The sequence below is a fragment of the Aquila chrysaetos genome, chromosome 16, assembly GCF_900496995.4.
Source record: "Aquila chrysaetos chrysaetos chromosome 16, bAquChr1.4, whole genome shotgun sequence".
Lineage (NCBI taxonomy): Eukaryota > Metazoa > Chordata > Aves > Accipitriformes > Accipitridae > Aquila > Aquila chrysaetos.
In genome coordinates this window covers 29,631,320-29,702,456 of record NC_044019.1, presented here as the reverse complement: position 1 = coordinate 29,702,456, position 71,137 = coordinate 29,631,320, and the positions used below count along the sequence as shown (strand labels likewise).

General features: G+C 48.2%; 2 protein-coding genes and 1 long non-coding RNA gene across 4 annotated transcripts in view; all 3 read right to left on the bottom strand.

The window, feature by feature from the left end:
• LOC115352000 overlaps positions 1-6,902 on the bottom strand; it is a 7,971-nt gene extending 1,069 nt beyond the window's left edge. The window contains exons 1-4 of the long non-coding RNA XR_003926971.2: positions 6,133-6,902; positions 5,497-6,031; positions 2,707-5,019; positions 1-2,069 (exon numbers count right to left, since the gene is read on the bottom strand). The exon at positions 1-2,069 is cut by the window's left edge and continues 1,069 nt beyond it. This is a non-coding gene — a long non-coding RNA (uncharacterized LOC115352000). The remainder of the gene's footprint in view (positions 2,070-2,706; positions 5,020-5,496; positions 6,032-6,132) is intronic.
• Positions 6,903-8,808: 1,906 nt separating this feature from the next.
• Positions 8,809-11,941, bottom strand: CHST14 (carbohydrate sulfotransferase 14). The gene is given in 3 exon segments (XM_041129045.1): positions 8,809-11,213; positions 11,215-11,568; positions 11,711-11,941. Coding segments are annotated over 3 exon segments (1,866 nt in total). The 3' UTR covers positions 8,809-9,932.
• A 14,338-nt stretch (positions 11,942-26,279) lies between these two features.
• BAHD1 (bromo adjacent homology domain containing 1) lies at positions 26,280-68,531 on the bottom strand. Of its 2 annotated transcripts, none has more exons than XM_030039541.2 (7): positions 68,293-68,531; positions 40,635-42,287; positions 36,912-37,273; positions 34,741-34,900; positions 33,648-33,724; positions 31,141-31,232; positions 26,280-29,684 (listed from the first exon to the last, which is right to left on the bottom strand). In XM_030039541.2, exons 2-7 carry the CDS (start codon positions 42,268-42,270, stop codon positions 29,495-29,497), a joined length of 2,517 nt encoding a protein of 838 aa, XP_029895401.1. In that variant the 5' UTR covers positions 42,271-42,287; positions 68,293-68,531; the 3' UTR covers positions 26,280-29,494. The 2 variants fall into 2 exon arrangements, with proteins under 2 accessions (XP_029895401.1, XP_029895400.1); XM_030039540.2 differs by lacking the exon at positions 68,293-68,531 and adding an exon at positions 67,951-68,021.
• Between the last annotated feature and the right edge of the window lie 2,606 nt (positions 68,532-71,137).

Sequence of the window (71,137 nt, the reverse complement as noted above, 5' to 3'; positions counted from 1 at the left end):
CCTAGCATTTATACTGATTTTAGCAAGTGTGATTTTCTTGGATAGTCACTCCCAGAGACAAGCTATATATTCTTCTTTTGAGCTCATTGCCTATTTTTAAGCATTGCACTGATGCAAAGAGAAAGCAAGGTCAACACCTTGTGGCTTGGTCTACTGCCAAGCTCAATGGGTAGACACCATACAACAGCAGGCAAGAGTTCTAGCCATGAATTTGTCCTCATTTTCCAATTTCTTCATATAATTTCTCAAAGAATGGGAGTATAGCTGGACAGATTTTTCATTAACCTGAAGAAGGCTGCTTTTGAGTAACTCAACTGATTCAAACCCTGTGCAGAGGAATAAATTTGCATGTAGGGCAACTCTGCTTAATTTGGTGGTGCTAGCACTGGAGAAAGAGCAGATGAGGTTTGTACAAGCCCTTTCCATGCAGTTATGACGTTTCCGATTTCTCCATTTGTGGCTTCTTTAAGCCAAAGAACAAACTGCCAAGAATAAGGGTATCTGAGGAAAACCGCATGGAGGCACGTGGGCTCCCGCAGAAGTTGCGTGACCGACAAGGTGTCCCCTCCTCCCTCCCGCTGGCTCTGGGCCTGAAGATATTTTGTTCATGATGCAACTTCCATTATTTCCATAGCAACCATCTTTTGTCAGGTCTCAAGACTGGAGATTTTTAACAACTCCATTTGCCAATTCAAGCCCCAGAAGGAAGTGGGCTGCAAAAGGAGAAAGTTCTCATTCAAATGCAAAATAGCTGCAATAATAGCTGAGGGGTGCGGGGGGGGCCCATCGCTTGGGCACGTTGCTTTTCATCCAACTGTTCCTTCTTTGCTTGGTTTACGCAGTGTGAAAGAGCCTCATCCAGCGACACTTCTGACACTGGAAGCCACGACGTGCGTTGGGGCACTCAGACAATGCCAAGCCCAGCTGGCATGGGCCTGAATGAGATTTCCCTCTCCTCAATGAAAAGATATTTCTTTTCTTCAATGGGAGCTTTGATCTGGTTCTGTCAAAACCACCCTGGGGTCTCTTGGGAATGTGCTTGAGGCCTCCTAGCCCCCAGCCCCTTCCTAGGCCAAAGAGGTCCTCTGCCCTCTGTCCACTTCTTGCAAGAAGCATCAGCTTCCATCACATTGTATCTCAGCTCTCAACAAGCCTAAAATTAATGTCTGAAACGTGCTGCGAATGGGCTTGTGTGTCACCACACCAGGAGAAGACGCCTGAGACGCCAGTGCTGCTGCTGAGCAAAACCCCGGCCCGAGGGGACGGGGCTCATCGCTTCTTCCCACCTACCAGCACACGGGGCTGTCACTGCTGCGAAACGATAAATGTTTTGTGCAAGTTTGCCATCCTGCCTTCCCTAGCTCCTTGCTGGGATATAGGGACACCAGTTCATACCCGGCTCATTTGCAAATCGGGGTCATGGAAGTCTTATAAGCCCCTCCAAAATCTCAGCCTGGAGGATCCATTGGCCTCATCCCTAATTTTTGCCCCAGAGGTCTCACCCACAACAGCTTTGCCCTGCTTCCTAGGGTATTGCTTCTCCCAGAAGACAAGTAACTTCATCAAAGTCAACCTCCTGCCAAATAATTTGGCTGTTCATTAGAAAAAGTAGCAAACTAGTAAGAAGCATTTCATGCTTGTGCATTCACTTTTTTTGTTACCACTTACTTTTGCAGTGGCCTAGAGCCAGCAGCAGCCCTTTGAGCTGACCTCTTTTCATTGAAGCCCTTCTCCTGTCATCTCCCAACACAAACCAGTACAGAACTGGGACTGGAGACAACCTCGATGGCAATGAGGGGGCAAGGAAGCAGGGCTGGCAGCTGGAAATGCAACCTTTCCAGGGGCTCCCCAAAAGGAAGCTGTCTCCTGGTGGCCAGAGAAACTTCAATCTCTTTCATAAAATCTCATTTAAAACCTGAGGGCGACCATGAAAACCAGTTCTGCTCTGAGCATCGCCTGGCTTCCCCAGCTCCAGCAGCAGCGGGCTCTGGTGCGGCGGGCTCGGGTCCGTGCTACCCGCCTCGCTGCCTGCCTGGGCAATTAGGTGAAGCATCTTTTAAATTGTAATCCTGCAAAGAAAATAAAAAGACCTGGGAAATGCAGACTTCCAAAAGGGGAGCTTTGAATAATCCCACCCTTCCCCACAACCTTTTATAATGCCTTCGACAATGGCTTCGCTGTGCTTTTCTGGGACCTTTGTGGGCCTGACGGTGATGTCGGAGCCCTGCCGCCTTGGCAAATCTTTGCTGATATCATTACCCACAAAAGGGCTCTAAAAGCTTCTGTGATGTTTTCACTCGATGAATGTATTTTTTTTTCCCTTCACTGAATAAACCCTTCCAGGACTCACGGGGTTGCCGGGGTGTGTGTGTGTACACTGAGCCGCGAGGAAACCCCAGCTCCAGCCCGCAGGCTTTCGCAGGCTGCCCCGCCGGGCACTTGGGTCAGCTCCAGCTGGTTTTTCAAATCCATCTCCAGCTTGCTTTCTTTTTCCCCTAAGCACCCCAATCTCAGCAAAAGCAAAAGAGGAAAGATGCCTGGTCTTTGAGACGACAGCAGTCTGATGTCGGAGTGCTATCCCAGCACCTTTTTAACTCAACATTTTTATCTTTACCTGCTTTGCTACCCTTTGGTCCTGCATTGCAAGAAGGCAAGGCAGGGCATGCTCTGCATGAGTTAACCAAAAAACTAGGCAGGGGTGTTTACCTCATTTCCAGGGCAGACATCTCCCGGACACAGGACCAGCCTTTTTGGGTGCATTTTCTCCAACAGAGAGCGCAGGAGGCAGCTCTGTTAAAAAGCAAAGTCATGCCTGAAGCACACAAATAAAAAAACCACTGTGGTTTTCTCCAGATTTTCATCTTGCTGTTGCATGCAGACACTATCTAAGCCTTGCACATAAAAGCTAAAAGTTTTACATCCACCTGCAGAAATAAAACAGTAGAAAGGGTAGACACGCTCCAGACAAACCAAATGCGCTGACAGGATTCACACCAAAATCGTGCCCCACCAGATTAATTGGGGAAAGCCTTGTTTGATGCCAGGGAGGTCACAGTCTTGGGTTGATCTGCAAAAGATGTTGAAGAACTGAGCCAGGCTGTGAGCAAGGAGAGGGAACGCAGACACTGCCCCATCCTACATCCTCGTCTGGTCTGATGGGGTACCCGCGGGTGCAATGCAGCCCTTGGAGACCCCTACTCCTGCACTAGGCAGAGGGATCCAGGACCACTCAGCCTCTACCTGGGAGCTACAGGAGGGGAGTCCAGACCTAAACGTGTCTGCAGCGGGATATGTCCTACCTTGAGGACATCTGGGACCTTCATCCCATCCATCCCAGGAGACTACTCCTTGCTGTACTGCTGAGCTCCATCACTGATTAACATTACATCTGAGAGCTTCATGCCCTTATTTCTTTTGGTCTTTTAATAAAAAGTTCTTAGGAAAGCAAGCTGGTATTGATTTGGCTTCATCCACAAATAAACTCTGCCCAAAAAACCCAAGATAAACTTTCTTGCCACTGCAGGATAAAAAAAAGCACACTGCTCATGCACACCCTGTTATGTAGAGGGCTGAGCATTTTAACTGTGTGAACCAGGTAAGGGGGAAGCTACGGTTTCATTTTAATAGCTCGTTGCATTTTTATAGTTCAAGGCTTTCAAAAGATTTTACAAACTCACTCTATTTACCTCTCAGTCCTTGGCCATGGGGTTTTGGCTAGGTTTTGATCCAAGAACAGTTTCTGTGGTCCACTCAGAAGCACCCCAAAGGCAAAAAATCCCACTGAAGGACCCACCTCATGAAGTTTCCTCCACCTGGCACCAAAATCTTGGGAAAACCACCCTGCTCAGTTTGACCTGGGCTCCAGTCCCTGCTCCCAAACAGTGTGTGCAACTGAGTAAGCACCTCTAAAACCACAAGCAGCCCCCACCAAGAGAGTATAGGTGTGAGTCCTCAAAAACAACGTGGGAGTCTCTGATTATAAGGTGATTTTTCAGTACAGCTCAGAGCCTCAATAAGATGACACTATTGATAAGTCCCGAGCAGGTACGTGTGGAATACTGACTCCACCAAAATATCTCAGCCTTGTTATACACAACAGATCCATTGGAGACATTTTCTTTTGGCTCTTTCAAAATCCTGCCTGTGATGAAAGAAACGTCCCAAGGACGCTCATGCTTCTGCATGAAAAAGAAATGCAGCTAAAAGCAAAAGAACGGTCTGCGGTGATTCTCCTCCATCATAGAGAAGGCTGAAAACAAAGAGGAGCAGAAGCAAAGCTGGTTTTATGCCTTGTGCTGACATTAAAGCAGCCGTCCATGGCACTGCTTACTCCTGCTGTGTTTCGGAAGGCTTTATTCCCGTTAGATACAGGGTCATGGCTACCAGCCAGCAAGGCGACTGGCAGCGTTAATGCATTTACTTCAGCACCAGTGCCTGGCAAGGATGTTAGTTATTTCTGCAAAAGCAACAGGAAAAGCCCCAGAGGAAAGAGGAAAAATCTGACATACACCCTGGAGCTCAGTGTGGAGACCAGAGGGAACATGTTTAAAACCATTTTCTTTCTGTGAGTGGCTGACTGCAATGACCCTGGTTTAGAAATTCAAAGACACCAGGTTGTGGAATCCAAATTTTAGCTCAGCAAGTGCTCCTCGTCACCAGAGCTGTCTCTGCTGCCGGTGGCTGACGCACCCTCCCGAATCATCCAGGTTAAAGTAATTTCTCCTGCGTGCTGTGAAACCACTGAGCTTCAATACCCATTCCTGGCATTGCACTGCAAACAGCCAACTGCCTGGGTTTTAGGTACACTGAAATGAGGCTTTGCAGGCATAACATGGGCATCGGTAAAAAAGATGACACATGAAACGAGATTTTTGGAACAGCAAAGGATCCTAACCTGTCCCGCTCCCTCGTTCAAAGGGGAATACCAAACCAGCAGCTCCGAATGCCAAAAATCAAATGGCTCTCTTCTTCTCCACTGTTGTAGTCCAAGCACAATGCTGAAGGTATTAAACATGTTCGCTGCAATTATTTAAACAACTTAAGGACAGAACAGGGATCAATTTTGCACGCCTCTCAGAAAACACCCTACACGCTGGTTAATCACCGGGAAACAGGGACCTTCCCTCCCGCATGCAGAGGTTTTCCCGCATGCCAGTGATCATTCCTGATGGAATTGCTCAGAGCTACAGTTCTCCCAGCACGGCAGAAATCGAGGTCATTAAGCAACTGAATCCACGGGTCTCATTTCACAGGAGGATCACCTTAGCCAGACTTTTCCATGAGCAAGTAAATCAATCTCAGGTATAACAGGTGAACTATGGGAAATAACACAGGAAATGAATTAATAATCATGACAGGTTGCAATTGCCTATTTTTAGTTCTTTGTGCGGGGCAAGAATATGCTGGTTTATGTTTGTATGTAGATAAACCACCTGAGTGTAATGAACTTCTAAAGCAAAGAGACATCACAGAAATTAGCACGGCGTAAATGCATACCTGTGTAAATGGGGAATTCTTTGCGAATGCATCCTGTAACAGTGAGTTACAACAATGTAGAAAGTTGGTAATTGGCTTTGGAAAATGTTGCTTGCTTGCTGTTGGATCTTTTTTCCTTTCAGCAAAAAGAAATGGCAATGAACTGGACAGACACGGATACACAAGACAGGGTGGAAGACAATACACCGAGCGGTGATGGACAGTTATCTTTAATCATTAAATCCCTGAGAAAAACAATTTTATGCCCCTGTCCTCTCTCTAGCACAAAACCTCACATTGTTAAATCTATGTATTCCTCATAATATATATAATAATATAATAAAATATAGAAACGTATTCCTGCCTGGAGTTAGGCACAACAGCTGCCAGCAAGCAGCCCAGGACTGAATGGGCACCAAGCGTGACTCTCCACCTGCAAAATAACCACGTCATGGGCCAGGTATTTGGCAATGTGAACTTGGGGAACTTGACCTTATGAGAGAGATTTTCCCCTGCCGGACTATTCATCCGTTGCCTTCTCCGATCATAGCATTTCCTAAACAAGGGATTAAAGCATCTGTAAAACACCTTGGAAGTTTCCCTGCAATTAGCAGCCAAGCGCTAGGACAAAATCAACCGTTAAAGTGCCTTAGTCACCTTAGGGTGATGCAAATGGCCATGAGGTGGAAAGGGCTGATTTCTTCTCTGGCAGAAAAGTATTAGCAGAAGACAGCTTCAGCATCTGTGGGACTAAAGGGACTTCTGTGCAAAAAGCATTGCTCCGTATCACAGCCGGCAAGGGCACGCGGCTCTGGACGTTGTGCAGGTGCTGATTCAAGGGAAAGAGAAATCATTAGGTCCCCATTCATCACCAGCACTCACGCAACGAGAGTAAAGCACTCGATTCCTTTCTGCAACATCGCATTAAAACCACAAGAGCTGCGAGCAATGAAAGGATGCAGTAAAATAAATTCTCCTCTCAACTTGGGTGGAAATGGGTTAGCAGGTCCAAAAGCTACCAGGGAAGGAGGAATAAACGCATGCACATAAATGGCAAAATTCATGGGCACGTAAACCGCTTCTTTTTTTGTTTGTTTCTTTTTAGGTAAGCAGGCTAAGGAGGGACTAATGACAAATTAAAATAAAATAACACCGTGGTAATTTAGAGGGAGTCAGAAGTTCTTCATATAATGAGGTGGAATTAAAGTGCTGGAGCGTCTCCACATATCTACGCGTGCTTCTAGGGAGAAAACATGAGAACGATAGGGTCAGGGCCAGGATTTACCAACACAAAATTAGAAAAAGCAAGTGAGGGAAATGCAGTGACAAAACCCCAATGCCCAAACCCTCAAGCTGTTCGCCTGGGGAAGTTTGGGGCATTCAGTACAGTGTTGAGGCTTAATAAAATATAGTAATTCAAAAGAGAAAAGATCACCTTTTTATTCTGCTGGGTGACAGCAAGCGTGGAGACGGAAAGGTGGAAAAAGGAGCTGCCAGACTGGAATAGATCAGAAAGCAGAAATGTTAAACAGTTTATAGCTTTAGGGTTTCCTCCTCATTTGTACTTGAGCTGCTGTGAAATCCCCTCCTCCCTCCTTTCGCAGACGTTACCCCTCTCCCTGCTCTCCAGGTCCCCGCAGAGGAGGGCTGGATCCTGCTCGGCGTCTCTCACCTCCAGCAGTTGCTGTCAGCTGGGGAATTTGCTCCTGATTTATTCCACACCGGAGAAGCACCTGACAAAAGAAAGAAATGATACAGCTGTTGAGGGAAAGTACTTTTTTTTCTTCCTACTTGGCCAAAAGCTTTCTCAGGAAATTGTATTATCAGCCATGGATAAAATGAAGTACCGCTAATGGAAACCTAATTGATTTTTCATATTTGCTGACTTGCAGCAAAGAGATTAGAAAGTCAAAGATAGTCCGTAACCTCGATCAAGTCAGAGAAATGAGGTTTAGAGGTACATGACAAAATGCCCCCCGCTTCAGCTTTTGGGAGACTTTTCCACACTCCAAACATTTTTGCCAGCTATGGGACAAACTTCTGCCCAAGCTACAAGGTTCTGCAGGTTTTGCCTGCATTAAAACCCTCCTGATGGGAGGGTACCAGCAGGCGGGAGGCCTTTTGCTTTTATTTAAAGAGAAAAAGGTGATCAATGATATCCAGTGAAGGAGTAAGAGACAGTCAAAGAAAAGCAAAATCCTTCCGTGTGCAGTAAATTAGATTACGGGGACAAGAGACAAAAAATGTAATATAGAGAACAGAAGCTGCAGCAGACAAACAAACAAGCGGCACAAACCTTTAAGACTACTGAGAAATAAACATTTAATTAAAAAGCCAATCGCTAAGCAAGCAGGAAACGTTCCCTCAGCTTCACAGGAGCAGACAAAGATAGTAAAGCCTTACCAGCTTACTCCTAGTTAGAGAGACCTAAAGGTCAGGCTTAATTAAAACTCAGACCACCCCGCCATTGGCATCTGTTTTACAAAATAAAATCAGATTCCCAGCTGGTATCTGGTGCCTTTGGCTGGAGAAAAAGACAGATCTCCAGCTCTTCCAGCACCAGGCACCAAACATTCCTGCCTTGTCACCAAAATCACTGGGGACAGAAATTTTTGCAGGCTTCAGATCAGGCACGAGGAGATCAAAGCCAATTCCTAACCCATTTTTTTGTACAGGGCAGGTGGCTGCAGAGGCGAGGACGCAGCCAGGAGCTGAAGTCCATGAACGCGCCAGTCATTGCTCTCACACCCAGCCACGATCCCATTATCAAGGGTAAAAATGACTCGACTCTAACTGTGCGTGGCTACCCACTTCAACAGAGGGAGACGGGGATTTTGCCGGGAGTTCATAGATACAGTGAATCTATTAAGTTACTTAAGTTGTGCCCTAGGCAGGGTTTTTCAACCTACCGCTTTGAGTTTGCGTGGATGTGGCTCCCTGCCCTTCTTACTGACAATTTCACAAATCCTAAAGAAAACACCTTAATTTTCCTTCCCCCTTTTTGAGAGATTAACCCAGGAAACCACCAGCTCCCCGCAGTATCTATAATCCACCCCTACTGCTTTGTATCAACTCCACAGCAATTAGGCACCTATTTTGCTGCCGACTGCTGCTTTTCATCCAATTGCCCGTGTCGCATAATCATCTCGTCGTTTGGCTCGGATGCGTTTCTTTCTCCACTTGTTACCGCTGCTCCGGCATTTAAAACACAAATTCATCAAGGCAAGAACCGCCTATTCATCATACTTGCACGCCGTGGCTTAGCACGAGGGGCAGAAGGCCTCTCCAAGAATGCAAATAAACACCTCCAAGGAAAAGCACTAAGCAACAGACTAATTCATACAAAAACTTTATTAGAAATGAGGACACAGCCTCCCAGGAACAACATTCTACATTATCTCCCAAACTTTTACAGTTTAACAGCCATAATTAAATACAAGTAGCTACAAAAACCGTGCGCATCTCTATAAAAGAAGGGAGAACTAATCCTCAAATCGCCATTGTTTCAAACATGGCCGGAGAAAGCGTTTTTCCACGGTGGTTTGCACGCACGTGGGCACGCAGACACCCACCGAGGCTGTGAGCTGGCACGCTGTGGGTGGGGTTTTTTGTTGCTTTTTGTCCTAGGAACCAGGATGGGGTTTGATCTTATCAGAAGTCTGTATTGCTTTAATTCAAAGAGAGGGAGAGAAGAGCAAATTGTTATGGCTCGATATTGCACCTCATATGTTATGCTGGGTAAATAGTTGTTACTTTCAAATCTTAAAATCGCACAAAAGTGACTATTATCCTATCACTAGTTTTATTTCAATGGTAAATAATAATAATTAATAATAATAATAATAAAAAACAGAGGTACTACTGTCACAAAAAAAAAGACCAGTCTCATTTAATCACCATCTACAGATGAGAAAATAAAGGATAAATAGGGCCTAGTTTATAAAAGCCTTTTCTTCTACTCATACCCAAAAAACTATCTCCCGTCTAATCCAGGACCAGCTTTAACAGCGCTAATTTTTCGCATCAGCCACTATATTTTTATCAGCGCATCAACCACTACATTATGACTGCAATTCAGCCGCACGCTATTTAGTACAAAACACAAAAAAGGAGGAAAAAATACTTAAAATATATCCATTTCTCAACTTCCTTACAGGCGTTTTTCATGTCCTGTCATAAAAAAGAATTTAAAGCGAAATAGATATACAAAAGCTATTGTGCTCAAGTCAGCGGCGTATGTACACGTTAAAATCAGAACAATACAAAAAGTATTCTAGTAGCAAAGGCAATGTGTAATATTTTATATAAACAGCGTTTGAAAAGTATAAAATTAGGAAATAATGCATAGAAGAGCATGTTTCACGGGCCCTGCGGCAACGCGTTATTCGCAGCGACGGCTGCGTTAGCAAATCCGTGCAGCGAAGGCAGAATTCACACTGGATCCCGGAGTGAACAACTCACTGCCTGCAGAATTCGCTGGTTATGTTGGGAAGGGGGTAGGCAAAGAGGGAGAAATCCAGGATGTATTTTGGCAACAGCTCTTTTATCAGGCGGCGCTGGGTGTTGCACAGGTAGTAATGGAGCGTTTCTGCCGTCACGGGCTTGTACCACGACTGCCGCTCGGGGAAGCGGACGAAGGAGGGCGACCGGACCCGCTCGAGGACGTAGTTGGCGTCCGCGTTCAGCCGCTCGTAGGAGCCGATGAAGTCGTACCTGACGGCGCAGGGCTGGCACAGGTTGTAGATGGGCATCCAGTGCTCATTCATCCGCTCCGCCTCCTCGTCCAGCAGGTACCGCAGAAACTCGGAGAAGGTCACGTCGTCGCCCGCCGAGTTGCCCCCGTTCTTCCGGTACCGCCTGACGATCTCCACCCCGTACTTCTGCTGGTACTCCTTGATCTCCCCAAATTTATTCCTGTAGGCCGACAGCAGCCTCTCCATGGGGTTGCGCACGAAGACGAACTTGTAGTAGTTCTTCAGGCGGTAGCTGATCTCGTCCGGCTTCATGTCGCCCAGGAACACCAGGTCGCTCTTGTGGTCCATCTTCAGCTTGACGTCGACGCTCTCCAGCGCCCCGTCCAGCACCTTCAGGATGCGCTTCCAGTTGGAGCAGGCCACCTTGGGCACGTAGCAGTACAAGAAGCGGTACTTGTCGCTGACCAGGAGGTGCCGGAGGACCGTCCGGCGCTGACCGGCCGGCAGCTCCCAGACGCTGCGGGGCATGGCCCGCTGCCCGCAGACGGCGCGGATGGTGCGGTTGCGGATGTCCCGCAGCACCTCGTACTCCAGCTCGCCGCCGGCCTCCTCCTCCTCGCCGCCGCCGCCTCGCCGGGAGAGCTCCCCCGCCGCCGGGTGCAGCGGCGGCGGCTTCACCTCGGCCAGGATACCCTTCTCGATCATGAGGAGCAGCCCGCTGGAGGCCAGGATCACGCCGAACATCAGCATGGAGGGCAGCAGCACGGTGCCGCCGCCGCCGCCGCCGCCCCGAGGCCGGGAGCGGCTGCGGCCCGAGGCGGCCGCCCGCCTCACCTCCCCGGGGAAGGCGGGACGGGGGAACATGGCCTCGGAGGGGGGGAATCTGCCCGCCGCCGCCGCCGCCGCCGCCTCAGCCGCCGCGCCGCATGCCGGGGCCGGAGGGGAGCCGGGGAAGAAGGAGGGCGGCTCGCCCGGCTGCCGGCGGCCTGACCGAGGCGGGGCGGCGGCCGGCAGTGACGGCCGCGGAGGGCGGGCCGCGGGCCGGGGGAGGCGGCGGCCATTTCGCGGCGGTTCCGCCCCCGCCGCTCGCTTCCCTGGCGGGGAAGGGCCGAGGGCGGCGGAGGGAGGTTTCCCCCGGCTTGGCGAGGAGGGGAGCGAGGCCGCAGCCGCCCGCCGGCTTTCCAGTCAGCGCTGCGGCAGCCGCAGGGACGTCGAGCCGCCCGCCGGCGGCCGTCAGGCACGGCTGCCTCCGACCGGCGGGCCGCGCTCCCCTCTCCCCGAAAGACGTTTTAAATGTAACTGACGATAAACACCCCGCCGGGGTGGGCTCCGAGTGACGGGGGAGCGCGGTTGACGAGCCCGGTGCGCTTCCCCAAGCTGCCGTGGAGCGCCTCGGTGGCTGTGGGCGGCGGGACCGGGTTTAATTAAGCGGCTGTCGGGCTTTCTGCGACGCTCGGCCAAACTGGCCCTAATGAGCGGTTGGGCCGTGCTTCATTACCGCGCAGTTTTAGCAGCCCAGAGGAGAAGGAGACGCAAGTTACCAGCTGAGCCGTGCACCGGCGGAGGGGCCGAGGGCGGCCGTGCCGCCACCCGAAAGCCAAAGGGCGAGGTTTCGAAAACTTCGTCGGTATTTCCCCCAAAGCAGCCACGAGCTGTAACCGGCAGCTTGTCATGAGAGCCGGGTCGGCGGCCTGAACAGCCCGCAGCATCAAGCCAGCCATACGGACGCCGTTGATTACATACAGCCCTTTCCGGAGCAGAAATCGTTTCATACTGGCATTGTTGTGCGTAGTTTTCTTCAATGCATTTTCAGAGAGTACCACGGGGCTTCTGCGTCTTAACTAGTCTTGCAGGGACTCTCTCTGTCAAAAGCTTTCTTAACATCAAGAGAAAAAGAGCTTCCACTTAGTTTTCTTTGATCAAAAGCCAAGAGCATTTTGTCAGCCAAGGCAGATAAAGCAGTTGTAGTGAAGTGCGAGAGCCTGAAGCTAGATTATTTTACAGTTTTATTTTGATGTCAATACAGCATTAGCTCTAGGAAGAGATGGTATTTTCTACCCTGCCACCAGCAGCACAGCACAGTAAATCCGCACACTCCATAGCGTTACCAGGTTTCTGCTCTGATTTCAGAGGGCAGGTCCAAGGATCTGATGTTGGTCTCGACAGCAGCATAAACTGAAGCTGCGCCAACGTATATAACCTGTGGCACCAAGACAAGAACCAGGCCTCCTTAGAAAGCCCTCATCCCAGAGAAAAAGAGTCTGATTACAGTAAACTCCAGTACAGGCACTAACACTAGTGCCAAAGCAGCCAAGGGAAATTTTTACTTCTTAGAAGGCACGTTAGTCTGGCATCGTTTGTCCTCTTTTGTTTCTCTTCACTCCTAATATCTATAGGTCTAGAGTAGTTACAGATCATAACAGAGTGGTTCTGAAAATATACTCCAGACTGCTAGAAATAGAAGACTGCCCACGATGTCAGCGGGTTTATTTTTCTCCTAGGTACTCAAGGGAACTTTGATTTAAGGACTGGGTCTGAATAGCACAGGTATCTGGTAGGATGCAGAGTCTCTACAGAAACAACACAGCCAAGCAAATACACGGGGTCAGGGAGCTGTTTCATTCGTTTGCAAGGCTAAACCCCATGTCACCGAAGAAAATTAACTGTGGTTATACTGAACGTGGGTATTGCTCACTCCGGATGTTAATTAATTTGATTTTCAAAGCAGTTAAAAGAAGCCTCAGTATTCAAAGTGTGCAAAACTATGGGAATATATTTCACAAGCAGATCCATTTCTTCAGAAAAGGTACATTTAGAAAATAAAATGTCACTGAGGAAACCCAACTTTAGGCTACTGTGGTTTGCCTACAAGTTTGTACTACAAACCACAAGTGGTGGAAGTGTTTAGTTCTTACAGGTATACAAGGAGGATTTTTATAATTCACAGCCCCTTTCAAGGTGCTTTCAAACCCCACCATTTACCTTTGTCACTTTATTCCAAATAGCTAGAGGCAAAATCCCCTTGTTTTGGCTGAGTAAATATGTATTCTGGCTCTGCCCCAATTACAGGAACCGTGCAGGAGATGCACGTGGAAACAGAAGGCCCGGCGATGACAGCATCTGCGAGAGTCTCGCTGATCCTAATGAGAAACTGTGAGCCTGGGAAGGAAGAGGCTCGCAGATGCGCTGTTTCATCTAACTGAACTGCTGACGCATGGTGCTGGTGCACTCTGGACAAACTTTGATGCTTGTTTCTCTACTGCAGGTAAGTATTTCTGCAGTAGTCATCATCCGGCTGCCTAGCCCAGACTGGCGCATAATGACTAGCCACAGCAAACTGATGTTATCACTGGAGCTTGCCAGAGCACGTAGAGCATTGTGTTAAGAAACTACCTTTGACACGGTCTGAAATAAAGTGTACCAGCTCACACAAATGTAAAATTTAAGCGTCTGTCCCTTTGCTTTTCCACATTTAAAAAGACATCCACAGCAGCTGTAAAAATCCGTGCCTCCTGTAACTTGGACAGTGCATGCAGTGCACATTGCTGTTTGCCCCCCACACCAGCAGCACTTGTAACTGCACGGAGCAGCCTTCTCAGTCCACCCCCACTGCGAGTGCCTGGGAAAACAGGCAGGCTTTGCAGCATGCCCAATAGATTAACCAAAGCCAGCTGTCATTACTATATATGGGTAAATCGTGGCCTGCGCGCCTTTCATCCATAGGAATCCTGAAGTCCCTATAAATGGTGCAGAAGAGAGACCCATTCACCAACCCCAAGTCCCAGTAAATTGTTCATGTCCCATGGGCATACACAGCTCCATGGGACAAGGGAAACCTGCGGAGCCCAGCCCGTGCAGATGCTCAGCCAGATCTCGGAGCGATCCTCATCTCCCTGGGGCTGTAGCAGCAGCCTCTTCCCCACAGTTACTACCTATAGGTATATAAGGAGGATTTTTGTAACTCACAGCACTTTTCAAGATGCTTTCAAACCCCAACATTTGCCTTTGCCTTAAGAGCACCATAGCAGCAGCAGACCTCCACCCCCAGGTAACTGCCAGCTGGTGTCGAATAATCCCCTAGGCCTTTTCCTCCCTGCTAACCTACATGAGCAGAAAAACAACATTAAAATGCATTACTATTATGTGCATTACAATATTATATGCATTACACTGACCTAGCCTCCCAGCATCATTTATGTGGGGCACACTCAGATTTAAAGCAGGCTGCAGAACTCAGCCTTGGCTATCAGAAATGGTGGTCCAATAAGGAAAATGCCAATTCCTAGAGGGCATGGAGAGAAAGAGTGAGGGGCACCCCTGTCCTTCCAGCTCAGAGTGAGGTTGGACACTGATTGTCATCGCAAGCACTGCCACGTGCCCCGCCAAGGCTCTGCTGGCCATTTGGGCAAGATCAGATATTTATTTTGGTCTGAGAAACTGCACAAGGGAAGAATGTGTGAGGCCCCTTGAAAAGCTTAGCAAGAGAAAGGAGGTTTCTTTAAAGAACAACACTCTGAGCTGATGCCAACTTTCCAAACGAGCCACGGGACAGTGAATCCTAACGTAGGCAAACGTTAGACGTCCCCTTGGACAAATCTGAGCAGCTCCAGATCAAAAAGTAAAACAAACAAAGGAAGAAGAGATCTGATGTTGTGGCTGCGTGTCCAGAGATTATCCAGTAATTTAGTATAATAAAGCCTCTTAACCAAGTGGATAAGCTTAGAAGCCATTTCACAATCAGCTCACTATGTAAGGCAGAGTTTCTTATCTCTAGGAAAAAAGTCCTTTTAAGCAGTCAAACATGCTAGATGAATATGCTAAATAATTCAGAGGAGATTGTTATGATAGGCTCGGTCCATCTCCCTCATAACAAAAATCACTACTTTCAAGGAAAATGTAGTGCTGAAGGATTTGCTTATCTTGCAACCACAAATTAATTGACGTGCCGCTGGCTGAACTTGCAAAGACCTTACGCTGAGCTTAGTTCCATTTTTCCCTGCTCCGTTGTGCATAACTATGAAATTGCTTTTGAACTGAGCCATTTCAGGAGTTTTAGTCCCTCCACGCGAGGAAAACTGCCATGTACCTACATGGTCAGTGGAAGCCATAAGAGCTCATCCCACCTTAGCTTTACCTGGCTTCCCGGCACAGGGGCTGGATGCTGAAGCACGGAGGGAGAAAGGAGCGCGTCCGGGTCCCTGGGGATCGCAAGGACAGCGAGTCTGTGGGACAAGACGCGGAGGCTGCCAGGAGCCTGCGGGGAAGGCAGCCAGCGCGGCTGGCAGAAGCTGCACGGCTATACATTCCCCCCCCAGGGGGTACACACACACCATATAGGAGCCAGCGTTGCACACTCAAATATGCTCCAGCTGGGCAGGAGGTCAGAGAAAGTTCAGAAATCCCGCAGGCGCCAGCACAACGGGGCCGGCGTTTCGGCAACTCTGTCTCCGTGAGTCAGAGCTTTCCTGGTGCTGCCACGGGCAGCTGCTCCCAGGTCTTCCCAAAAAGACCGGGTCAACGCACAGAAACCATTCCCAGGCTGAGCATATTCAGTTTTAAAAGTCAGTAACAACCACAACTCCATTTTTCTACCCTTTATCCTCCACAAGCCTGCTGACCAGTCTCTAATCCCTCTCAACCCTTTCAGACCAGGGCTACCTCTGGCTACCGGATTCGCACACATCAAACATCGTGGGTGTCAGCAGCCAGCTGTGGTTTTGCCATCAGTTTTCAACACGAACACATGTTAAATTCAACGCAGCTATGAAACCTGTGTTGCAAGAGAGTCTCAAAGTCTCTTAACACATTCGAGGTATATCTGCTGCTCTTTACAACAAGCAGTCGCCTGAGGCTCCCAAACGGCTCTTGCAGGGCTTTAATGAAGTCGCGAGTCCCGCAGGTCCTTTCCGGGAATCCTCACCAGCCTCGTTACCTCCTCGCACGCTTAAATAACGTAGAAAGTTCAGGACAGTCACAGTGATCTGTGCGAGCAGCAGCAGTAACCGACTTCCCATGCATGGCGGGGATGCTGCAGTGCCAGGGCTGATCCATGAAAATGGAAATTGCTGCAGGGTTTATGCTTTGCCGCATCCTAAATAGTTGACTGGGCTGGATTAGCGATCCAGTATAAGTGTGCTGGACAAGACATTGTTTCCAGTAGGAAAATAATTTCAGAAGGGTTGACCGACTCATGAAGACATGTTGTTCTCACTGATGGAAGTGTGGTAGGTGGTTAGAAATACTCCTCCTTCATTAGGAGTATTCCTCCCAAGCCTCAACTAAGCAGCAGAAATATCTGTTAAGGAAGGGCAGTACTGCACGTGTCCTAATAATGCTTTGCTGCGTCTGATGTCTCTGAGCAGAAATAAATTATTTACATTCCTTAATAAAACAAAATCAAACATCAGGGTAAGAAACAGCAACTTCTTCCCAGCAAAATGGACGGAGTCAAAGCCCAGGTCACTGTACCATGCCCTGGGTGGCTTGCCAGTATGACCTCTCCACAGCACCAACAAGTTTTTTGCTGTTTCCTGCTTGAATTTGTCTGACTAATGTTTTTGTGACCCACTTAATTTCACAGGCAGAAGAAAGAGGACTGAATCTGCTCCAACGCCTCCAAAACCTGCAGCATCTTGTCTCTGACACCAGAATTCATCGTCACAAGGCAAAAAAAATGGTGTGTGGAAAGGGACTGATAATTAACCATTTGACTCAGCCCTGTTTAAGATTCGCAATATCCTTCCATGTGTCGGGAGCAATAAATAGCCTGCAAACTGCATGCTTTGTCCCAGGAAATTTGTTTGAGGGGGAGGTTGGAGACTGGCAGAGGACGGCTGCTGGAAGATTATGGGTCTAAGCTGAAAGAGAAAGGCTCCGGCTGGAAATAAGGAGGAACTTGTCCTCGAGAGGACAGTCGGGCATCAGAGGGGCTTGCCTGGAGAAGCGGTGCCATCTGCGTGGAGTCCAGGCTGGCAGACTCCAAAATAATAGTGTCGCCTTGGCAGGGCGTCACATCACAAGTGTTATTCAACCGTCCCCTTGCAACCTTTCACGGCCCCAACCGAGCCTTGGAAGAGGAGCCATTAGCCGATGGGGAAGAGCGCAGCCCCCCCGGACGCCGTGCGAGCGATCCCCGCGCACGGCCGGAGGCACGCTGCCCGTGCAGGAGCCTGCTCACCTCCTGAAAAGCAAAGGGAAAAACAAAATGAGCCCCCAGCCCACCTGTTTCACCAAGACTCGTTTCCATTAAATGCAGTATTTCTTAATGCTGTCAACTCACAAAAGTCACAGGCTGCGATGGCGAACACGGCACCTTGTTCACCTCTCGGACGTGTTTCTTTTCGGACCCGGGCTTTAGACATGGGGGGAAAGGGTTGGGTTCGGGTAAGGAAATAAACGCATCGTTTCCCCCGTTGCACCCCAGGAGCGTTCAGGAGATGTCCTGGGACGGGCAGGGATGGAGCGAGGTGGGCAGGTCTCCACAGGTACCTGCCACCGAACAGGCGGAGGTCCTCACTTGTGCGGCGAAGGCTGGCTACGAGCACGCTGCGCTCCTCCTGCGCCGTGCGGGTCTCTGCGTGCTTTGCAGACGCAGGGTTATCTCCTTAACAGCCTCACGCTGCTGATTAATCGGCGCTTTTACCGAGCGCTTGGATAACGACCAGCGTCAGCGAGGCCAGAATTGTGCTTGCTAAAATAAACCCCGAGATTTTACACATGATGGGTGCGTTACGGGTATTATTTGGGGTGACGGGGAGGGTTGCAGTTGAAGTGAGGAAGAAAACCAGCACCAGATGGCAGCCACAGCTGGATATTCGCAATGCGGATCCCCGTCTCCACCGCAGCGATCCGTAGAGCCGGACCCGGAGGACCGAGTAAGCCCTGGGCCGTCCAGGAGCTGCGGCATCGGGGTTACATCCTCGGTGTGCTGGGAAGAGCCACGCCACACAGGGTCAAGCACAAACCGCTGCCCTGGAAAGAGACAGTGGGCAAGTCTAGATCCAAAAACGAGATGCTGCGAGCAAAGGTTGATTTTTGTGTTTTTTGGTTGGTTTTGGTTTTGTTGTTTTGGTTTTTTAAATGAATAAACATGTATGATTAATCTTAATGTTTCTATAAATACAGCATATTTGGAAAGATGTTTCCAATGTTTTCAAGCCTTAAACGTATCAGCGTAAAGGTGGTTTTGAAAATGAGCATTAAAGAGAAGGAAATCAGGGAGGAAACTCAGAATCTTGGTAAAGGGAAACAGAAAAGAGTAAGCAAATTCCATCCCTCATGAAAAATGTATTTGTATAAAACATGCACCGTTGTTAATTAGATCAAGGAACGGAAGTGACTCAAGCAAGAATTCCAGACTGACATCTGTCCCAGCAGGATCAATTTAAAATAAATGTCAAGAAGAACAAAATAAGTCAGTCATCACTTATTGGAGGAATGGGTCTTTCTGCAGAAAACCACTGGAAAGGGTTCCTCCCCCACCCCCCATCTATAAGTAATATCACATTCTTTCCAAATTCTAGAAGAAAACCAATCAGGAATCTGACCCAGGTGTTGCAGTTCTCACACTAGATGATTCAGGACTGCGGTTTTGACCCTTTAACAAAGAAATCCTCTCCCCCTCCCCAGTTTGTTATGCCATTATAGCCATGCCTACCGTCCCAGCGGCAACGGTCCTCCCAGGGACTGCGCCTGGCAGGGACGCCTTGCACAGGACAGCCGGGGCAGAGCCAGCCCCGGCAGTTCCGTCGGTGTGCAGTAATCCTCACCACCACCTTCACTAGCACCTTAACATAGCGGAAAAGTGGTTTATTCTCCAGCCAGGCCCACAATCATCCCCCTTAGATCACAATTTCTAATGAAACCCCTTGCAAAGAAAGAAAGTAAAATTACAAGTAAACTTTCTCAAATATTGGGGGGGGGGGGAATCAGTTGGGAGGAAGCAGTCTCTTCTTGTAGCTGGATGAAGTCCCTAGAAATGGGGTGGGCATGCAGGCAAGCCCTATTGGTTTTCTGGATCCCGGTTTCCAGACCCACACACATCTGCGGCGTTGCTGTCACCGGGCGTTAAAGCGATTCCCGGTGTTCCTGAGACAGGGAGATCCCTTTGGGAAATCAATTCCCACGGGGTATCCCAGCTTTCATCTCGCAGGGAGGCGAGAACAAAACCCAACCATGCTGGTTTGTGTGCATGAAAACGGCTAATACGGTAAAATAAATGGCACTAATATGCCATATAATTCCCTTTTTATAGACTGTAATTATACAACGTGGTATGAATCCAGCCCTACTTACTCCGTGCACTTCGGCTGCGATACAGAAGGGGGCTGCGCTTGGTAACGGAGAAACATCCCCCAGCCTGGGACAGAGGAAAAACGTTTAATTGCCACATCACCCTCACTCTTGAGCAATTTCGAGTCCCCCACCTCCAGAAATTAATATCCTCAGCCCCACTGATAGCAGAGGATGGCTGGCTCCCCTGCCGGGGGCGGGAGTGTGTGTGTGTCATATGCATACATATGAGGAAAAAAGAGGAAAAAAAAAAAAAAAAAAAAGAGTTCTTAAGTAAAGGGAAGGGGACATGGGAAAGCGCAAACTGCTGCTCCTTCACCCTCTCGCCGCTGCTCTTGCTGGCCAGCATGAGGTTGCAAAGGACACCGCACTCTGCTTTTTAAATCAGGGTTCAAGGACCACCAAAAAGATGCCTAGTGCTGCTAACAGAGAGAAACTGCAGCTGGCTTTGTGCGGTTTAACCTCTACATATTAAAAAAGAAAAATCAGTATGTGCAAGGGACAGGGGAAAACCCAGAGACTTTGCTCTTGTGCCCTGAGCCATGGCGTTAAGGAGTAGGGAGAATTTACTTTCTGGAGAGGAAGGGAGGAAAGGTTTCTTAGAGCTCTTCCCAAAGCACTTAATGCTTTCAAAACCACGACATTCCCAGCACGTGAAGCAATAACACTGGGGGAAGAGTCACAAACTGCTTCCCAGCGGGAAATCCTGCTGAGTTTCTGTAACCTTCTCATTTATCAAGTGCTAAATGTTCCCATTCTAGCTTTCCTAGGGGCTTCTCATGCAGGTGCCTGCCCTCATCCCGGCAGAGAACCAGCACGATCACCATATCCCTGCTCAAACAGCAGCATGGGAATAGCAGTAAGCACAGCTATGAAGAAATGCTGGATTATTGATGAAATTATTATATTATGAACCATATTATTTATGGGTGCAGAGAAAACTCAGAGCAATGAAGAAAACTCCTTCTAACAGACTGGCCAGTGTTTAAGAGATGTTTGCAGAGGGGCCAATTTCTTTTTGGCTTTGCTCTACCAGCTTGCCATGAAGGCTACGCAGAAAAGCACAGCATCACCTGCGCCGGGGTTTGCGACACACGTCTCTGACGTCCAAGAGACCGAATTAATTTCACACGAGAGTCGGCTGGGACCCAGATAACGGCTATTTCACCCTGGTGGTCCTGGCTCACTTATTAAGTACCATATGCACATGCTTCCCCTGTTGGGTAAATGCAAATCAACAAACGAAGAGCATGAAAAAAATCCCTCCCCGCCTGGCGCTCGGAAGCTTTTTGATGGGAACGTGCTGCGTCCTCAGCGCTATGCCAGAAACCAGGCAGCTGCCGGGAGATGCCGGCAGCCCTTTGCCGGGGGATGCAGTCGCACGGGGATTTGCAGAGACCCTGGGGAAGGCACGGCCCGGCATGGCGGCTATCCCGGCCGCGGCGTGCAAAGCATCTTCTCTCGCTTTCTTGCTTCATCATAAACCTCCTCCGAAATTTTGCACATCTAACAGAGGACGAAGTCTGCAGGGACGTAGGCACCGGCTGCCGCTGAAACCGGGCACTCCCAACCCTGTTTTGCCGAGCTTTTGCTCGATATCCTTTCAAAAATACCTCTCCATTAGAACAGCTTGGTTGTTCGTTTTCTAATACACGTATTCCAGTGCTCCTGCCGCTATGGAGAGCGGAAGAATATTCATCGAGATGCAGGCTTTTTTTTCAGCATTGTTAAATTGATTTGCTTTTAAGAATTATTGGGCGGTCGAACCTGCTCCAACTCTAGCTTGTTTTTGCAGAACACTCTGGAGAGGTTTATAGAGATATTAAAATTAAATACAAAGCCACAGAATAAATGGTGCTTCCATTCAGCGTATCTTGTAAATCCAGTTTAAATTGTTTCCTTTATTAAATATCCTTTCCTCTTAAAAATGGATTAACCGCTCTCACTGGAGGCTCTGTCGGAAAAGCCATCTCATCTCTATAGCAACAAGTCACACAAACGCACCCCTCGCTTCCACACCACTTACTTGGCTTTGTAGGAGCCGGTACATCGTCCCATTTCAAATATCACCATTACAGCATTTCCCGTTATTAATTACCTCCCTGAGGCCAGTCCTGAGCACAGCACCGTGACTTCACATTGCACTGGTGGTTCCTATGCAAAGGCTTGCGGATCCCGTCCTGTATTGAACACACGGATAGCAGATGTACGCGTTTCCCGGAGAGGCAGGCAACGCTAGCCTGATTTCTCCTCTGTTCCCCTGATTTTAGGCTCGTTGCTTTCCTTTTCCTCAACAACTATCCTCAATTTTTTCATGCTGCCCAGCAGCTGCTCGCCTTGGCAAGCGATGCGGTGGCCGTCCCCAAAGCTTTGCACTGCCGGAGTTTAAAGCAAGGGGCCCTGCAGAGCTCTCGACCCACATTTCAGGCTGGCGTTTGGAAGAACGTACCTTCAACCCTGCGGTTAAACACCCTCGTAGCATCATAGGGAGAATTCACCTATAAAAGGCTGATTTAGCTGAATTTCTGGGGTTTGCAGGAGGCTGGAGCGGTGTGGTCCCAGCCAGTCCCCACCACACAGGCTCCCAGCACAGCTCCATTCCCTGGGGCTGGATGGGAATTACCTTTCTGCTGATGGCCTTTATCCCAGGAGACAGCCTCCAGGAACATATATCTTGATGTTTCTGGAAAAATGGTGCTGTGCAGGGTGACCTGCGGCTTCTGCTCCTCCCAGACCCCGAGGCCGCAGCAAGGAAACGTTTCAGCCTCTGTCCCAGCAGCGCACAGGGATGTAGCCACTTGCAGAAGCAGCAGCTAGAGATGAACATTAAAAGCCTAACCTCATTTTTATTCAGCTTCAAATGAAACAGCCAGTCCGGGAGCAATACAAGAAGTGGCTTTGAGAGGCTACGAATGCTTTCCCATGGAGCCTGCGCCGAGCAGAGCTGGCGTCTCGCTTTTGCTGCTGGTACACAGCTGAAGTGATCAGAGCAGCGCTTACCTGGCAGTGAGCAGAGCCAACATCAGCACGCAGGGATTAGAGAGCGTTTGGTCTGCTATCTTCCCCCAAAACCCCCAACTCGGTCAGCTGAGCTTTTTTCCTGTATCAATGGGGTGAGAAGGGCACAGTAAAATTGGGGAATCGCCCAGGCTTCAGGTCCCTGGGGACACCAGGTTAATGCGGGGATGTGCATCCCTTCTCCCCGGGTGGCACCAACTCTGCCAGGGGCTGATCCTGCCGCCGGCGATGTGGCAAACCTCACGCAGACAGGCACGCTGCTGCTCCGGCACAGCTCATTTATCAGCAGCCGCTTTAAAGGGACCGAGCTGGGAGAGTGACTGAGTGCTCCGTCACGTTAATATGACGGTCCAAATTGCTCCCGTCTCTTGGCTGAGATGAATTTTGGCACAATTACAGTCAATTATAATTAGCGGCATTAAAGCAGCAGTTAAATGTAACCAGGAGCTCGTGGCTTTTGCTCCGGGTGGGAAGACACTTTGGCAACCAGAGCAAGTCCTTAACGCTGCTTCGGGTTTGCTTGGCTGGGAGATGTGGGGAGCGAGGTGCATGGTGGTGAGTCCCCGGGAAAGCCCCCCCCAGCAGCACTTGCCAGGAGCCCAGCTGACATCTTCCCTGGCAAAGGGAGCTACTCCAAAACAAAGCGCCAAGCCACGGAGCGAAGAGCCGCACCAGCATCTCCGAGGCTGCGGGAAACCACAGCAATAATGTGGACCAACCGTCCCGCGCTTCTCAAAGGACTGAATTCCCAAAGCTCAGGATGCACTTTTGAACATCTGCCACCCATCCAGCGTGCTTGTCCCAGTGCCCGAACCTTACCCGAAGCCTCTGCAGGTGCCTGCAGCCCCAACTGCTCCTTCCCAGCACCCCAAGTGCCACCTTCCCCCCACAATTCCGGCGATGCTCCGTCACCTCCAGACATTGCATGTGCAAACGAGGGGAGATGCAACACAGCAGGCTGGCTCTACCAGTTAGTTACCTTAATTACTGTTGGGTCATCAAAACCAGACGTGGAGCCACCGTGAGATCCTTAGCTGGCCAAAGCAGGGCGGGATTCGGGTGGCAATACACCTCTCTACTTCACAGCGAGGTGAGCCCACCTCTGCCGACGCACAGCATCACCTCCAAGGACGACCCTGCGGCCAGCGGGACTCTGCCGAGGTGGCAGCAGAAAAGTCCCTGGCAGCATCAGACACGGTACAAGAGCAGCAGTTTGCTGAACGTCAGATAGAGGAGAGCTGGATACAACTCAGCGCGGCTCCCTCGGGTAGCAGATTTCAACAGTAAATCCAATTTTGTTTGACATTAATCCCAACTTTTCAGTCCGCCACAGATTATCCTTTTGACGACGGCTTGCCATGCGGGAAGAGCTGGGACAGAAAAGCTTTTTCTCGGTTTTCTTTTTAATTGACCCCTACGAGAGACTGTCCCTGCCCGGCAAAGCGCCGGAGCTGGCCAGAGGCGTGGGGCATGCATGGGGCGCAGGTTTCTGCTCCATTTCTGGCACCCACATTACTGATGCCTCTGGGCAGCCCAGTCACATTAAATACAACTGGAAAATCTCAAATTGGCTCTTCAGCAAAAATCCAAGGCCGCAGGGTCAGGAATATCATGCCTGCTGACCCCACACTGGCTTGCAAATTTAAACGTCAGAGGATGAGCTCCTTACTCTCTTTGGGAAGGTAATTCACAGCTTAATACACTTCATTACCAAGACAGTTTCCTTTTTCAGCCTGAAGTTTCTCATTTTTATCCGCTTCTCCAGGTTTGTACCTAACCTGCCCACAGTTCCCTGAGAGGAGCTGTGCTCTAACAAGGCTCCTCATTAAATGTGATGGGCACATCACAAGCAAAAGGCAGGGATCCTCTAGCAAAAACCCTAATCCCATGAAGTGCAACTGGGAACTTAATAAAAACAGGCTACGATGCTGGCAGGGTCGTAAGGGGACAGCGACTAAAGCAGCTTGGGAGCAGTGGGCCCAGCACCCTGCACCCCTGACGGGACAATCTCCAAATCTCCTGTTCAAGACAACCCGGGACTGAAAGATGCTGCAAAATCCAGTTCTGCTGCTGCACCGCTCCCCGGGTTGATGAGACAGCAGCCTGGGATCCAAGGCATGTGTTAAGGATGCGGGGACCGTGCCCAGCCCATCTGCATTCATCCCACAAGCCACACTTGCCACTCGCTCCCCTCTCTATAATTAGGAGCTAATTCAGTGTTGTTAACAGACATTACTTTTTCTTCCTGCTCGTTTTGTTCCCAGAACTCATTCTCTCCCTCCCCGGGCGTGCAAGGGTCCAGCTCTAATTAATACACAGGATTATTTATAGAAATAGCCAATTCCAAGGGCCAGCCGCCCAGCCAAGAACTAAACCACGTCGCCTCGCCACCCCTCGGCGCCCACCCACGTGCGGATGTTCAGCACAGCCTGGTCGTAGGAAGGGCACCGAGCCCCTACCGAGGTCACCGCGGTTTCAGGGTGAATTCCCTGACGCCTGCAACGGGACCCTTCCCTGCCCATGCCGAGCATCCCCAGCACAAGCACAGGCAACACCAGAAGAGGGGCCACAGCCCCAGGAAGCTGCAAACACCATCTCAGCAGGGAGTGAAAAATCATGAAAGCCCAAGAGGAGCCTTTCCTGGAAACTGGGAGGCAGCTAGAAATTGTTAAGTGTTCAGTTATGGCTGCAGAAAACAGATAAGGCAGTCGAAACACAAAGTTAACTACAGCCAAGTGAGCAAGGCTGGACCAGACAGTTCCCAGATACGCAGGGAGCCTTACAAAACTTGTTTTATGGTTAGGAGAGACTCCCTCGTGGGTGGTGAACTCCCCAGGTTCACTCAGGGCCACTGAGGAAACCTTGAAAAAGCCATTTTGCTTATCAAGCAGTAGCGCAGAGCCCATGAGACAGCTCCAGAAGAGCAACTGCTAGGGACTGCGTGGGAAACGGCTGTGCCACCATCCAGGGACCACGTAAGCTGTTCTCACCGAGGACGAGTGTGCCAGAGCACCTGCAATCCTTTTGCACACCTCTTGCACATGCCAGCAGCTTTGGCCTTGCACCTCAAGACCTGTAAGCACCCCGAGCTCAGCACCTACAGACAGCTCTCACCTGTGTTAAACGCAGACATTCCCATCGGGCAACCCAGATCCCATTCCTCACAGAGATGCTGACCCCGCTGCACGGTTTCAAGCAGGTTATTTTATTCCTCTCCGCTCTTGCTCCCACTTGGGCTCCTCCTTGTGTTTTTGGGATGTCCGTGTAGACTGCACGGCTGTCGGACCCGTCCGCGGAGGCGGGGGGGTGTAGCCTTTGGTGCCACGGGGCCAGGACACTCCAATGGCAGAAGACGATGGCAATGCCACCAAGCGAGCTGTCAGCTGGCTTCCAGGGACAGCGCTCCCAGTGAGACGCTTTTCCAAAAGCAACATTACAAAATGCCTCCTCCTAAAGCACAGGCTGATACACCAAGACTTGCAGAGACAAGCTTTGCCACCAACACCTTTCCTGCCTGAAAGGCAGGGGCTTAAATATTCCTATGACAGCAGCTGTCAAGAGCAAATTGGAAAAAAAATAAGTCAAGCCGCAGCTGATCCTCCTTCCGCTTGCTCTGTTTTCACTGGAAAAGCCAACAGTAGCTCAGCTCTGGGCTGCATCCAGATCGCTCACCCCAAGACCCTGAGCACCCAAGTCTGCTCCCACACTGGCACCTTCCAAGCAATTCTAAGTCCTGCAGCCCAACAGATCCAAGTGGGAAGTTCAGGCAAGGAAGAGAAGAACAGCGCAGCACTAGTTTGTTTTCTAAATCAATACGATTTTTCAAATTTATTTTTTAAGAATTACTTCTAATATATCTTTCTCACAGAAGGAGGGTATAGGGAATGTTCTCATTCCATCTGTAAACACTGAAATACAGATCTGGGAAACCAGGGAAGAGACACAAAAAAGTGCATTTTACAAAATTATCAACTAAAATATATTTTACATGTATTACGTTTCAATTTAAATTCTACCGACTGCGTTTTCAGTTTCAAAAAATATTTCCATATCTAATAGATTAAAAAAGCATGAAATATTTTCATTATGGATAAGACATTTCAATTCATTTACATGCTGTTTGCACAACAGCATAAGCAACCACGTGAATCTCGAACAATGTTCTTGGCCTGAAGCAGATTCTAACATGAGAAGAGTCAGGATTTGTCCTCTCCAGACACAGGCCAAAGCCCGTTCCAGACCCAGGGCAAGTACAATTTCTCTTCTACCTGGAGAGGAGCCAGGACAAAGGTGGGAGCAGGGGGGAGAGGGGTCACAAGAAGGAGTTTCAGCGAGTTACTGTGGTTTCCAAGGCTGGGTTTTCAAACCCTTCCCTGACTGTGCAGCAATGCTCAGGGTTTGCCTGGCAGGTGGGTCTTGAAGCATCCTGCATCTGATGGCACTTTTGCTAGAGGAAGGCGGCCGCAGGCAGCTTGCCTGCTTCTGGCTGGGTGTCACAGGAGTCCCTGCCAAGTCAAGCACATGCATTTAGGGCTTCCCATGCCACCATCGTGTGCCACGGCCCCAGGGTGCAGCTGCTCCATTCCCCTCCCGCACCGCTCTGCCCTGGCCAGCCACGATCCCCTCTTTCGCAACGGGCAGGAGCGGCTCTGCTTCTCCAGCATCCTCCCTCCCTGCTGAAGAGCAGAGCCGCCTAACATCCTCTCCCGGCGGCATCAGAGACCGCTTTCTCCAACACCTCCTTGCATCCCCGTGGCACTTTCATCCGAGAGCCCCAGAAGCACTCCCGACTCCCATCCTGATACAGCACCGCCGTATCAGCAGCCCAACCGCATCGTTCCAAGAGACCACCAGTGCCCAAGTTAATTGTTAAGGAGAAATCTGAGCAATTACTTTGACACTAACAGTATCTTGAGGTATAAATGAGATAAGACGCTTCACCCGCAAATTCGTGCTTGCACACCTAGGATCAAACCTCCTGGAGCTGGGGTTTTCCCCCAGGCTACGCAGGCAAGAATAAATAGGGCTTTTCCAGCATCCTTGGCAACACTGAGCAGGGATCGTCCACCAACAGCAAGGAGACGTGTGCCCTGCTCGCCCACTGGGGCAGGTGCCAGATCTTGTCTTCTCCTCTCAAGTCATCATCTTCTAGACACGTTCCCCTCTTTGGTATGTAGAGCAAATCTCTGGAGAACTCCTGCATTAACAAACTATTTCCATGTAACGCATTTGCTGTTGTGGGGTTTTCTCTCCAGGCCAGGCAGGTGTGCAGCCGTCGGAGCAAGCCAACAAACCCTCCGTTCCCACTGTGCCGGCGCCCGCGGGGAGTACAGGTAGTGCTACTTCCACTGACAGGACAACATTAAAGCAGTACGAACACTTCCACCATTTAACACAAGTTCAGAAGCCCCAAAAGACTGGAAAAATGCAGATCCCTAGTTTCAATGAGCAACTCCAGCCAGCAGGAACATGGGCCAAGATGGTGTTGATTCTCCTTCTTTACATTAGTGCAATCTAGAAATGGACTCCCAGCTTGGTGTGAGTGACTCAAACGGACTGTTACACTGTCCTTTGGTTTGCTTTAGAATTAACTCGAACAGTTTGCGTTAAGATAAACTAGCGTCTATCTAGGATCTATACACGTAAGGCAAGAGGCAATATCTGTGGGGCTCGGGTCACATTTGTCGATGCGAACCTTTCCCAATGCTCAGTTCCTTTCAGGAGCCACAAAGCCACTTTGGTGAGCTTGCTCGGACGCCAAGATGAGTTTGGAAGGGGGGAGGCTGCAAGGCAGCGCTGAGACAGCACTGCTAATGGCTTCAACAGTACGCCCAGGGTCAGGAGAGTCACATCAGGGGAGGGAAGTTAAAATTTTAAAAAGCCAAAAAACACTCAAGAAAAGGGTTTGCCATTTCACCCTCCAGCCTCTAGCTTCTTCACACTGAAGATGTATGGGGTTAAACAGGGACTGGAAATGACGTTACAGGAAAACAAACTGGGAAGGAGTAAACCCACTTCTATCACTACGGCCCCCTAAGTCATTAGAGGAAAAGCAATACTCAGAAGAGAAAACATGGTTCTCACCAGCAGAGCCCACTTTGTGTGCTCCCAGCTTCAGAGCGACGCACGCCTGCTGGTGCTGTGCTTTTTGGGGCATGAGATCCTTTGGGGCAAGGTCAGGGCATCTGCGACAGAGGCACAGCTCTCCATAACACTGCACTGGGATGTAAAGCCTACGATCTTGCCAGCTCCCTCTCTGCTCTACGATGGAGCAGATTTCCAAGCCTGGCTGCCAAGCCCAGTCCAGGCAGTGAATCAAAGAACAGTGAGGTGAGGGGAAGAGAAAGATGAGAGAAAATAGGGGTCACCTCTCCCCCTGACGGAGCAAAACCTATTCAAGCACAACACGAGGCCACTCTGCATCCAGGTAGCTTCCAAAGCAACGGTTGTATTTTGAAGCAGATCTCACCCACTAGGAATCCTCACAGTCTGTCCTGTGGGACAAAGGAGACTCTCCTGTGCTCTGCCAAGGAACTGGTCTCAGTCCTCGCACTTCACATCAGGGCACAAAAACCACAGAACTGTCACAGCTTGACTCAGACAATGCACCAAAGCACTCCTCCTGCACCTTTCCACCATTCCCACCAGTGATGGCTCTGGATTCAGTTTACTGGCTTTTATCCCCTGCAAACCCCTCCCAATATATGCATCTCTAGATACATATATAGATATAGATTTACATATGCAAGTACCTATATCTATATACATATATTTATTTTATACGTATATATTTTCATTTATGCTTTTAATGAAGTGCTGTGCTTTCAACTGCTGCCTTCCTCCACAGGGATCTGCTCCTGCACACACTTTTCAGTCCGAGGAAAGAGCGCTGGGCGCTCTCATCTGCAAGCAGCACAAGGTAAGTTGTCGAGAGTGCACAGATGTCCCAGACCATCCGCCTGCTGTCGGCTCTCCGGTGCCACTCATCCTCACCACGGTCCGACTGAAGAATGGTGCTACTGCGGGTTCTTCAAGATGCGCCCGTGTCTGAAGTCGTAGACGTGACGACAGAGGAAAACCAGCTCAGGGTCAGTGTCCTCGGGCACCTTGCGGTGCAGAGGTGTGGAGTACTCTTCCGAGGGAGGAACCATAATTGTTTTCCTGCCTGGGATCCCTTCGACTCGACGCTTTGCCAAGGCACAAAATCTGCAACGCAATTACATTAGAAGAGTTAGCACAAACTCGTTTCACCTTCCGCTGTTTGTGTCAGTCTGTCTCACCAGAAGCCACAACTGTGGCTGCTGAAGGACAAGGGGGGGGGAAGGGGAAGGGGAGGGGTGCAGAGGGGAATTAAGCTTTGCTCAAGAGAAGGACATGAAGTAGCTACTGCTTTTGAGCCCACCCTGAACTGCAGGAAGCAGCACAACGGTTTACATTTCTATACTGGTGGATGCCATACAGTATGAAAGATGACTGCAGTTAATCTACCTTGCTTTTACTACTTTGGCCTCGTTTTTGTTAATTAGCCCCAGAAAAGGCTTATACATCAGGCTGCTGTTTAGGCAAATGAAGAATTCAGGATGCCTTCCTCTCAAAGGTGACCTTACCCACAACAGCATGAAAAAATTCCTGCCAATAGCCGTTCCAGAGGACTAGGCTGTTAGAAAGGAAACGAGCTGTTTGGATCCAAAGCTTAGGGTTTTTTTTTTTTTTGGTTGCTTGGTTTTGGGGGGGGCAGGGGGGGGTGGGGGGGGGTGGGTGTTTTGTGGTTTTGGGCTTGGGTTTTTTTGTTGTTTTGGTTTTTAGAGTTTCCAAAAGAAAGAGCAAAATTCAGCTTATAAAGAGTTTGTAAAACAGTTTGGTTTCAGAAATTCAAACAGCAGAGCCCTAGGCTAGGAACAGGAGGACTAAGAAGAGTGCATTAGGGTTTAAACATCCACTCTGCAGCAAGACTGCACAGTCAACAAGAAGCACTCAGCAAAACTGAAGAGATTTAAAGCACTATTTTGCATTATGGATTTGTGTGTCCATCCAACCCCTATTTTCATTCTGTCCTGCACATCCATCCATCAAAGGATGGCAGTCTTGAATATGGATGCTCGGAAGTTCTTACTGACAAAGTTTCAATTCAATCAACCAGAGCTTAATAGCAAAGGCCCGAGTCACTACTCGGAGCGATGCTGCTGCCAAAACACCCAGATTTGTGAGCACATACACTAGTGTCTAGTAGCAACACCGACAAGTGTATCAGCAGGCCTTTTGGCTAGCTATGGCACCTGTGTACCATAGGGGATAGATATACAGGATGATTTCCTGCCTTGCTTAGTTTTTAGCTCCAAGTTACAGGTTTTCCTGCACCATCCTCCACTGATGTCCACATGCTGTGGTACCAAGGTCATACAAGCATAAACATTTGCAAGCCCCTTAGAGCATATATATTACACGAAACAGAGACATAATAATGCTAGAGTGGAAGAAGCACCCACAGACTGCAGTACCAAACTTGTATGTAGAGTGAGTGTAATTCATCCAGCTCCAGCTAGACCAAAGTCTGTAAAGCTGGGACAGTTCTGCTGGGTGATGGTTGGAAATGGAAAGAGTGACAAGAGCTGGAGACAGATGAAGGTCTCAGGAACAGCAGCAAGTTAAGAGCACCACCTACCTGCAGTACTCTGCAAAGGTCAGCACATAGCATTTCTCCTCTATGCAGGCAACACTGTTTTCGTCCTGATGCCGGGATGCAAAGATCTCATTCTGCAAGAGAAGGAAGGAAGAGGTCACCCAGCTGACCAAGAGCCCCAGGGAGGTAGAGCTAGTTCCACACCTTCACCCATCACCTTAAAGGGAAGTCTATCAAATCATGCTCATAGCAGATACTCTTTAGAGCCAGTATTTCACATAATCCAGACACCTTCCAGGTGTTTTGGGACCTATTTATAGTGTGCACCAGAATTTTATCCAGCAACACGTGAGCAAAGCATTAAGAGTTCTCCCATCATTTAACACTGCCTAGCACACTTTGTGAGGCCAAGTGTCCAAACCCCACACATACTGCTGATGTTACAAAAAGCAATTCAGCAGCAAGGCTGCTACCAGCTACACCACTCAGCCTCCTCTTTCCTCCTGGGGATGACAGACAGCTTGTGGCCACCGCTGAGAAGTGTCCCAGGAGATGAGCTTTTCCAATGCTGCACTGGAAAAAAGCAAGCATTGCTATAGTGCTTTCAAAATGCTAGGAATGACAACGAGACAGGTAAGAGGGAGGAAGGCCGAGTCTATCAGGGGAGGTACTGCAGAGGCTCAGAAAAAACCCTGCAAGAGGTGCCTTTGCTCCAGCTTATCCACAGTCTGACTTTGTGCACAGACTCCACGTGGAAGGAACCTTCAGACTGCATCCAGAAAACCCAGTGAGCAACGCTCCTGCAGGCAGGAGGTTGGAAGACTCCCCACCCACACATTATTCTGAGCTCCTAGGGATGTTCTTCATTCATTTTCCCTTTCCTGTGCTGGAAACCCTTCTAATTCATTTCTACAGTTAAGAATTGAAATGGAGGTTGAATAGCACTTTGCTGTCTTTACTACTACCCTGTGACACATGACCAGTCTTTCTAATCCATCAAAGCTAAAGGAATCCCTTCTTTTCCAACCCTTTCCTCATGCCAATTCAATTAAAAAGGCTAGTTTAGTAAGGGAAGTAGCAATAGCCCTTTTTCCCAGGGTAATTTAGGAAACTTGGCTCTGCAGCAGGCAGGAATGGTTAGATATGGGGCAACCCAGATGGAGCCATTTGAAAGAATTTCAGGTGTGGTTAGGTCAGCAAAGACAATCTCTGGGAATAAGGATGCTCTGCACAAATCTGGAAGCATTACCTGCAGGCTTTGTTTCTGCTCACAGGCCTGAGGAAGGAAGCAAGCTGGAAGGAAAGACTCACAAAAGGGTCACCGTTTGGGGACATGCTTAATCAGAGAAATTGAAAACGCCACACCTTGCTTCTGCATGGTGGGGTTTTGGTCTACTCCTTAAATCAAAACTATCTGAGTCATCTTTGGCAAGCCCATCCCAGCTACTCAGCCGAAATGGCACTCTCTCATTTGAAGTCTTGTGTAATTAAGCAGGTGTGCAAGAAACTGGCTTAATTCCTCCTGGCCAGACTACTGGCACTCTCACTACACTAAAATGCAACTGGATACAGTCACGCTTCATTTACGGACCAGAAAACTATAAGGTACCACGTTTTGGTTTAGAAACTCATCTGTGCCCTACAAGTCAGGCAGGTACAATTCCCTGGCTCTTCCTCAGTCCTGCTCTAACCCACCCCCTCCCTCCTCTTTTATTTAAAAAAGTAAATAAAGGAAAAATACACCAAGTATTTTGGTGGGTTGAAAACAGCAGTAAATTCTCCATTCCCAGTTTAAAAACAGCTTATCTTGTCACCCAACACAAGCCCATGCAAAGCAGAGCAAGGCGTGAAGTCATAATGATTCACACATTTCTCCTTTTAAAAGGCAAACTCTATTACACTGGCACAACATCCTCAAGTCAGTCTTTAATTCTGCTCATAAATCTATACAGGGGAAGGATGATGCATCCATGTTCCTGCACAAAACAAACAAGTTTCTGGAGTTTAAGAAGCAGATTAAAGGATTTATGTTAAAAAGCCAGCCTATGATATAGGTACTCCAATGTCCTGCAGAATTGCAGCATGAGCTTTTGCATCGAGCTCTGCATTTCTGGGTGAATTAGAATACCCTTTTCAGAAAGGCATCTGATCTTGATTCAGTATTAACTCACTCTTCCTTACTCCTAAGGTTGCAGACAAAACAACTTTTCACTTAATGCGCACAATTTTCTCAGATTAAAGGGAGAAACATTAAAACTTAACAGAGGCAGCCATGTAAAGAACACAGCAGCTTCTGCTACAGCCCAGAGTTTCTACACATGACAATAAATGGGGGAAAAGCCCATCTATGGGACACCACCACTCAACACATCTGGCAACAGCTGCATCACAGCCAAAAGACAGCTCCATTTTACTCAAAACAGAAGCTCAGCCCCGAGTTTGAGGCCACCCAGGAATGCAGGGAGATAGTCAGGCTAATCCCCTCTTCCTGCAGAAATACAGACATAGCAGGATACCCCCGCCCCAAGTTTCACACTGGGATGGCTCACCTGGTGCATACTGGGGTTGCGGCCTCCCTGAGTGTGCTCCGGTCTGTAATACCACAGGAGGCTCATCATCAGCTCCCCTGCAAGAAGATTTATTAAAATATGTCAAGCCTCAGTTTTCTCATAGTGTTTTCCCACTAATACCCAGCTTCCTCCTCCTGCTTCATCCCTTTCATTCCCACAGCGCTCACGTAGAGGCAGCTGTGCCGTGATAAATATTTCATGCTGAACTAGGTGTCCTTTTGTTACAGCAAGAGGCTGTATGAAGTCGGTCACATTGCTATTCCGTTACACCTTCCCCCCCCCCACTTGCGTTACATCATCACAAAGAGGTCAGTTAGACACACACACACACACAAAAACCCCAAAAAACCAAAATCAAACGTTTCCATCTGAAAAATGTATCCATTCAGACTGCAAGCTGGCAAAGATGCTCATCCAAAGCTCAGTACTTGCAGCATTAACTCACAGGTTCATGCCAGAATGGCTGTTGAAGGATGACATGACCAAGATGGGCCTCACCACACACTGATCGCTTCTTTTACGCGCAACTTTTTTTTTTTTTTTTTTTTAAACTTTTAAGCAAGACCTTTACTTTATAACATTTGGCACAGATTCCTTGGTTCAGGTATCGCTAGTCAGACACAGGACCTTAACATCAAAACCACACCACTCCAATCACCACCTCCACGCAGGTCCCATCAAGAGCTTCCACAGACAAGCCCATGCTGCACACCAACTCCCAGCCCAGATGCTGGATAGAGCATTTGAGTAAACAGCAGCTCCTGAGATGTCTGCTGCAATGAAATAATAAAGGAGATCATTGCTAAGACGGGCACTTGGCAGATATTATGCGCTTTCACGACCAGGAAGATTTTGATTACCAGTCCCAGGCTAGTGATTAAAGAGCATTTCAGTTCCTGGAACCATCTGAACAAAAGCCATGGAGCTAATCTCTTCCTCTTTATCACCTGGTCTGGCAGCAGTGGAGTACCCTAACAAGCTTGCAGCTCTCCTGAGATCCATCACTTCCCCGGTTCCAGCTCACCCTCATCTGTCAAGCACAAAGGCAATACATACTCTTTTGGCACAGTACCTGTTTTGGGGTCTTCCCACAGTGCCGATATCTTCGCAACATATGGCATAGATTTCTTCCGGGGTCCTGATTTCAAGAGGACAGTATCTCGTACCCGGATAATCTCCCCATCTCTCTCCACAGCCTGATAGCTCTTGCGAACAGCCGGCTCTGGCTCATTCTATACCATTAGAACACACACAAAAAATAAAGCCACCGGAGTGTACAGGCGAAGAGTTATAGTTTACTGTTTGCTACCCCAATCCAAGACTCCTTGGTCCTGCCACAAACTAGAAAGTTGCCTAAGCCTACTCAGAACTAAGTGCTTCCATTCCAAGAGATCTCTGAGAGAAGTCATACAGCATAAGACCACTCATGGCATCTCTATTCCCACCAGGCTGGCTTATAACAACAAAGATCAGGTCAAACAAATTACTTTTTCTATGGGTAGGGCACTTGTAGGTAAAGAAGGTTCACCAAGGAGTAGCATCCAAGTGCTCACAGATCATATGTGGCCATTGTTTTCAAATAAAGCAAGAGACAAACCTCTACTATTTTTCCTATGTAGCGCTGGCAGTAAGAAGCAGGTCACCAGTGGGACAGCAGGTCTCACAAAAGCACGTATTTCTGAAATGAATACCCTTATTTCAAATTAAAACCCAATTGCTCCTTCAATTCTGCATGCAAAAAAAAAAACCTTCAGAAAAATCACCATTTTACCTGCCTACCTGTAGGTGTGCATTTCCTTCATAATCAAAGGCATGGAAAACCAGGCACATTTTGAATGCTATGCATTTATCTGATACAAACATTGTAAGATAACAAATAAAACACGAAACATTTCACATGAACAGGGCAGGGAGTGGCAGGGAGGCCGTGGCATAAATCTTTCGTTCACAAGATTGCTACCATTTCCTTTGTAGCCTCTAACATTACAAAATGATCACTTTTTGGACTATGAACTGGGGGAGGGTTATTTTATTTTGCTCTGAAAACTCATTTCAGAATGCCTGAGCAGGATGGGTTTAACCTCCTGCCAGATCGCCCAGGCAAAGTCGGAAGCATTATCCGCCAGGACTTAAGGAGATTAACGGTGCACTGCTCCTTTCAAAGCGTCAAAGTCTGAGCGATGGATGCAAGAGGCCCGTCTCTGGCTTTCACGGGCTTCATCCTTGCACAGCCCTTGGTACCTGTACACAGCCCTAAGAGCTGAAGCTACAGAACCCCTCCTGGATGATGCTCTCAGCAGCTCGAGGTTATACCACCACACCAAACGGCAGCACAGACGAGTCCGTTTGGACCACAGCTCTCCTCGCTACTGACATTACTATTTACATGCAGTTCAACGCTTTGTCCCAACTTCCCAGACAGTGTGCGGGTCCAAATTTCAAGTCCACAGCTCTTATGTTTTAATAAGATGAAGGATGTTGCCTTCTCTCTCAATTGAAGTGGACTTTTCTGTAGTTAATTAAATCTTCTGGCAGGAAATCTCCCATCTTGCAGTAGCCAATCTCTGCCCCTGAACACAACAAATGGGAAAGTACAGACAAGAAATGCTTGAAGGAGTGACTGGCCATGCCACCAGTTAAGTTACAAGGGAGATATTTGGTGCTAGAAAAATTCTGTCTGGGAGCCAGGATACTGTCTCAGTCCTCACTGCTCTCTGGGAGAACCCTGCTGGGCTACAGACACCATCAGCGAGAACAACCACCTCACAAGAGCTACCTTTAGACAACTGCTCCTTATAACAAGGCTAAAACGTCCCTCATTTTCTCAAACAGGTTTGCCCTCATCCAGGAGGAAGAAGCTGAGGGACGATCTCTCTGTAGGATGGACTCACAGGTGTAACAGGTGCCACCCTTGCAAATGCTGAAGCCAGAAGTATTCATCATCATGGTGTTTCAGCTGATGCTAGCACAGCAGTAGCAGGTTTTCCTTCCTTTCCAAACCATCTGTCATGCTGTGCCAGGTAATACCAGGGCACACGAGAAAAAGCCAACAGCAGCTCAGCCTTGAGGCCCAGCCAAAAGGCACTATTTGGTTGTCCAAGGGGTTCTAGATGGCATCTAGTGACCATCTCCACCTTGAAGCCAGACCCAAAACGCTCTCAAGCCTCCATGATCTTAGTCCCCTGAAGCTGCACAAATGGGTATAGCTGTACACACACAAAACCCAGCACTCCAGACACCTACCACAACGTAGACAGCCTTCTCGCAGGCTGTGCCAACTGGTATCCAGCCATTGGTAGCTCTCCGCCTGCTAATGCGCTGCTGCTTTGGATGGGAATGACCTCCCGCTGCTTTGCTGTCAGAGGCGTGGAGACAGCCCGTAGTATTTCGGAGACCGGATTTGGAGCCGCTGGGAGGCTTTGAGCTCTGTGGACATTCTCGGGCCATGGTCTGAGGATCAGAGTTGGGGGTCTGCAGATGAGGAACAGGTTCTGCAGCCGGTGGCACACTGGGTACAGGACATCCTGAGAGCGGGTGGGCAGGTGACGCGGGGTGCCCTGCCACAGGGATTGTGAGGTTCAGCTGGTCCAGAGACTTGCAGCCTTCTAACAGAAGGGAAGAAAAGAGGCATGTATCTCATTTGAAATATAAGACAACTACACAATCAAGACTGTCCCAAACTACCACCGCTTTCCCCTGAAATTCCCTTTATTGCATTACAGCAATAAAGACTCTTCACGTTGTAATTTCATTTTGCACTGTCACTGGATTCTAAAAGCAAAGATATTTCTAAGCCTGCGATGCTCCAATATGTTGCTGCCGATGACACTGCACTATAACAAACCCATATAAAATCCCCCGAAGTAATGCCAGCCAGTAATACACATAAGGTTGGCCAGTGTCCAAAGCAGTTCCAGCCTGTCAGTACGTATAAAAGAAATAAAAGGCTTATCATAATGATGGGAAGGATTAAACCATACTAGCACAAGCAGCCAGCTTCTTTCAAAAAGCCAAATTCTACTAATCAGGGAAAATTGAGAAGATTCTCCGAATTAACTCCAGAAATATGAAACAACGTGGAACAAAACTATATAAGATGATGCACACTGCTGCCTTCAGCAAAACCGTGTCCCTAAAGCAGATGCATTAACCACAACAGGTTAGTAAATTGGCTGACGCTGCCTCTCAAAAGCATCCTAGAACACCTCACACCGCTCCAGGAGTCACAAAACAAGCCCTCAACCTAGGCCAACATGTCTGACAGAATAGCAAGTCAGATTTGAATTACCTACCATCAGCAGGAAGAAAGCTCCCAGACCAATATACAACACACCCCTGTTCCCTAAATCAGAAAGCGTGCTTTTCGGGGTGACAAAAAGGGCAGCTTCGGGCAACCTCCAGGAGATGCCTCCAGACTGGAGCATGTCCTAGCAGATCTGTGGGACTGCACCGCTGCAGAGCTGCTAAAAAAATCTGAAAGTGAGAAAACATCTGAAGTCACCAAGCTCCAGCTGAATAATTGCTGAGATCCCCTTGCAATAACAGGAAATTATTGCCTCCTGTCTCCCACTTGACCCTCCCTAAGAGGGCTGCAACGAAGCCGCCGCTGAACTGCAAGTGTGAGGGCTGCTTCGGACCGTCACAAGACTTTGCTGACCCTGAGCAGCAAAATGCCGCAGCAACTCCCCCAGCCAGCCAAGACATTAGGATGCGAGTTCAGGTATCCTGCCTGGCCTTGGCAGGCACAGGACCCACAGAGCAGTGAATCACCTCTTGAGGATTTTGCTTACAAAAGCAGTTTTCAAGCCTGAACTAAAGCAGGATGAAGCTTCACAAAAGTATCTACTAAACTTCAGGAAAGAAGTGCAGACCTGGCCTTGCTGGAACCCCCCAGGACTCCTTCCTTGGCTGCACACACTTCCAGCCGCTCCACCGCGCTGGGGCTGAAGCATCTCTCACAGCCTGTCTGACCTCATCCCCACCACCCTGCTTTTGAATTGCATGCTGCAAACCACCCGTGGGACGGGGAAAGCAATGCCTCTCTCCTGCATACAGCAGACCACGACTGCCGAAGATTACAGCCTGATCCCTTGATTTGTACTAAACAGACACCAATATTTCCATACAAACATCTTGAACACACCAAATAAGACAGATATAACACAAGGCATGGACACGTCAAGCTGGATCCCCTTGTACCAGTGCTCTCAGATGGGAGCCTGTTGCTTGCAGTCAAGTACTCCTTTAATTCACTAAAATAACCCGCTCTAGGGAAGGGCGAGATTTCAGAGGTGCACACATACATAAAGATCAAGTCCTAAGCATAAGTCCCCATTCATATTCTAGGAGACCTCCTTATACACTTCAATCCACAAAACAAAGTTTGAATTATTCCAATGGTGTAGGCTTTTAAATCAAAGTGGCTCACAGGAAGGAAACCACACCAAGGAAGATCTTAGCAGTGGGGTGACACACTACTAGTAAATACATGCCCCTGGAACCACTACTGCCCCTGCCAGCACCATGAGAAATTACTGAGTTCGCAGGGAGGGCTGAACTCCGAAAAATACTGTTTGCGCCACCTGCATCCTTCTGGTTGCACAAAGTCAGAGGCACCAGCATGCAAAATTTCAGGAACAAAGTAGACTGACATGACCTCAGGGCACTACACAGAAAACTGTCAGACAAGAACACTTTGCTGAGCTAGTTGTCTTGCAAGCATTCAACTTTAAAGAGCGTTGAAGCCACTAGTGAACACTGTCTAGCTGCTACAGTAGGAAGCGGCACCATGACAGCAGGGATGTTTAGGGAAAACGGAAATTATACTTCAACCAAATGCTTCTGAGTTTCAGCAGCTTCCTACAACGGAAGATAACAAAGCCTCGCTCAAACCGAGCACTGAACCAAAACTTCATCCACCTATCTGAAAATCTCTTAAGTGGATAAGTTGTGCCTCCTTTTGACTCAAACATGTGGTTAACTGAAAGACTGATGTTTACACTCCCAACAGCTGGAGAAGCAGCCTTGTACTGTTTGCAGATGGCAGCACTGCCTAGCTTGATGGCTTTTATACAAAGTACTGGTGTCTGATAACCCCCACACAACAATCTAGTTTTAAATATTTCAAAAGATATTTTTCAATAGCAAAGCTCCAAGATAAAGCACATTGGAGGACAAAGTCTGAAAAAACACAGGACAGAAGAGAGCCAGGCAAATAACTATATCACCTCTTACACCATCACCTGTTCTCATTTCAACGCTTCATTTTCAGACATTAAGAGCAAAGAAGGGACCACTACTCACCAAACTAAGTGTACCCGGCACTTACATCACCGCAGTGAAGTTCAAGCATCTGCCCAAACAGTAGACTCAAACCGAATCGTTACACAGCCCTGCCCGATCTGATTTATAAAATCTTAAAAGACTGCATCCCCCATACAGCTTGCACCAGTAACAGTCTAATGACCTAGTCAATGCCTGCTTCTTCACACCGCTCTGCTCTGCAAGGATGCTTCGGTTCTGAGCACGAGCTTTTGGGAACAGAGGAGTAAGTCAGTTTGATGTGCTTTAGACCCTCCGCTCAGAGCAGCACAGCAGGACGGCGAGAAGCCTTGCAGAGCATGTAGGAACTAAAAACCACTCATTTTACACAGATCAAAGCTATGCAGTTAGCTCCAGCATGACAAGTCATGAGTCACCTTCTCACTGCCCAAGTCCTTTCACCAATTCTATGCTTTCCACACCAATAAGACCTTTCAGTGGGAAAAACCCTCAGGGCTAAAAATGGGGGAAGGGGAGCCAAACGCAGATTCTTTCTGAGCCGCAGTTCGGCTGCCAAGCTGAGACGCACCATGCGCAGAGGGAGTTTGCCTCCTGGCAACGAGATACCTTCATTAGCCACCACACCGAACCAGCCCTCTTCTCCTAGGAACGCCGAACGAGATTTGCTTGCACTTTGCACCTTACCTGCTGCAAAAGGCATTTTGTAGGGGTAGCTGTTCCGTCCTGCGTGCATGCTGCTAATCCTGCCCTCTGGCACGTGCACAACTCCGCAAACGCTGTAACTGTTAATCGCCGTTCCTTCTCCACAACAGTACGGGGAGTTACACCAGTGGAGTGGCTGGAAATGAGCACCTGATGGCAAGGAACTGGGCGATACCAAGAGCCCCTCGCAGGTAGCAGATTGCGAAAGCTCGTCCTTGGGGTAAACGGAGCAGTGAGAGTAGCCACTGTATCCACTTTGGCCATAATAAACGTAAAACCCATTCAACGGAGTCAGATCCGAGGATTCATAGAGACATCCACAATCCGTGTGATTTCCGGGCACAGGCAAGGGAGGGAACTGCTGCGCAGGAAAGGAAGGCTGATGAAATTCCTGTTTGGGGGTTGGGGATTTCTCTCCGGGTCTTCCATACTCCGGCTTCATGGAAGCTTGTCCGCCCATAAGCAAAGGCAGTCTGTGGTAGAAACCCTCTGTGCTAGCATAGGAGCTAGACAGTGACTCATAAGGAACAGGTTCTGTCGTCCCGTAGAGCCTAGAGGAGTCCCGCTGCTCTCCTTTCCCAAAAGCGCCTAGAGTAAGTCCTCGCCAGCCATGCTGACCTTCCATTTTTAAGCCAGTCATTTCCTTCTTGGATTTGACGCAATTCTTCCTACTGGCTTTGGCCCATTTGAGCGTAGACTTTGAACAGTGGTTCTCGGACTTGCCTTCTCCATCCGATTTACTTCTCTGCTTCAGTGGTTGGTCTTTCTCATGGGTCAGCTTCAGAAAGGCCACAGCATTCAGGCTGGCCAGTCTCTTTGGGGTAGGGTGATAGGAGATGGCACCGTCCTCCCTCTTTGTCCCGTCATCAAAGACCTCATCCAGTGAATGGTCACAGCTATTGCATTTCTGACTGGGCTCATGCCGGTTTTTTCCTTTACCTGTTTTCACAGCTGTTTTTTCCAGCACAGGCCAGTTGTCACCAGCTTTGCAATGCAAGCTCTTCACAGTGCAGTCTCCACCAGCTTTAATGGAGTCCCTCCGAAAACGCCTGCTGGATAATAAGCCATCGTCCCGTTCAAAAAGCAGATTGTTCACTGCCTCTGCATTCAGTGAGGCCAGCCTGCGTTTCCTGGGCTCGGAAGGAGCAGTATCAAGGTCTTGCTCTGTCCCTGGGTAAGTTATTGTGCACTTTTCCCCAGATGAATCACTCTTCCCTCCTCCCACAGGCTGAACTTGTTCGGAGAACAAAGAAGGTCCCAAACCCTCCATCCAACTGGGAAGGTCCTTTTTTTTACAGCTCTGAGTCTGTTTCGACAGAGATCCAGCCACATCCTCCAGCCTGGTAAGGAGCACTTTGCAGGTCTTTTTGTTCACTGAGGGGAGGAGACGTCTCCGCAGTGGGTATGTCTTTCGCACTTCATGCAAATTCTTGCTTTTGTTCGTCCCCACAAACCCACTTGGACAGTTCGGAGCCTCGGTGCCATCTCCGTCTCTCTGCTCGCCACACTCTGTGTCGGTCCTGTCCATCCTCCTGCTGCTTGTTGGTGATGAAGCTTGGCCAGCAGTACCAGCTGGATGTTTCAGAAGGAAAAGTTGTTTCTTCCGGGCATGCGTCATAGGATCAATGTCCAATCCTGAGAATGAACAGAAGAAAACATCTATTAATATCGCTGAGAGGGACCCATCTCCTCACAAAGAACCAACTGCCAATTAGGAAATATTTGGAGAAGCTTGTTTCTATACACAGAAGAGTCTTTTTGGGTGATGGCCAGTTAAGCCAATTAAGAGACAGGATGCAATTAGATGTGGTTTAATATTAAGCCATAGAACACGATAGTAATTAAAAGCAGGGCGGTGACGGCAAATGCCACAGCAGCTGGGAAAACCAGGGTATGGCCAGAAAGCTGTTTCACCCAGCTCCCAGTCCAAGTACATCCTCTGTTACACCAATGCTGTTTCTAACACGTTACACATTCTCATCAAATCTACTAAAGCTGATCTGAATGCTGGTCCAGGGCATACAGCAGAAATAAATCCCAGGTATTTGACTGCTTGCATGTTGATACAGGCAGGCTGTTTCATTGTCATTTTCTGAAACAATTAGACAAAAGAAAAACAAAAAGTCCACCTACTCACGTGAAAAGTAAACTTCGTCTATTAAGCAGAGATCTGCCAACATTAATAAATTAAATACATGCAAATCCCTATGCAGGTTAGAACCTGGCTACTCACTGCTTTTGTCATTCCCTACAGTTGCATTTTATAAAAGTTGTGGACATTAAACAACCAAATCATCATGTTCGCCAGAGAGGCCCTAAAAATACATTTATGGGAGGAAAAAGAATTACTCAGCTATATGCCATTCCTGACTTTTCATCTAGATGCTACGTCAAGTCACTGTTCAAAACCAACACAAATTACTAAAATATAAAAAGAAAGAGATAAGAATCTGCACCCTGAACAAGAACCGCCTCGCTGAAGGCATGGCTGAGCAAACCAACACCCAGCACCCTAACAACGCTGCTGGCAGACCAGAGAGCTTCAGCACATCTGGACTTTCCCAGCCAGGTAAAACATTACAGAAGTGGTCTGGCTCTGATTTACCGTAAGGGAACTTTTCCTGCAAACACACATGGCATGCCAGCCTCAGGAGGATGATGGCTCCCTCCAAGCAATACATCGCAAGACATCTCCACGTAAGGGCAGGAAGGAAGCATCAGACCCAGAAGAAACGGAGACAACTGCTGACTGCCTTCACCCAAAGCAGCAGCAGCAGAGGCTGTGTGCTCGCCTAGTCATGGAACGAGTACATCCCAGGCTTTCTGAGCACACCACGAGTAGGAGCTTACTACTAAATGGCCTCTAAGTATTTAGTAAGCAAGCAATACGAGAGGAACAGCACCATGCAGAAAGCCCCTTTAGCCATACGTTGGCTTCGTGAGTTAGCCAGAAAACTAAACCTGATTTTTAATCTTCCTGTGCCATTTTTAGCAGAAGGGTTACTGCGCTTTTGCACTCTTGCATTTCAACTTCAGCAAGTGACCTGCAGCAGGCTTGTGTCAGGTATTTGAGGAATTAAGCGATTTTGCAGTCTGAAGGAGCACGCATTCACATAAGCAGCTGTAGGTCTAACACTAAGAAAGGATACGGGTAGGTGATACTAACCTATAAACATTAAAAAAAGTCAGCCTGAGCAATGTTGGAACAGAATCACAGAATGGTTTGGGCTGGAAGGGACCTTAAAGATCCTCTAGTTCCACCCCAGCTGCCATGGGCAGGGACACCTTCCACTAGACCAGGTTGCTCAAAGCCCCGTCCAACCTGACCTTGAACACTTCCAGGGATGGGGCAGCCACAACTTCTCTGGGCAACCTGTTCCAGCACCTCACAGTGAAAAGCTTCTTCCTTACACCTAATCTAAATTTACCCTCTTCCAGTTCAAAGCCATTACCCCTTGTCTTATCACTACATGACCTTGTAAAAAGTCCCTCTCCAGCCTTCTTATAGGCCCCCTTTGGGTACTGGAAGGCTGCTGCTATAAGGAGCCTCCTCTTTTCCAGGCTGAACAACCCCAACTCTCTCAGCCTGTCTTAATAGGAGAGGTGCTCCAGCCCTCTGATCACCTTCATGGCCCTCCTCTGGACTCGCTTCATCAGGTCCACGTCCTTCTCATGTTGGGGGCCCCCCGAGCTGGACACAATACTCCAGGTTGGATCTCACAAGAGCAGAGCAGAGGGGGAGAATCACCTCCCTCGACATGCTGGTCACGCTTCTTTTGATGCGGTCCAGGATACTGTTGGCTTTCTGGGCTGCAAATGCCCATTGCTGGGTCATGTCAAGCTTCTCGTCAACCGACACGTCCAAGTTCTTCTCCTCAGGGCTGCCCTCAATCCATGCATCACCCAGCCTCCATTTGTCCTTCGGATTGCCCCGACCCATGTGCAGGACCTTGCACTTGGCCTTGTTGAACTTCATGAGGTTTGCACAGGCCCACCTCTCAAGCTTGTCAAGGTCCCTCTGGGTGGCATCCCTTCCCTCCAGCGTGTCAACCGCACACACAGCTTGGTGTCACCAGCAAACTTGCTGAGGGTGCATTCATTCCCACTGTCCATGTCACCAACAAATATGTTAAACAGCGCCGGTCCCAATACCAATCCCTGAGGAACACCACTTGTCACTGCTCTCCACTTGGAGATCGAGCCGTTGACCACAACTCTTTGAGTGTGAATAGATTTAATTAAGCCTGTATCTGAGCATCAGAAACAGCAGAAAAGGACAATTGCTTGTATTTAGCAGTATTTATGAAATAGTCAGATTCCCTTTACTGGCACCAAAGAGTTAGTCTTCATATTAGCATCAACCTAGGAGCGGTTTGATCTTCCCTGCAATCAGGTATTTGGCTGAACACCCCTCAATTGACACAACTGACACTAGTCTGCCACTTTTGAGGGTTTTAATTAAAGCTATTACTGCTTTTGCAGTGATTAGAACAAAGCTACTGAATTACAAGAACTGTTCGTTTGATATGGTTTAATCAAGCTGATAATTAGATTATCTATTTGAAATAAGCCCAATGTGTTTTAATTGACTTCCTTATATATGCATTAACTAAAAGAAACTTAGGAATTGAACACCACTGTGGTTTGCACGTTGCTTTTCTAGATGTCAGACTCTTCCTGACATGTTTTGGGGTAACTGACCCATTACACCCCTTTACACACAGAATAACTCCCGTAGCTAGTGCCCAAATGGGAGTGCTCTGTGGGGAGCAAACATTTATGTATATCCATGTTTTTCTGATAAGAAAAACAGGTTCTGGAAATTAGGAGGATGCTTATCAAGTCAGACAGACAATTTCTTCCAAAATTGGAATTCTTCTTGCACAAGAGGCCAAACTGACTACACACAACCTCCAGAGTTTGCAAGGGGACTATAATTGAAAAAATGAATCAGGCAGAGCAGGGTTTGCAGTGGTAGACCAGGCGTCCTATATAACCATGCCCTGGGGAGGCTAACATTTCCCAGGCTATATGGACCAGTGGTTTCCTTGCAACTCTCATCCTCTTTTCTGTTGTCCCTACCAAGAGACTGAGCCTCTGGCAGAGATGCTCAGTAGAGAGGTGAAAAACCCAAAATAAACAGCCGTGGCTTGCCCTAAAAACCAGCATCAGCCACCTCTTTCTCCTCAAGCTTTCGCAAGCAGCAGTCTGACCTTCTGGCCACTCACCACACATCCTTCACTTGGTGGGGCTTTATAGCCCATTACTATTCAAATGAGTTAGAATATCTATCAAAACTGAGTACTATAGACATGACTTTGTTCATACCACATCTACTCTAAAGTTATAAAAAGTCTGGTAGATATTGAAGGAAGGGGATTTTTCCAACAGCGAAGCAGAGTCATTAACAGCACAGTGACCAACTTCCTTGTTTGACCCCATAAGGAATGCCAAGACAAACAATAGCCTAAACAAAATATCTTTTCTGGAATCTAAGCATAGGAATGCTTTAAGTAGCAATACCTGAAATGAAAACAGATTCCCCCCCCCCTCCTTTTTTCTACATACGTTTCCTAGAACTGCAAGAAATCCACCTCCCTCTCCAAAGCCTGGATGCAAGACCCATCTTCCAATGCGGAACAGGTAGCAACGTCTTGCCGTGTTATAATGCATTTACAGTTAATACTCTAACCCAGCTTTCATCACTGACAGGCTGCAGCCAGGAACATCAAGGGAAACACTCAAGTTGAACATGCAAAGATGACAATAGAGACATCGAGTCAAAAACGCATTAAAGTGGGAAGAGCACCAAGATTCAATGCAATCCATTTTAAGAGTCTCAGTCACATAAGCCCTTTGACACCACAAGTTCTTAGGCACAATAGTAATCAATCACAGGCAGACGGGGTTTTTTATTTATTGTTTTTTAATAAAAGGAGATTATGTCTGCATAGATCTCCCTCTTGGCATCTGGTCTCTAAGTTCTCTCTCCCACACTCAGAGGTCAGCTGCTCTAATACTACGAAGCACTTATCTACAGATGAAGTAGTAAATATCTGGAAATTTGTGGAAAGACAAAATAAGCCAACCCCATACATTTTAGCATTATAGCCAAGAAAATCCTTTAAGTGCCAGCAAGGAAAGCACCAGTACCATCCAGCAACACTTCCACATGACTGTAAACCCTCCAAAATCCAGCTTTACAGCAGAAACACAGGACAACATGCAGAAATACAATCAAAGTAACTTAAGCAAATGCAGAAGTCAGCATTGCTCTCAAAAATTTCCACAATGGATTCCTTGGCTAAACAAAAAACCAAACCAAAACAAACAAAAACAAAACTAAAACAAAACAAACAAAAAAAAATCAGCCAAATTTCTTTCCAACCTACTGAGTTTGGAGACCGAGAGAAGGTCATTCTTCCAGATCGCACCCCACTAAAAACCTGAAGTCCAAAGTCAGGTGAATTCTGTTTGTCTTCAAATACATGACTGAATCCCATTTGCTCTGCACTGGCTCAGTATTATCAGTATTATCAGTAGTAATAAACCAATTTTGAGTGGATCAGTTACAAAGTGTGGTTAAAAAGGTTCAGTTTCTACACAGGGAACTTCCTCGTGATATCACCATGATAAAACAACCGCCATGACCCGCAGAGTGGTTTGTAGACACTGGAATGTTGTTTATCCTCCCAAGTCCTTTTTCTGACATAATACTCCAACAGAGGTGGGAACAACCAGGTTTAGCACCCATAATGAATTTTGTTATCCTAGAGCCATACGCAGTGTGAATTTATTACAAACCATTGTGACCAAGGGGGGAAGAAAAGATACCAACAGTTGGCTCCATATGCCACAGAAGCCAAGTGCAACGTTTTAGATCTGTTCCTCAACATCTCTTTTCAGAAACTCTCTCACCTCTCCACAGCAGTCACTCTCAGCCTGGAGAATTTCATGCATTTTGCTGTTCTCCCTGATTTGTGTCACACAGGTGCAGAAAGAGCCACCCTGAGCCTTGCGCTAAGGAGGACTTGCTACAAGACTGCTATAGTGACACCACTGCCAGTTTTGGAGAGGTATCGTGATAGGCATGAAGAAAAAACCTACTAAACCAACAATTCATCCACGTGGCAAGCACGCATCCAGCAACAGGCACCAAGTAGCCTTATGAGACCACTCTATTGAACAAAAGTCATTGTTAGCACACTGGACTATCAAGAAGTCTTTCCATGCCTACAAAATCACCTGTACTGCACGGATTCCTTTGCTAGAGGGATGGTCCTGCTCATTCCATTCCTGGCAGAAAGCACCGAGCAGCTAAGACTACTGGCTTACCTGTGATCTAGCAATCCCTTTTCTCCCCCCAGCATAACACAGAAGCAGAGCTTTTGAATACTGCTCAAAACTAAATCATCTGACAGTCAAGTGTATCATGCCTCAAAATCAGAGCCATACCGAGTTTACTTACAGCAAGTATTGTACTCATGTCAGCTGGCAGGAAGAACGTCAGGGCTCTTCATCCTCTTTCCACCTTTGTATTGCTTCACAAAGCAAAGAAAAACCAACTGTGCCCAGAAGTCTCCAAGAAATCACAAGATAATCCAAAGAACTGAAAGTGAAGATACTTAAGCCAGAACTACCCATTTACTGCTTGCAGCTGAAGGAACTGGATTAACAGTGACAAGACATTTAGGTATAACTCTATCGGAAATGAAACAAGTTCAATACAGCAGCTTAGTCTAAACAGCTGCATCCAAAGCCCACCAAGCATTTTAAAGCTTCCTCAAACTGGACTAGTTCTGAAAAATTATCTTGACAGCTGTTGAACCCAAACCAGATCAGAATAAAGAAAAATAAAAAAAAAACGAACACCGGTCCAATTTTCTGCTAGAATAAAACCACTACCCAAACAGCAAAATCAGAAGAGAGTTGATGCCTCATTAGCAGCAAAATAAGCAAGTGTGTTAACAGCTGCATTTTCTGTAATCACACAGCTGCAGCATCTGTCTCTCCCTCTCTATCACTTGATTGCAAGTGAAATTAGAAGAAACTAGTCTGGGACTACCCGTTCAAGCACCATTTCCTTTCCAAAGCTTCACTACAGAGATGCACTCATTCCAAGGAGACGATGCCAAAAGCACAGAAATTTAAAGCTTTTAAAGCTCCTAATCCATTTGGCACTTCAGTAATATACAAAGAGTTACGACAACAGGAATCTTCCTCTCCATGCACAGCACTGTTTTGTTGACTTTCAGCCCCTGTCTACTTGAAGGCATTTAAATTGGTGCAGCTTATGCTATGACAACAGCCCTATAACTGTAAGTATCTGGAGGATTGGCTCCTTTCTCCCTGCTGCTTTTATAGTCAAATAATTCTCAGTGCTACAAGGAACGTGTTGCATGAAGCAAGCCTCCCAGGAGCTCTCGGAAATCCGGATAAATCACAGAACCGTCAGGTATCCCAGGCTGAATTACCTAAATGCTGTGCAAGTCCCATGAGCGGAAGCATCGTTTCAATCTCAAACATTTAGAAAAACTGTAATTGTTGCAGGCTGCAATTTGTCTTCCAAGGGTCCAGCCCCGATTTTTCTCCAGAGGCCCATCGAAAGCTCCATCATCCACATGCTCCAGAGAAAACTGTTTATACAGAGCTCATTAGACTGCAGAAAAGGCTTGTTTCTCTCTTTCTCATCAACACAGCCCTAACCATTTGCCAGCACCTCCTGAAAACCATGCGAGTACTGTACTGGAGGACGCAGCCCATGCCTCCATGGCTTCAAAAAGGCTTGCAAAAAGGATCTGGGGCAACTCTCACACAATCGAGATGACCTCTGGAAGTTGTACGGGACTATGCTCTGCTCTGCTCCCTGGTCTGACACCAATAATTATAACTCCGTTGCGAAAGCCTGTGCTCCAGCCACATAGCTGTGAGTGTTGCAGAACATGTGTGGCCGTGATAAATTACAGTGCTCAAACAACTGCAATTATAATCCGATGCTTTAAAAACAAAAGTGCTGTACCTGTCTGAAAGCAATGCAAGCTGAGAATGAAACATGCTAGGGTGCAGTCCCTACTTGCATGGCTGACCACTTGCATAAACATGAGCTAGACCTGTTAACACCTGGGCAGAGAAGTTCCCCAGCTGATTTCTTGGGAGGGCCTGTCCTAGCCTTGATTATCTGGTTTCAGATCTTGCCTAGTGGCAGTGCTCTGAAGTGCTTTGCAGGGAAGCCAAAATTAAATTTCTCCGGCTGTTCTCACACTCTCCACAACGCAGCAAGCAGCGTTCACAAGGAAGAAAAAAAGAAAAAAGGGGGAAAAAAAAAATCCCTGCTGCACCACCAAAGCCTGACCTCAAGGCATGAGAGCCCAATAAACAGGAGCCTTCTCAGCATCCGGAGCAGGCGCAGAGCCGTGGGCAGAAGGCGCTCCCTGAATCCCAGGCTCTGATCTCCCTCTCTCCAGGCAGCATTTATGACCAGCACTGCGATACAGTTTGCCAGCCCCAGGGAAAGTGGCCCTTTTAAAGCCTCAAATGCAGAAAGTGGAATTCAAAATTCCCTGGCCAAAGCAATTTGGAAAGCCCAAAGAGGCACACTGCACGGGCAGGGAAGGCATTTCGCATCTGCTGAATCTCCCCTCCCATTGCTAATGCTCCAGCACAGCTACCAGCCAGCAGCAACGTGCAAGCTCACCCTACAATAGCTGCATTGCACTGCACAGATAGGCCCACAGCTACAGGGAGCTTTAGGTTCAGACTTTCACATCTTTCAGCAAAGGCAGGCACTTTCAGAGAAGAGATTGTATCGAGACTGTTCATCTAACTTCACTTGCTGAATAAGTTTTTTCACTTAGGAGTAAATTGCTTAATTCAACTCATGTCTAGTTGAAAAAAAGCCAGCTCTTTCAATACCAGTGGGAAAGAATGATGTACAAATTTGGGGGAGAGTGGGAAGATGTTTCCTCAAAATCAATGACAAGGTGCATTGTTTGGGGGACTAATGCAACACCTGGAAAAAGCACATTCCTTCTCGGAAAGATACCAGCTTTCCTTTCCCCATTACTGATGCTAAGAAGCCGTATTACTGTGTTACGTTTCAGTGAAAGGCTGCCACTTAGGTTGAATATTCAGTAAACACTATAGTAAAAAAATAAATGTGGGAAGTAACATGTGACCTCAGCAACTCAAACATCAGTCACCAAAACCAGATCAAGCTTCGTAGCCACAGTCAGTTTACACATTTGCATTAAAGTAAAACCAAAGTTTCTGAATGCAAAGCCTTCACTGAACACCTCTTTGTACAGCCATGACCAACACTTGCAGAAACCACTTCCTACGGCTTGTAAGAACTAAAGATTTCCACCCCCAATAGTTGCCACAAGCCTTCTGCTTGTGACCCGAACATAAAGCAGCGTTCTTCTGTGCGTCTGCAGAAAGTTTTGGTGCTTTTGTTGTTTTTCACAGACTTGCCAAATAGCACCGTGAAATTGTTTCAGGTGAGCTTACAGCTTAAGAGGCAATGGCACAGCCATGGTTTCATACTCGCTCTCTGGAGAAGAGATGCAAAAACTGTGCTTATCCACAAGCAAAGCCACCCCCACCTCCCCAAAACTCCAAACTCGCTACAAAACCAGGAAAAATTGGAAGCAAATCAGAGATCAGAATTTTGTTCTGCCCCTTAGTTTGCTCAGAGAGGGACAAAACAACCACCTTCCCTCACTCAGAAGGATACGTTTCTTTTGCCTTTCAACAAGTTATAGAGGGATGCACGAGGATGAGAACGACACTTTGAGCTAGTAGATGTTTTAAGGGTGACAGAGCATATGGCAATTCCTGAACAGCGTTTTAATCCTGCATTCATCCCTCATGCTTCCTACAAGAGAGCCTCTCCGCTGCAACAGGAGGAACCCATGGCCACTCCAAATTTGGGGCCAGTAGTCACTGGCTTTGGATGTTATTCTCAAAAATCTGTTTGTGCACCAAGCGGTCCAGGGGCTCTAGGGAAAAATAATATGCAACCATGTCATTAAAGACACATGCAAACAAGCATACACACAGAAAGCCAACCCCCTCCCTGAACAGAAACCACTTCTTCACCAGTGCAAACACTGTAATTATTCCCACAGTGCAAAGACCACCATCAGCTTCTCACCTCTCAAAACCAGTGTAAAAAAAAAAAAAAAAAAAAAAAGTGAGAACCATGGATAGCCAGACCCAACCACACTGCTGCAATGAAACCCCAGGTAAGGCAAAGGAAATCCCCAGCATCTGCAAGTGCAGGAGATGAGTACGTGGAGATGGGGATGAAAATTCAGGCTTAACTTGTCTCAAGGCTGACAACTTTGAACGAAAGCACTCGTGCTTAAGAGACACTTTGACACTTGGCCTTCGCTGTATCTCTCCCCAGTGAGTCAGCCGTTAAGGTTTCCTTTTAACAAGACAGGCGGAGTACAGAGATTAGGCACTGGAAAGGATGGGAGGTGCACAGACTGGACCACCTGAGAAACAGGAAAGCTAAAGTTTACACAGATTTTGCAATTCTTCTGAAATATCCCAGAGAACATCAGCAGCAACTACTACGACACATAAAACACTAGCTATATTAAATATCACACACTTGCAAAGAATTGCCTATTAGAACTTTAAATAGGTTCCGCATAAAGCTGCCTACGTGACAGCTACGCTAACAACACCCTGTAAGATGCCTATAAGTAGTCTGAAAAACTAAGTCAAAAATATTTCAGGACAGCTTTGACAGTTGTGTTTTTAGGAGGACAAGCTTTGCCAATCAAGTTAATCAAGGTTTAAAAAAACCCCAAGCTCTGCTCATCTGATTTTCCATATATGCAAAATGCAAACTAAATTCCTTCATGGCAGAAGGCTGAGTCTGGTAAAGTATCAATCATATGTCACTTTGCTCAGATAGCTCTGGCACCATTCCTGGTTTTACGGACGAAATGGAATAACAAATTATTTCCAAGACTTTATTTGGAAGAACAAGGTGCAAGATTTTTCTATAGTAAATATTAAAGCTCTTCTATAAATTATAATCCACAACCGCTTTAGAAACTTCCTCCAAGCTGCTCAGCTTAAATAATTCAAGATGCGCTGTGATTCCATGTATTACACATGCATCTGCAAAACTGTGCTGCCTTTGGGAATTTCAAGGGCAGGTGCATCCCTGCCAGCTCCTCTCCATTTTGCGAAGCTGTCACTGCCATCCTATCTCTGGATCTGGACTTCCCTTCTCCTCTCTCCGGTTATGTCTCCCTCCACAAAGGTCTCCATTCACTTTCAACTCTTTTGACTAGAAACTGTCAGCACAGCACCCTTGAGATCCAAAGACAACATGTTACCACTCAACAAGCTCAAAAGTTGCTTTAGGGGAGAAAAAAATGCAGGAAATTCAGGGAAGGGCAAGGCATTCCTTCAATATAACATTTAATCAACCATCCTAAAATCTGACCTAAAATGCAGCTTCAAGAACATTTTTTTTTTTTCCCTTTAAATAATCTTCATCTTATTTTCCTCACCTCTGAGCATGCCTCAAAACTGTCTGACAACACAGTGCCCCCACCTCAGCGTCTGCATCCTTGGCATTACAGCTCCAGGTACTGACTCTATCGGTTATCATCTCCGACAGGAGCGCAGAAGAGAGACTGGATTTTAAAATTTAACAGACATGCATGTTTATAACCTCGACTTAAATTTACAGAAGCCTTAAACTCAGGCAGGCAAAAAAAGAAGCTATGTTAAATAACAAGTTCATATAATATTTTCAAGGATTCCTATGTTCTGACTCATCCCCAGCTGAAATACATTGACCAGAACTACCTCTTTAGACTCAAACTGTAATAAGAATGTATTTTCAGTTCTAGAATAAGTACTTAAGACAGTATCGTCTTTCATTTGGAAACACCTATTGTTTCTATGCAGTTTTAAAAGCAGTAGCACATGAACTCGGCCTCAGCTTGGTCTATACAAAGCAAGTAGTCCGTACGGCAGAACACCTTTCTGGGATTTCAAATTTCCACCATCATAGGTTTTGATTCCTCCTTATATTCAAAGTGAAATAGATGTTTCAAAAGAAAATAGACTTTCGATTCCTTTATTCTCACTTTCCTACTATCACTTGAAATACCAGCATCCCCCACACACTCCCCCAGCTGAGAACACGGGTGACAGACTTACACTGAGCAGTTTTCCATTTGAGAGCTTCAATCCCAATCCAGAATTCTAAGTCAAAGAAAGACTTTACAAAACTCTTGCATTCCCACTAGAATCCCTGTAACCAAACACTCTCCTTCCCTGTATGTCTTATAAACCACAGCGCTGCACTGAACGCCAAGCAGAGCTTAAATCTGAAGCCCACTTTCCTGCATTTGAACTTATGGAATAAAAGTTCAGATGTGGCTGAAGCTTAAGATATTCTCAGCAAATTGGGCAGAACTTCTGCAGGTCTAGAAATGTGGAGTTCCAAACAGGGAAGAGTAAAGTTAGAGTAAAAAGAGTAAAGGACACCCATTACCATCCCAGCACCTAAAAATTATCAGGTGCCCACACAGGTTTCCTCAAGAAGCTAGCCCACCTGAAAACATCTCTACAAAATATTTAAAAATACACATACAATTACTGTATTTCATGAAGGAAAAAAAATATCAATCAACACCACACATATAGGTGTATGTTCACGCACCTTCTAGCAGCAGTCATGACCAAGGTAAAACTGCCAAACCTAACTAAACTTACTGTGAAACCTTTCCTCCCTCTTTTTAATGCAAGAACACAGTCTTTACAAATGAGTACAAGGTAAGAGAAAACGTTCCTCTTAATTTCACAACACGACTGGTTTAATGTATTAGGTCAGTCAAAAAAAATTTAGCACAACTGAATGGTGCTGCAACACCTTCTGATGTCTCAAAGGAGAACAAGTTTCTTAATTCCTAAGGTGGTGTTAACACACTCACCTGTATGACTGAATTCAGACAAGGGTGGGTTTTTTTGTTGTTTTGTTTTTTAAAGAGCAGTTTATTAATTGATTCTCCATGAAAGGAACTAGCACACAGGAATACACGCTCTGGTAAGGCAGCAGGTAGAGATGTAGAAGACAGTTAACAGACTCGGGGTGTCAACGTGGAGTGTGCAGAATTCCCAAGGCGCAGTCGCACTCGTACAGGAAACGGCTGAGATTTTAGTCTGGAACCTCAAGTTATTGATGTCTTCATCAGACCAGCCCGAACCTCCACCAGCCACTAAGTACTTAAAGTTAATTGCTTGGCAATTACGCTTTTCATCACTAAGCAATTAGCACTTCAAGGTTTTAAGTGCCCAGCACTGGCTCTTCCCAGAATTATTAGGGGTCTGGGTTCGGCTGGGGAAATCTAAGCACCACGGGTGGACCATTCACCACGTCAAATGCCATGGCTGCCACGCTGGTTCTGGCCGAGGCAGAGGAATCGCTGTCCCCTGCGCAAACTTAATTTTGATAATTTAAGCCCAGGAAAGCAGAGGGACTCCACGCCCACGTTGCCAAAGGTCCCAAGCAGAGCTAGAAGCGCGTTTCTAGCGACCTGCAGCTGGCATGATGTTGTCACCAGAAATCTGATGAGAGAAAACTCTCAAGCAAGACAGTTGGATGTTGTTGTACGTCTCCATACAAGAACTACTAAGTGGTATTAAAAAAACAGAAGCCACAAGCCAAACGTAGGCAATTCAGCCACTTTCGACAACTAGAAGCCCAATCACTGGAACACCGCTTTCACGAGAGCCCATTTAACTCCCATTAGAAGCTGGCCCAGCTCTTTCATCCTTTACCCGTATCATTAGAGGTATATTTAAATACACACATTTGCTTGCGCCCCGGGTTTGATCAGTCATGGCAACAAATATCACCTTTAAATAGACTGGACAGCATTTACAGAACTGCGCTGGGAGGGATTGTTTTATATCCACTCATTAACTTGCATTTATCTACCTACACATGCGTGACACTATTTGGCCATTCAGAAAGGGAGTGATTAAACACACTTAGCTTTCAAAGCAATGGGTATGATAAGACGTTTTCAGTAAGGTAAGCCATTTAAACTACATCACACCAAAGTACTACTTAGATTTTGTTGTATCATGCTCAGCTGGAAGGAAAAACAGACTTAAAAAACCCAGGACCAATTAAGAACAATGAATAAATTACACACTCAATCCCAAGAGCTCTGGATTGAATTATGTGGGGTTTTGGTTGGAGAAGGCACCCCGTGTCCCATGGGGGCCCTGAGAGGTTATGCTCCCTCGGTTGCAGCACAACACCGGCCTCTGCTACATGACCTTAGGCAGAAAGCATGCCCCAAGAGTGACACGTGAGGAAACCCTGTTAACGGCAGTTATCTACAAGGAGAAATATTTGGGAATTGTCTATTGAACCTGCCTGGTTACTACCACTTAATATGTCCAGTGCGCTGCTGTAGGAGCAAAGTGCTGGGTTTTGCTCCTTGATTATTCTCAGGCTGCTCCCCAGGATGTCCCCGGGAGCCAGCCAGGGATATATGGCCTAAAGAAAATCACTGTAAGGTAGACTCAAACACAGCCTTTCCACAAACCTAATGATTCAGTGACAGAATACAACAACAGACATAGCCAGTTCCCCGGGGGCAGGCCTGAGACTATTCAGTATTTTATTAGTAAGTCACATAGTATTTTATTAATAAGTCACAGACTCACCTGCAGGTAACACTTGGAGAGACAGCAAGCAAGTCAGGAGACAAGCTATGGGTTCACGTATGATCTTGATGGACCAGAGAAGCATTAAAAAAATAATAATTGAGAGCCCACCAACAGGGACGAATACACAACTCATACACCGGACAGGCATAAATCCTCCCTCGCACAAATGCAAAACTGGCAGCAGCCAGCAAGGTGGCACTCCACAGAAAGCAGCTGAGGTTTACTGAGGAGCACAAGCTGGATGAGTCAACAACATCCCACTGTCGTGAAATAAAATAAACGTCGTCCTGGGGTAGATGCCCAGGAGTGCTGCATGTCAGACACGCCATGCGCAGCGTGGAAGGAGTCCAGATGGAGCAGGCTCCAGCTGGCCCATGTCTTTCCCTGCTGTGCGTAGTAGTGGAAGAGCAAGGGAGCAGCAAGGGTGAAGGACTTGGAGGTGACCAGCAAGGAGAGGGCGTAGGGGCTTACATCATGCAATTAAAAAAAAGGGTGGAGAAAAAAGTTCTTAACTTGTAAGAAGATGGTGATAGGGCATTCTCTAGGGAATGAGAGCAGAAGGAAAGGACTGAAACTGCACTTAGGGAGATTTAAAAGCCTGTTCCTACATCTTTCCTTCCTGCTGGGCTAGAAAAAGCATGAGATTGCCTAAAGAAGTTGAAGTTAAAAAAAAAAACAAAAAAACAATTAGAAGAACATCTGTCAGCAACATTTTGGTACAATTCATCCCCTGTCCCATAGCAGGGCTGACAATCACCGCTCCAAGTTCCTTCTCTATACCCACTACTGCCACCGGTACACATAAATGGGGGCCGTATAGCTAGCAAAGGCCTTTAAAGCTTGATTGCTATTTTCACCATTTATTTTTAAGAGCACGCATGTTCAGTATTGCATCTCTCCCCAACTTCCACATCCATCTAGCACCGCAATTTCAGGCTAACAGCACTTGTCGTAAGACTGCATTAAAAAAAAAAAAAAAAAAAAAAAGGCTAGTTTACGCAAACAAGTGCTGCGGTAACTCTATACCACACTGCCATACTACATGCCACATGTTACAAGAGAACCCCCAGAAGCGGTTCAGCTCACGTAGAGCACAGGCATTTTCTGGTACAGATAAACTCCTGAGCACCAAGAACTACAGTTTGCTTTGAGACTAAACAGTTTCATTATATGACTTCCAGCTTCAACACAAATCTCACCTACAGTTACTCTGACGTTATTCATAACTGGACATTTCCCATGCAAACTTGTGGCTACAAGAGGGGCCCATTTAGACATTTGCTCCCTAAGCAGAGACACTGTCTCATCTCAGGGGGAACTCAGCAACAACAAGTCTTTGAAGACTTCCATTTTCACGTCAATGCAGGTCACCATGAAGCCAGCACGAACTCCAGAGGATAAACCATCAGATCTCTGGCAAAGGAGCATAATTATAACTTCCTCTTGGGAACCACAAAGCTTTTAACACTCCAGCCTAATTTTATGGAAATGTCACGGGTGTCTCCAACTGGATTTGCAGGAAGGTCCCTTGAAGTCAGGCTGTGGCTTCAAAACATCTAAGCGTGCTAAGCACTGGGGACAAGAGTCCTACAAGTGCTACACAAGCTGTTCTTCACAAATGAGTGCTCTGATACTTCGAAGACACCCCCCATGCTTCCTCCAACTCTGGCTTCAAAGAGAATATATTCGTAACGGGGAAGAAAAAGAGTAAAACTTTTGAGGAACTCCTAGCACCAGCAAGTGGAGAAACAAAAAGATAATCAGTATTATCCCTTGATTGTCAGCTACAGGATTTGAGAACATTGAGATGCTCAACACATGGGTTAGATGGATAGGGAAGAGAAAAATTGCCCTCATACATCCAAGTCACCAGCACAAGAGCACTAGGGTAAAAGATGCCAACAGTTTAGAGCTACAGACTCCAGCCGGCTGGGGTACAAGTAGACAAAATCTGAAGCTAGACCATTGTAAATCTGACCGGAGAGGCGATCAGAGAGGGATGCCTGCAGCTGCAAGAGCTGCCAGCTGAAGCAGAGCCAAAGTGGCAGCGGGAGACGCTCGCAGCTACCGGTCAAATAGCGGAAGAACTGGTAGAAAGTTTCCAGGAGCTGCTGGAAGATAGAAGAAAGCTGCAGCAAGCTCTGCTTTCCCATGCTGTGCCCAGACGTGGAAGGGTAAACAGCTGATAAGGAGGTTTGTACCGCAAAGCCACCCGCACCGGCCAGAAGAACCGTGCTACCATGTAATCTCAGCCCCAAGGACAACTCCCAGCACCCGTGCCCAGATGCCCACCTCCCCGGAGCCAGTTTGGCCACTGGCAGCCCAGATCTCTGGAGATTTGATCCAAAGAGGATCTGATGCTGGACAACAGCTGCAAAGAGCTTTGAGCTGAGGAGTTTCTGCCTCATATTGCAGTTACAGTGCACAAGGATACAATATACCCATGCAGGATATCCCCAGATAACAGAATTTCAGCTCCTGCTTCAGCTATTTGTCACAGTAAAACATTTTAAGCCCAAGCATGCTAGCAGCATTCTTTAAACTAAAATGACAGATAATATCCCGTTTTAGAGCTCCAAAGTGAGAACCTCACTACTCATTTCAATAACCAAGATAAACATTTTATTTAATGGCTGTATTAACAGGCAGAAATACACTTCTCTTCGGAAAGCAAGGCAGACTTGCAATTCTGGCTTCTACAGAATTTAAACTCAATTAAGGACGAGTTCCTCTAAATGGGGAAAAAAACCCTTCACTTCTTCTAAGCAGAAAGCAAGCACAAATTCTGCCTTCAAGTCTCCAGACTGCTCTGCTGCTTCCCACCCTGCTTACAACTTTGCCGTGCAGCATGGGAGCACTAGCAGAGCTGAGCGATGCTTCTCAGAACCCCGCAGACACAGAGCACGCCATGAGTCCTGTCGCTTCTCTGCTGTGGTCGACACAGCCCGCTGGCAAGATCTGCAAAAGGTAACAAACACCAACAAACCTACACGGCCTTATGCTCAGTCTAACCTTACGGGTTTCCTTTCATATCTCTGAAAGGATAAGCATGCTTGAGCTGCTAAGTGTCTGGAAATTCTCACGCCTTGGGTAAAAGCTGAGCCCTCAGGGCACTGCAGCACCTTCAGTTGGTCTGAGTGATCAGAAGCAAATATCTGAATAGTCATCCGCTTTCCTGCTCCTCAGGCAACGCGTATCACTACTACTGCCCTCCAAAACAGCACAGAAATACACCAGCGTGCGGCACTAAGATGCTTTGTTGCTCTTTTAGCATGACCAGGACACTGATCCTTAATTTACCTAAACACTTTCAACTTTTATTTTTGGGGGCGTCTAAACATACATATAAAGACTCCTTTGGGTAGAACAGGAAGAAATCATTTACAGCTTGCTTTGTTCAGCTGAGGGGCTAGACGGGTTTTTATATGGCTGCATGAGTTTTCCAGCCTGCTAGAAAGGAAAGAAAATTAGGAGTGCACTATACAAAACCATAATCTATATGGGACAGTGTAAAGCTCTAAGAGCCGGAATGAGACCTCAGGGGCAGCACCTGAAACCACTTTGCTCTTTTTTTTTTTTTTTTTTAATTTTAAAGTAGATTATGTTTCATTTACACACAACATAGACTCCTCCAAGAGGAACTATCTGACCTCGGAGTACTCTAAGCACTGTTCTACATAGGTTATCACAGCTAACTAGGTTTTAATCACATTTAAGTACTGAAAAGTAAAAATACTGCTGTTGCATTTGCTTCCCTGCCCCTCCATGGTCCATTTCTCACCATTGCCTCTGATGGTTTCCTTGGAAACATATGCAAGCTTAAATTGGATTGACATTCACTTAGTGGACAGATGGAGTTTGGAACAGCCCCGTGGCTGAAATTCAAGGCCGAGTCTTGGGATATGTCATGTTATCAGTACAAAAAACACCCCCCCAAGCTCCCCAAACCCCCAAACTTTGTGGAAAGGTTAAGGATCACCTAATTATTCAGTAATGAGCTTCGAGGTGGCATCTCAGGCAAGGTCAGCGATTACCCATTGTGCTTACATGAAAGCATCGGGCTAAGCACGCGACATTTTTGTTTGGAGGGAAGGATTTAATTTTTGTTAAGCGCCGAGAAAACAGAGGAGTTCTTAAGCTCATTAGTGGTTTCAGGCAGGACAACTGATGCAAACCACACGTATGCCAAGCGCAGACAAGAGCCTTTCGCAGGTAGCGATGCACTATCCACACTGTAGTTATGCTACTTGTATCAAAAACTTTGGTGCTAGGCTGAAGTTACTCCTAATGACTGATGCTGATCCACAGCCTCCATGCAGAGCTGCAGCCCCCTTCTTCCCCAGCACCAAGAGGGGCATGTTTTTTATCACACCTTTATAGCCCCAGAGGTGTCAGGACTGCAATTTCAGCAAAGCTGGTAATTTATTCTGATGTGGGAATTATTCCCTGGCTCTTCTTCCACTACATGGGAAGAAATGGAAATGGCAAGAAATGAAAATGGCTTTTTTTTTGAAGGCTGGCTAAACAGTGCTTTCCCAATCATGCTGTCTGTCCTCTCTAATAGGATTTGAAAGGATTCATCTCTTTGCAACCAGAACGCAAGAAGGACAGTAGAAATCCCAAATAACTACGTTCCTAGACATCTTTCATGAAATACAGCATCTAAGAAAGGGAGAGACAAGATGACAGGGCTCTCATGAGGGAAAAGGGGGGCAGACAGCAGTCATTACATATTCTGCCTGCCAGGCACTCTACCCAGCACGTGCTTGGTTATTGTACATACCACCTCTAGATAACTGGGGATGTACAAGAGAGTTGGGGTTACTAAGTGATTGTTTAGGGCACAAATCCCCCAAACGCACACAAAGTGGTTCATTTCCACTGCTCATGCAATTTCCTGAAATCTAAGGAATACCCAGTTTGGAATTTACCTGTCCAAGTTGTCAGGATTTTCATACCTGTCCTGCCACCTGGCATTTAGCCAGGATTTTAAGAAAACCTCCTCTTCTCTGTCTACACGTGATTATAGCTGCCAAATCCTCTTCCTTTGCTATCTTGCTCACCTTGGAGAGATCTGCTGTGTCTCCTTTCTCTGAACCACCTCCAACCTAGCTTTCCTGAACTGATTTTGACTGAGCTAGACAAACAAAGAAACAAAACCAAACACGCCTCTTGCATCTGGTTTTTGTTTTTTTTCTAAATAAAAAACAAAAAACTCCTGCTGTCCACTAGTTTCCTTCACAAGCCTGCGCTTTCCTCCTCCTTCCAAATCTTCCATGCTTGTCAATATGTGATTATTGCTGCTTATTCCTCACTGCCTGCATTCCCCCGGTGCCTCTCCATCCTCCCTCCGCAGAGGGAGATGCCTCAATGCCCCTCTCCGCTCCCCCCACCCCCTAAATCCGTTTCCTTTTTATGGTATTCCCAAACCTAAATCAGCAAGAATGCGCTCAATCTGCCAACTGCCCTAATACTTACAGCAAATGATCCTATAACACCGTCGCTCTCGCAAAGCGTCGAGCCCCCTCCATTTTAGGGTCTAGTTAAACGCTCTTTAAAGAACTTCCCCGGGCGAGGATTCGGCATGCGAGGGTGCTTCCCGGCTCGGGCGGCATCCGCCTGCTCTGCGAGCAACGTGCTGCTGCAGCTGCTCGGCCACGCTCCCCGCAGCAGCGCCTTCTCCCTTCCAGCCTGCAAAAGTCAACTCAACCATCTTTTCCTCACATGCCTGTAACTCCCAGTTTCTTTTCTTCGCTGCCAATTTAAGCCTATTCCAGGTATTCTGCAGGCACTCGAAGATACAATGAAGACAAGCGGCAGAGGATAATGCTGTACTGCGTGAAGGCAGGCTAAAGCTTGCTATTTTCAGTGCTTTACACAGGCCACAGCCAGGAACAATAGAAGGCCATGCATGGTGTACGTATGAAGCAGCACAGTTCAGCGATGCCCATGTATCTCGATGCTTCTCTAGCACTGCTATTTTATTTAAAAGATGGTAATTCAGACGCCGAAAAATAAGCCGCCAGCAAAGCAGTTTTATTCAAATCAATGCTAGGAAAATGCCTCCTTTTTATTTCTAAGAGGATAGTAAATAATTTGAAATATTGATACACATGCAATCACTAAAAGCCAAGATCTTTTCTTAAAAAAAAAAAAAAAAAAAAAAAAAACAAAAAAAAAACCCCAGTCAAGCCTGCTGAACTGGGCAAGCTGTATAGTTTCAAAGCTGAGCATGAGAAAGCCCTTCAAAAAACTGCTTGAAGAACAATGGGTTCCAGCAAGCATTCCTGTGATGTGGCTTACAAAGGGAGAAAAAAAAAAATATATAAAAATCGTAATTTTCTTGTTTAGTCACACCTTTGTTCAAGAGAACTGGGACACGAGGAATACAGCAACTGGCAGCTCTGAACCGAAACATCATCTTATTCCTGAACACGACACATTTAACAGAAATCCCACGCTCTTCAGTGCCAAAACGACGCCAGTTCAGCCACACAGGAGCCCACCTGCTTTCGCGTGCAATTTCCAGAAGCGCTTACATCCACGACACGTAGGACAGCACCCAGACAGCAGGAAAAAAAGCCCACCCGGTCTGCATTACACTCCTTTTGGCAGGGGAAGGAGACAGCCACAACACACACACACACCCCAAAGCCTCCCTGCGCTCCGAGCCGCTCTCCAGCACGCCGGCCGTGCCGCCCCAACGCGGTGCCCAACGCGCCAACGAGACGAGCTGACGCCCTGCCGACGCCACGAGACTCTTTTTTTCGTCACGGTGCTTGGCCGCACGTGTTAGAGTAAACACCTCTCGAAAGCCCAAACCACGAGTCTCTAAATGCACTGGGAAATTTAAACAGCAAAGGAAGGAGAATTACAAAACAAACGATTGAAAGCAGCCCTCAGCAAGAATTCAACCGAGCATCTTTAATGAAGATGCACTTAGATAATCTAAGTCAGAATTTTTAAAAAAGGTGATAAAAGCAGCATTCCCAGCCGTGCAACACGTGAAAAGCGTAGACATAAGGCCCTAAACACACTGTGCTCTCGGTTTGCTTGTGTGAGCTGACACTCATTCCTTCCCCATCTTAATAGGTGTTTATTTGCTATACTCCACAGCTCAGACACCAAGTGCGATTGCTCAGTGCCACTGGACTTACGGCGTGTTATGCCGCGTATTCCCACAATTTTTAACTGGCCGAGGAAAGACACACTCAGTTCCCCATTGCCGAGAGGCCGTTTGACACCTGCCTGAGCAGCAAGCAGGCTCACACTTAAGAGAACCCAGGCAAAAATCAGAAGCGTCCCTCGTCTTATTTTTGACTCACACAGAGTTAACCACCACATACACCCTCTATGAAAGATTTCATTAAATTCAATCTATATCAGTGATTAGCTGAATATGGGAAAAATAACTGCTTCTCCAGACAAGTCATCCTCATTTTCAGCTACATTTCGCCAGAACCAGAGAGCAGCACTGCCATCCGTCGTTGAGGGGCTTTCGCTACGATTTAACTCGAAATATCCTTTGGAAATTTTATTACTGCAATATTGATAGTTCAGAGATTTTAAAGAGAGGTTTGTGTTGCCTACTTCACTCAGCTGACCGCGCTTTTACATCTCGCCAGCTCTCCATACTCTCTCTTATTTTGTATGGGTTTTCACCCACATTGCAAGAGAAGAAATAATATGTAACAGATCAATTAAATTCCAGTGGCACAAATATTGACAGGGGACAGAACAGGTGCAAAATGAATTAATTTTAAATCAGATTTATATTTATTCTTCTTAATGACATCCTCCGGTTTAACTTTTTAACGATAGCAGCAGTTCCTCATTTTGCTTTACAGCAAGATAAAGATTTCCATGGTCCTGTTCCTCTAATGGAAGATTTTTTTTACTCCCATGTGAAATATCACTGCGACTCTACTTTATCCTACTTTTTTTAATAATAAAGCTTCATGCTAGAATATCAAATCCGGACAGTAACTGGCTGAAGGCCTATTGCTTTGTCCCATACAATCACATTTCTTTCCATCTTAAGAAAGAAAACCAGCAGTATTACATTTAAGTGCCTTTTCCCCATTTAAAGGATATCAGTTGCCAGTACAGGAGTTGCAAGCGCAAAAGCTTAGAGGGTTAAATCACAGTGGTCTTGTTACAGAGAACTCATTCACTCAGAATAGCAATCTGGCCATGAATTTTAATATTTTTTGTCATTAAAAAACCAAGCCTTTGGTCCAAATGAAAAGGAGATTGCTGCACTGGACAGCTATGAGCATTTCTGAAGAAACCCCCTCTGCCCCAAAGCCTTACAGTCCTCACGCTGAAGCAAGGGGCACAATTCCCCCTGAGCACCGTCTACAAAGCATCCCTCTTTTTCTCCCCTTAAATGCAGTTTACATCCAGAAGCTACAAACACTCCCCAGCCTTCACACTTAGAGGAAATACCTGATGATAGACACAAATCTCCAGCCGCAAATATAACCAGTTTACTTGCAGCTCACCTATCACCTGCCTGTACACAAACACACTGCAAGGCGAAGCAGAAGACCAAAACAGACTGTCAGAAAGCCCACCAGACTCAGAGGAAAGCCCCTGGGACTACTGAACTTCCCTAGCTGTCACATACCTGGCTACCCTGGCCCATGACAGCCTATGGCACGAAGCACACAGCTTGTGTTTGAAGCTATTTTTAGTTTTACGACTTCTTTGGGGTGTTTATTTTTCAGTTTCTCTATTTCCCAGTTATCTGAACTGCCATTTCATGTATTATTAACAATATGATAGTTGTGACTTAATTAGTTCGGCTGGTTGGGCACGAAGCAGGGGTTGTTCCCGTCATTACTTCCATGGGGTGTATCGTCATGGTTAACTGAGTATTAGATGGGGCAAAAAAAGCCCTGCACAGCTCCTTTTGGATGCAGTTTTTGCACATCTGAGCATACCTTCCTATTTTTGCAGCACCAGATATAATCATTCATTCATTTTCTCGTGATCTGAACTTAATGCCAAACAGCAAGCATGCCTTTGCCTATGATTTCTAATTATTTTCCAGTTGTTTACTTTGGATGGATTCACTGCTAAGGGCTTATTTTCAGTGCTGCAGTAGTATTAGAAAAGCATTTGCTGAAGGGTGTATTTCCCCAAAATAATCACCAAGCACTATCTAAATCAGATATCCACAGACTGTACCAGCACACGTGTCCCGTGGTCTGTAAAGCCCCTGAATCACAGAGTAGCAATTAACACCATCACAGCAAACAAAATTAGCTTATGTATTCTGCCCAGAGAGGTTAAAAAAACCAAATAAATAATAAGGCTGTCAGACTAGAGACAGAAAAGTGATGCAGATGACTGGCAAGAAGGACAGAGCATCAACATTAGACTAATTGATATAGTTGGATGAGAAAACTTAAGCAGCTTCTGAAGTAACAACATTTCTCTTCCAGGACCAAGGTTGTGACCATTCTTCCCCCAAATGCTACATTTCTAAGTGGCATTATACTATTCTGTGCAGTTGTCACCATCAACCCACAGCAAACAGAGCATCCAGGAAGGATCCACTCTCACAAAGTTGAGGGAATTATTTTTACCCGCAGGTTCGGCTTTTTCCAGCTGATTTTACATGTATAAGCAATGCTGCACTTCACCGTGGCAGCAATTCTGTTCTGCTCGAGAGCAGCAGTTGGAAAGGCTATGCTGCTGCTCCATTTAAAATGCTGCACTGGATTCATTAGGAAAACAAACAGAAATCAATGTTTAAATCCAAAATGTCCTGTTAAATCAGACTAACACAGTTTCCTATCTCAAGCAAATATTTAGACAGTTCCAGCTGAAGCTCGAGAACGATTCAGGTAGCCAGGACATGACAAACGTGAAGGATGGTTCAGGATGAATATGTTAGCAGGATATTTCTGCTAAAGCGATCAGCAGTGTGCTGGTATTTAAATCACATTAAGATTTCAAAAGCATCAGTCTATCATACAGTTCATATCACCCTACCTCTCACAACCGTAAGGACTGGAAACCTTAAAATAAAAACCCAAGACCCCAGAACCCAGTCCTGCAACCGCAGCACCAAAGATCACACAGAGCCCGCCAGTCTGGAGCGAGCGCTTTCTAATTGTGGCAAACTGATGGACAGATCAATTAACCAGGCTAGCAAAAGCCCAGAAAAGCCTTTCGCTTTGAGGTTCGCCTGCTCCTGACAATGATGACTTCAGATGGAGAGCGAGCACGAGGGGCAGCTGTATTCTTTAAAACAAAACCAAACCAGAACCTCTTTCAGATAAGCACTCGTGGAAAGAGAAAGGCAGGGGGGTGGGGGGGTGGGGGGGAAGAGAAGGCAAACAGAATACATCCCAAATGCTCGTATTTTTCAAGTTTTCGCGGCTGCTCTTTTGAAAGAGAGGGGGTCCCCACGACTCCCCGTGCCGGGGCGGGGAAAGGGACGGCGGGCCACAGGCATCCCTGCATCGGCGGCTGTCTGTCGAGCAGTAGCCCGGAGAGCACTTGCTAGTCTGCCGAGATCTGCCCAGTCACATGTGCTGGCTCCTGCGCCTTGTAGAAGCAGCTGGAAAAGAGGGAGCCAGTGGAGCTGCCTCCATTAGGAGCTACCGCTACACAAAAGGAGAAGAGGAAACAAGCTCTCAGCCACCGGAGCTACCGACAGGAAAAGAGAGATGTCCAGGGCCAGGGGAAACACACGGCAAGTGCGGCCGAGAGGAGGCCGGAGGGGGGTTAAAACACAACGAGAACGAAAACTCCGCCACCGTCCCCCAAAGAGGCTCGATGCCACCTGCGCTCACGCAGATACGCTGCTGGCAACCTGCGTGGCATCGCCCATACCTTACCGCAAACGATGAGAAAGAAAGTCCGCGAACTTGCCTGGTCAATTAACGGCCGTCCAGACGAAGGGGGTTTATTTCCACGCTCAGGCATGGGGGTCCGTGTCCCGTCCCGTCCCCCCCCCCCCCCCCCAAAAAAAAAGCCACCACCAACCCACCGCCACGTCCGCCCTCTGCAAACTTCTCGATGGGCAGAGCTGGTTTTGCTCTCGGCTGCCGCCTCGAAACAGAAACACCCTCCCCTGCCCCAGGAGGGGCCGGCACGGAGGGAGCCGGAGGAGAGCGGCTCCGCCAACCCACGCTCCCGGCGGTTTTCCCCGGGAATCGCCTCCAAACCGGCGATGTCGAGACGAACCCTCACCTTCCCCTTAGGCTAAACCGCTCCTCCCCTCCCCGGGGGGGGGGTCAATAAGCCCCCACCGAGTCCCGCACCGGTTCCGGCTCCCGCAACTTCCCCGGTCCGCAGGCCTGGCCGCCCCCCCCCCCCCCCCCGACAAACACCCCCCCCCCCCCCCTTCGCCGCCGCCTGTCAGACGGCCGCCGGCCCCGCCGCCTTTGTCCTGCCGAGCCGCCGGGGCCGGACGGGCTCACCCCGAGGGAAGACCCGCCGGTACCGGGCCGGGGAGTGGAGGGCCCGGGTTTGGGGGGGGGGGGGGGGGGTGTTCGTCTCGGCCTCGCACCGCCGGGACTTCGCAAGTTAACGGCCGCCGCGCGCGCCCAACCGCCGCCCGTACCTGAGGGCGGCCCGGCTCGGCTCGGCCCGGCTTGGCCCACCTGCCGCCGAGGCCGCTTCCCCGCGGGGCGCCGAACCGCCGCACCGCCTCCCGCGATGCCCTCCCAGGGCTCCCGGAGCCGCCCACCCCCGTCGGCGAGGAAAGTTCCCGGTGGCCCGGCGCGGCGCCGCCCCGCTCCCTCCCCCCCCCCGCCCGCCCACCCCCCCCCCCCCCCGGGGGGGGTGGGCCGGCGGCACCTGCTCCCGGCCCGCCGGAGTTACCGGGGTCGGAGGAGACGAGGAGGCGGCGGCGACGCCGCGGGCTCCTCCGGGCGGTGGAGTACGGGCCGCGTGGGGAACTCACCGGGGCGCGCTCCCGCGCCGCGGGGCTGCCGCAGGCCCCGGCTGGGGAAAGAGATCCAACGACGGGAAACCCTCCCGGGGCGACCGAGTCCCGGGCTCCACGCTGCTGCGTCAGCGCCGCCCTTCACTCGGTAGCCGCCCCGGCTGCGGGATGGGGATGAGGCGCCCCCGCCGCTGCTGCTGCTGCTGCCGCTGCCGCCGCCGCTGCCGCCGCCGCCCGCCCTCGCCGCAGGGCGTCGCGATCCGGCGCGGCCCGGGCGGGCGGGCGGCGCGCAGAGGCCGGGAGCGGGCGGGTGGGGGCGGGTACCGGGGCCGCGGAGCGGGGGGGAAGGAGGAGAAGGAGGCGGAGGAGGAGGAGAAGAAGGAGGAGGAGGAGGAGACGCCGCCGCTCGCCGCCGCGAACTCCCCGCAAAGCCGCCAACCCCTCCGTCCTCCTTCCTGCTTCCTCGTCCGTAGCCAATCGCCGACCGCCGCTCCGCCGCTCGCTCCGCCGACCCGGCCAATCGCGCGAGCTCCTACCCGCCGCCACCGACCAATCGCTGCCGCCGCCCCCGCCCCCCCGGCCACCCCCCCCCCCCCCCCCCGCCCTGCTCCCCCCCCCCCCCCCGGTCCCGGTCCCCCCCCCGCCCCGGTCGCCCCTCACAGCCCCGGCCGCCCCCCCCCCCCCCGGCGGCCCGGGATAAGCTCCGCGGTGCCGGCTTCCCCCCCACACACACTCCCCGAGGGGGCACAGCCGAGCTGTGGGCACCGGGGAAGCCCCCGACCCCGGCGGTTTACCTCACAGGACGGGGAGCGGTGAGGCGGGCGGTCCCGCGCTCTCCTGTCAGCGCCGCGCCGGTCCCGGCTACGGGGAACGGCGGGCACCGGCGGTTTACCCCAGCGGAGCCTGCCCTCCCCGAGACGCCTTCACACCGCGGAGACGTTACCAGCGCCTTCCCCCCCCCCCCCCCCCCCGCCCGGTCACCGGCGGCCTGGCGGGCGACGGCGGCCGGGCCCCACAGCCCCGTTCCCGCCGGGGATCCCACCAGGCTCACCCTTGGGGTGTGTGTCCGTCCCCGGCCTTAAACCGAGTCCTTGCATCCAAACTCTGGAAAACTTTGAAGCCCCGGGGCGGGGAGGGGGGGGTCGGTAGACGGTGTGTGAGCGGGGGGAGCACCGGTGGGAGGCAGGGTGAAGGAGCCGGCGTTTGCGGGCCCGTCGTTCGCACCCGCCTCGTCCCGGGAGAGCCGAGGACGGGCACCGGCGTACGTGAAAGGTCAAGGACCCTCCTCAGCTGGTTGCTTTCCCCCCACCCCTGAGCAGACCCGTAAGCCGGCATCGGTGAAATGCCCCGCTCCGTTGAAGGGGGGGGGGGGAAGGCCAACGGGGAATTTTCAGGTGCCCCAGAGCTTCCCCGCGTAGCCCGTCCCCACCGGGACACGTCGTGTCCTCGCCGGGACGGGGTCCTCATGGACCCCGCTGATAGGCCTGAGACACGGCAGGGATTCCTTCTTCCTGACCAGGAGAGCATCTGTAACTCTCCATATTATCCTGAAAAAAGGGTTTAAAAACCTAAAGGGGATACAAAAAGCCTTGGCGGTTCTTTCATCAGTGATGCGGTGGTATCTTTGACAGGACCACAGTCTCCTACCACTGAAGTCTCTCCATCTGTTGCAGAATGGGGTTTTTTTGTTTGTCGTGTTTCTTTCAAGCCTAGGAAACTTCTGAGAAGCAAGCAACTAGTACATGGGACAAGCAACCCAGAGTGCAGCAGGAGAGAAAAATACACACACCACGAGTTAACCCCCCCCCCCCAAGCCCCGAGGGTCTGCTTGAAATACAAATAAACTGCAGGAAACCCAGGAGGCTAAAATACTTTCTCTGCCTTGTTCCTGTGGTCCCTGGTCCACACGGACCTTGGAAGCAAGAGCAAGACCAGCCTCTGGTACGGTCCTTGCAGGACCTGGATGCTATGCAGGAGAAGATCAAGGGAAAATTCAGCTATTTGGAGACACTGGCTCCAAAAATGCGTGGTTTCCTTTGTATCTGAAGTCTGAAGGTGAAGTTTCTCTTCCTTCCACTGCGTACAAGATGAGCGATAAATTCAACCGTTCTCCACAATCAGGATTTGCGAGCTCCAAGCAGCAGCGGCTCCCACACGATGACCAAGTAACACCGTGGACAACACAGGCTTGGCAGCACCGACTTCAAGCAGGGTAGCACGCATAGGAAAAGGGATCAGCACTTTTTTCTTGCCAAGTCGAACCGTACCTGACGGTATATCAGTGAATGTGAGCCAGACGGATAAATTGTGCTCACCAGCGTGTTTCTGGAGTGCCCCAGGCGAAGAGGAGGCCCATCTAGAGGGTCGGAGCTCAGCACGGGAGTCCCCAGCAACAAGCACTGCATCTGAGCGTGACATACAAATAAACCAGAAGCCTGCCTGAAACAAATACTGATCATTGGTGATGCAGCAGAAAAGAACGGAGCCAAAATAAATAACCTTTACAGCTACGACCCTGGAAGCCCACAAGGGCAACGTGCAGCAGCATCTGCACCTTCCCATCGTAGCAGATCCCCTGTTTTAGCATACTCGGAATATAATCCTGTGTGCTCATATAGGACTGAACAATAAGCTTTCCTGGCTGTTTAGGCAGCATTCAAATGGCAAACCACTCATGCAAGGAAGTGTTTATGAGACCACCACCAGATCATTATCTAACGAGAAGTTAGCAAACATGTTACGTACCCAGCAGAACAGGAGGGGTGGAAAAATAGGGATGCCTCCTGGATTTCACTAAAGAGACTGTTCGGGGGGCTGTGACCGTGTTTTACAATGCAGTCGCACTCTCCGTTTAGTCATTCAC

Excerpts from the sequence above, each read along its gene's own strand:
- BAHD1 (XM_030039541.2), bottom strand. The coding sequence starts at position 42,270 with ATGACGCATGCCCGGAAGAAACAACTTTTCCTTCTGAAACATCCAGCT. Across the intron at positions 34,901-36,911 it reads AGAAGGCTGTCTACGTTGTG|AATGAGCCAGAGCCGGCTGT; the intron begins GTAGGTGTCTGG and ends CTAATGGTATAG. Across the intron at positions 29,685-31,140 it reads ACCTTTGCAGAGTACTGCAG|ATTTTGTGCCTTGGCAAAGC; the intron begins GTAGGTGGTGCT and ends ATTGCGTTGCAG.